The sequence below is a fragment of the Monodon monoceros genome, unplaced genomic scaffold (genome assembly GCF_005190385.1).
Source record: "Monodon monoceros isolate NGI ecotype Baffin Bay Population unplaced genomic scaffold, NGI_Narwhal_1 Super_Scaffold_10, whole genome shotgun sequence".
Taxonomy (NCBI): domain Eukaryota; kingdom Metazoa; phylum Chordata; class Mammalia; order Artiodactyla; family Monodontidae; genus Monodon; species Monodon monoceros.
Window position 1 is genome coordinate 45,756,857 of NW_021703766.1, and position 52,390 is coordinate 45,809,246.

General features: G+C 42.6%; 2 protein-coding genes and 1 pseudogene across 2 annotated transcripts; 1 reads left to right on the forward strand and 2 right to left on the reverse strand.

Moving 5' to 3' along the window:
• Window positions 1-4,203: 4,203 nt before the first annotated feature.
• EID2 (EP300 interacting inhibitor of differentiation 2) lies at window positions 4,204-5,076 on the reverse strand. Its single transcript, XM_029209196.1, has one exon. It carries the CDS (start codon window positions 4,995-4,997, stop codon window positions 4,386-4,388), a length of 612 nt encoding a protein of 203 aa, XP_029065029.1. The 5' UTR covers window positions 4,998-5,076; the 3' UTR covers window positions 4,204-4,385.
• Window positions 5,077-26,093: 21,017 nt separating this feature from the next.
• LOC114903218 (galectin-10-like) lies at window positions 26,094-30,195 on the reverse strand. The gene is made up of 4 exons (XM_029236059.1): window positions 30,166-30,195; window positions 28,737-28,813; window positions 28,018-28,228; window positions 26,094-26,207 (listed from the first exon to the last, which is right to left on the reverse strand). The coding sequence occupies exons 1-4, from the start codon at window positions 30,193-30,195 to the stop codon at window positions 26,094-26,096; spliced, it is 432 nt and encodes a 143-aa protein (XP_029091892.1).
• An 11,974-nt stretch (window positions 30,196-42,169) lies between these two features.
• On the forward strand, window positions 42,170-45,250 carry LOC114903227 (annotated as a pseudogene).
• The last annotated feature ends 7,140 nt before the right edge of the window (window positions 45,251-52,390 follow it).

The window sequence follows — 52,390 nt, forward strand, 5'->3', positions numbered from 1 at the left end:
TCAGGACCAGGTCCCCAGACCCTGCACAGCTGTCATCACTGAGGGAGCCAGACGCCTAGGACCCAGCCGGCCCTCAGGCTCCTCAGGCCGCCCAAACGGCGGGGGCCAGGTCCCGCAAACTGCGTCCCACGCAGACTGCCGCTGCCTTTAGGTCGCAGAGGTGGGGATGGGGGCGAGGTTCACCGCAGCCTCAAGGTCTGGGCCCGGCCAGTGGGGGGCCTTGGCGAGGGCTCTGGAGCCCTGCAGGACACAGCCCCCAGCCTATCCCCAGCCCCCCAGCTCACCTGCTGGCCCAAGGCCAGAGTGCCTGGAGGGCCCCCGGGAGAAGGCCGGGATCCGCCTCTTACCTCACTTTTCCCCAGAGAACCACCAACCGCCTGACTGGCAGAAGGGGCCCTCTAACCGGCCAGGCTAGCGGTCTCGCTCTAACGGTCCCGCATTAGCGGTCTCCCGGTAACGGTTGCCTGGTAACTGTAGCGCCAGAGGCAGCTATGCGAGGGACCTGTTCGTTACAGGGCAACGGTTGCCCGGTAACTGTCGCGCGGTAACGGCCGCCCCATCCCCATTACAATAGGAGTGTCTGTTACTGGTGTGTGTGGGGAACCCCTTGGGCCATCCCTGAGAGTCTTAGAGGGTTTAAGCCTCGCGATTTCGGCCTAACTTCAGGGCTCGCTGAGCGTCCCTGGTTGGTAAATGCTCTGCACGTGCCGGAGGATGACGCATCCCTGAGGATGGCAGTAATATGTTTGGGACTCTCCCAGACTTGGTCCTACTCGTCTTTTTTTCCTTTAGCTGGTTATGATTTGTATCCTTTGCTATCATGAAATTGTAATCATAACTGTAATGCTTTCTTGAGTTCTGTGAGTCTTTTTTTTTTTTTTTTTTTTTAGCAAATTATTGAAACTACATGGGAACTGGGAATCTTCAAACTTGTAGCCTGCTGGTCAGACGTGGGAGTGGCCTGGGGACCCCTGAACTTAGAGCTATGGTGTCTGTAACAGAGGACTGTGTCCCTGACCTGGGGAGTTTGGCTAAACTCTGGGGAAGAAGCCACTGTACGTGCTGACACTGCAGCTGAAATTGTTCAAGCAAGAGAAGAGGCTCCTTAAAATGCTTTGAGAGACAAGAAGAGGACTTGATTTTGCTCCTGAGATGAAAGGTGAAGAGGAGGGAAGGGGAGAAGTTGAAAGGAACCAGCCAGGTGGGGAGGCTTGTCCTTCAAGGAATGACCCCAGCCCTGCGACCCACCAGATTTTCACTCAAGTCTACCAAAGTGAAGGGGTCTGTCGTGTGAGTGGATTTGATTGGAAACGTATGAAGGAACTGTCAGGGAGGGGGAAATTTTCCCTTAGACCCATCTTGAGGTCTTGTGGCTGGACTAATAATAAAATTGACACAAGACAGGTTAACAGGAGAAAAAGAAACAAAATTTAGTTCATGCGCATGGAGGTCTCATAGAAATGGGATCTAAGAAGTGGCCAAGGGAATTCCCTGGCGGTCCAGTGGTTAGGACTTGGCGCTTTCACTGCCGGGCCCAGGTCCGATCCCTGGTCGAGGAACCAAGGTCCTGCAAGTCACTTGGCGAGGCAAAAAAAAAAAAAAGGATTATATCTCATTTGTAAATAAGGATCATTTGAAGAATGCAATCATGGTTCATGGTGGTGGATATAAAAATAACACCTTCATGGATTATGAAAAGGCCTTTGACAAAATTCTATAACCACTCTAGATAAAACACACACATGTACAAATAGTGAGAGATGGATACGTGAAGAATTTCTACAAAATTAGGACAAGTTAATGATGCTTCACTATCATTCATATTATTTTACATTAGAAAGAAGGTACCAATAAAGTACCTTCTGTCTAATGTATAAATAAAGAGAAAGAAGTCAGAAGTATAAAAATTATAAAAGAGGCAATATTGTCACTATCTACATATGACTTGTTCCCCAATCTAGGAGATTCAAATGAAAAATTACTGTAAAACAGTAAGAGAATTCAGTATGTTAACAGGCTATCAAATAAATATGCAGAAATGAATTATTTTCAAATACATAGGCAAGCTTTTAGAAAATATAACAGCGATAATCCTCATTTACTATGGAAAAAACATAAAAGATAAAATGTCTAGGAATAAATGATTAGACCTGTAAAAGGCCTACTTTAGGAACACTAATTTAAGGACAAACATTAATACTCTTCTGAAGGATACAAAGGAAGCCTTTAAAAAGTGGAAAAATAATTTGGATATCTTAGCGATGGCAGTTATCTTCGATTTATTAAATATAATGTGATTCTAATAAAGAACTTTGAAATAAGGTAAGCTGACTTTGAGGTTGATGTAGTGATATAAATAAACCAAAATAGCCAGAACACTCTGAAAATGAAGTATAATGAGAGGTTTTAGCATTATTACATGTAAAACTAGTTAGAAACAAAGTTAGTGGGGAAAAGATGGGCTAGTTAGTATCTGGTATTGGGGCAGCCAGGTAGCCACCTAAAAAAGAAAACTTGGATCCTTACCTCATATTGTACATCGGGATAAATTCCGAATGGTTCAAAAATTCAAATATGAACAATAAAACCACACACATACATACACATGCACACACACCGAGAAAACCTTGAGTTTCAAAATCTTGCAGGTTTTTTTTTTCTCTCTCTCTCTTTTTTTTTTTTGGCCACGCTGCACGGCTTGCAGAATCTCAGTTCCCTGACCAGGGATCAAACCCGTGCCCCGGCAGTGAAAGCACTGAGTCCTAATCACTGGACCACCAGGGAATTCCCCAAATCTTGCAGGTTTAAAAGATAAAAGGAAACAAGAGCAAAAATCTCCATGCCAAAAGGCTTTCAGGAAAACCGAAGACAAATGACAACCTAGGAAAAAATATCCATAACTCACATTACAAGCTATTATCATATCTCATCTCACTATTTCATTAATAGTTAACAGAGTCAATAAAGAAAGGACAAAATTATTCAGGAAAGAAATGGAGAAAAGATTTTGAATAGATAGTTCATGGAAAAGGGAATATGTATGACTCAAATGAAAAGATATTTAACTTCCCTCATAATGAGAGAAAAGCAAATTAAAACTGATATACCATTTTCCAACTATATAGACTGGTAAAATCCAGACACTTGATGACTTACTGTGCTGGTGAGGCTGCAGGGGAAATGTCCATGTTCAGCAGTTGCTGGTGGGAGTGTGAAGAGGTACAACATGAATGGAAGGCAACTTAGTAATATCTATAAACTTTCACATGAGTGCATTCACCTCAGAATTCTCACCTCTGGAAATTCGTACTAAGATATTATACATAACAAGGAATCTAAGAAGCTGCTGATTATAATATGCACCATTATTTTTATGAAAATGCTGTATTACAACATCAAATGTAAGACACACCCCAATTTCAGAGACGTCAATATATGAAAAGTGCATTTAGAATCAGAGCAATACTGTATTTGTGCCCATGCCATGGGATATACAGACAAGATTAACTATTATAGCAACTTTTTTGGCCAATAGAAAATGATGGGAAAAAACCTAAATGCCCATCAGTATGTTCCTGGTTAAGTAAATTACAACATAACCACAGAATGGAATAAAATGCAGCTCTAAAAAAGAATGAGGAAATGTAGTGGTTTGGAAGGATCTTTAAGGTAAGTTCTTACTGAAAATGCAATGCATAAATCAATAAATATAATTTGCCAACTTTTGTGAAGAAATGAAAACAAAAAAACCCACCCAGATTTGTATTTGCTTGTGTATACATAGGGAAACTGAAAAGACAGAAGAGGTACTGTGGTTACAGATGGGAATTGTGGTAGGTACTGGGTGCGCGGGGGGAAAGGGATAGAAGACTTTTCATTGCACACTTTATATTTTGGGGCTTATAAATAGATTATTTACCAAAAAAGTATTAAAAATTGAATGAAAGAAAAAATCCAGAAATTTCCAATAGTCTTGAATACATAATTTATCATGTAATATATACAGTATTTACTTTGCCTTTCATTTGAAATGCCTCAGAAAACACAAAATCAATCTTACACTATGGGCTCTATTGGCAGTTTTTCTTCATCAAGTCTCAATTATATAAAACCATTCTTCACTTTAGTGAAGCAATTCTAAAAGACATTTCCACAACGCAGGGAAAACAATCCGGATCAATCACAAACTCAAAGGACGTTAGAGGAGTCATAACGGTTTTTATTTTCTTCTATTTCTTTTCTGATGGTTTTTCTTGATAAGCTTCCTTTTCTTTTTCAACTGTGCCTTGCCTTATTCTCAAATACTTTGACTTTTTAAAATCAAGTTACAGTATTGGTATGACTGTACTGAACGCAGAGGTTCTTGAAGTAGTTTCATCACTAAATTATTCTCTACCGATAAACTTATCACAACCAAGTTCTTCTATCAGAGGATTGATAATTTCAGATGCAGTCAGAGTTATACTAAATGTTAAAATATCAAAATCCATCCTCTGAGGATTCCGCTGATATTCGGCATCAAACGCTGCTTCCCTTGCTCTGCAGGCTTCCACAAATCTCCTGCGGCGTCCTTCAAGCTCCTGAATTCTGCCGGGAGCAATCGGGTAGTGTTCCAGATAGTGGCGGAGGAGCTGCTGATAATTAATTCCTAAAACACCAAGTGGGTGACGGAGGCGGAGATTCGGCAACGCAGCCAGGCCTGGGCTGTTCCCGGGCCTGGACCGGCGTCTGCCCTCAGGACCCTCTTCCTCTGCTGGCTCCGCCAACAATCGGGCAACCTCTGCAATCCGGGCTTCCCTGGCCGCCGCCATCGGACCTTCCCTGGCATCCGCCACTGGACCTTCCCTGGCCGCCGCCATCGGACGGTCCCTGGCCTCCACAGGCTGCGCTGGGGCCGGCTCCCGCCTCCCGCCGCCTACCTCCGCCTGCGGGACGTCGCCGTTGTCATTCGCCGCGCCCTTCGGTGGGACACTGCTGTCTGCGGGCAGCTCAGACATCCCGGACCGCGGGGTCAGCTCGGCCGCTCTCAGAAAAACGGGAATAACGGTACAGCGCGATCAGCGGTGTGCAAGTAAATGCGCGTGCGTGAGCGCTGTGCACACGGGTCAACGCTGTGGGCAAACCCACGTGCGCGAGCGTAGGGCCTGCGGCTGAACCTAAGAGCGCTGCGCATGAGTCATCCCCACGCGCCTGCGATCTTCCAGGTGCCACCTAGCGGCCGGAAGAGCCAACAAACACACCTGAAACCTTCCCCTGTTACCCAGAATGTCTAAGGGCGGAGTCGAGCCTTGTTTTACATTTCAACCAGTTTAATGTTTACAAGGAAAGTCTCACAAGATCGCTTCCTGTTGGCTTTCCCAAGATTACATCCTAGGATGCCTCTTCCTTCTTGTTCTCTAGTGATTATAATGCCACCTCTATTATATACCCAGATAGTTTAGATTCATGGGTTATTTTGGGGGTAGGGTGTGGTTCTTTATTCTTTTCCATTTATTAATTTGCCTATCTTCACCCATACCAATCCTCTTAATTACTAAAACTTTGTAATAACGTTCCCTTGTTAGTTAAAAAAAATGCTTTGGCTATTCTTGGACATTTTTTTTTTCTAAATCTTTTTCGTACAATATAACATGCAGGAAAAATATACAAAATATAAATATACGGCTGAATGATTTATCGCAAAGTGAACGTCCATGTAACCACCACCTGGGTCAAGGAATTGAATATTTCTAGTATCCCAGAATCCTTTCCCTCTTCTTATCACTATTGTCTCCTTTCTACCCAGAGGTAACTACTATACTGATACGTATGGTAATCATTTCTTTGCTTTTCTTTATGTTTTACTACCTAGAGGTGCATTCTGATACTGTAGTTTAATTTTGCTTGTTTTTTTGAATTTTACATACTCTTGTGTCTCGTTTCTTTCCCACATTATTTTTATGAGATTCACCTATGCTTTTCATTGTGGTTATAAATACTTCATTTTCTTTCTTTTTTTAACATCTTTATTGGAGTATAATTGCTTTACAATGGTGTGTTAGTTTCTGCTTTATAACAAAGTGAATCAGCTATACATATACATATATCCCCATACCTCCTCCCTCTTGCATCTCCCTCCCACCCTCCCTATCCCACCCCTCTAGGTGACTTAATTTTCTTGATAGTTACATATCCATTACCATTATTATTTTTCTTTTTGCGGTACGCGGGCCTCTCACTGCTGTGGCCTCTCCCGTTGCGGAGCACAGGCTCCAGACGCGCAGGCTCAGTGGCCATGGCTCAGGGGCCCAGCCGCTCCGCGGCATGTGAGATCTTCCCGGACCAGGGCCACGAACCCGTGTCCCCTGCATCGGCAGGCGGACTCTCAACCACTGCGCCACCAGGAAAGCCCGCATTTTCTTTTTAAAATAAATTTATTTATTTATTTATTTTTGGCTGAATTGGGTCTTCGTTGCTGCACACAGGCTTTCTTTAGTTGTGGCGAGTGGGGGCTACTCTTCGTCGTGGTGCGCGGGCTTCTCATTGTGGTGGCTTCTCTTGTTGCGGAGCACGGGCTCTAGGCGTGCGGGCTTCAGTAGTTGTGGTTCGCGGGCTCTAGAGCGCAGGCTCAGTAGTTGTGGCTCACAGGCTTAGTTGCTCCACGGCATGTGGGACCTTCCCGGACCAGGGCTTGGACCAGGGCTCGAACCCGTGTCCCCTGCACTGGCAGGCGGATTCTTAACCATTGTGCCACCAGGGAAGCCCCGAGGTTGCATTTTTGTTTTCCTGGTCCAAGCACCACATTTATAAAACACAACATCCAGCCTATGTGCTGCTTCAAACACAGCTTCAGGCCAGCATCTGGGCAATGACTAAGTGTGTGGCTCCTTTAGGACAGCTCCCAGGCTAGTCTGGAGACCAAAGGTCCATTGCTGCCACCCTCAGGCTGCCTGGAAAATCACAAATACTTAATAGAAGAATCCCCAGACTTGTATAATAACATATTATTAGAGGGGGAACTAGAAATTGCAGTAATTTGCTATAATACTATGGAGGCAGATATCTGTCCTGTCTTTTGAGGCCCCAAATCACCTTCCAGCTAAAGCTGAAAGGCCCTCCCTTATCCAGGGATAAGAATAGCTCTAGAGAAAATTATGGTGTATTAAACAGAAGTGCTCATGTGGGGAGATGAAAGCAAAAATTTGAGATAGATTCCAGGTTAGCTATTGCTCCCAAGACTGTTCCTGTGTAGCGGCTGTAGCATCTTTGTCTCTGACTCACCACCAGCATTTCAGAATCATCTGAGGACAGTTTTAGTCATGGTGCAGACTAAACAATTAAGCGAGCTGATATCAGGGGCTCCACGCTGGTATATTTTTACAGGAAAAAATAGAGAATTTAAACCCAGGGTCATACAATTAACATTTTAAAAGAGGAGGTGAAGAGTTTATAAGGAAAGGAACTGGATCTTCTTCTCCCAAAAGCTGCAAAAGCCTGTAATAAATAGCACTGGTGGGATATTTATCCTTACTGGGAACAAAGACTTCCTTTAAAGGATAAATACACATGTTGACCTAAATCAATACTTTTATGGATAGGGGTTGAAACCACAACTCAGAATCTGAACCTGGCTTAGGACAATTGGGGAAATCATGATGTCATTCTTGCCTCTTTATTACCCCTGATTATTCTAGGCCTTACATGTTCTGCTCACTAGATGGGCTTGAGCTGACTTAATGGTGGATATAGGTGCTTCTTTCTCTAAGGGGATTTTCCAGATTTGCTTATCTCTCCTGAGATATTTAATGCTGTGTTGAGGTCTAAACATGATGTTACAAGCCTTGTCTCTTTTCCCAAGGTTGTTACTGTGCTAGATTAATTGTAAAAGTGGCCCCAATTCTCCATCCTCTCTGTTTCTACACCCTTTGTAATAATAGTTTGTAGCTCTTCTCATCAATAGGTAGATTCCTTTTCTCCATCCCTTGAATCTGAACTGGCCTTGTGACTTGCTTTGACCGATAGGATGTGGCAGAAATGATGGTGTATCAGTTTCGAGACTGGGCCTCAAGAGGCATTTCATGCTTCCGTTCTCTCTTGGACTCCTGTCTCGACCATGAGAACAATCCTGGACCAGCTTGCTGGACGGTGGAAGACACCTGGGACTGGGAAAAGTGGTCTCAGACAAGGCATTCAAGATTAGTCAGTCCTGGGAATTCCCTGGCGGTCCAGTGGTTAGGATTCAGTGCTTTCATTGCCAGGGTCCAGGTTCAACCTGTGGTTGGCTCGTGGCAGGGTCGGGGGGAAGATCAGTCAGCCCCATCTGAGCCACCAGCTGACTTTTAGGCTGATAGACTAAATAAATGCTTGATGTGATTTGCCATGCAACATTATTGTGGCAATAGATAACTGCTCCAGAAATTGGTATCAGGAGTTGGGTAGTGCCCTAAGAAAAGGCTAAAATACGTAGGGAAAACAGTGAGGAAATTGTTATTGGAACAGAAAAAATGATGACTCGTTATGATGTAGTGAAATAATTGGCAAACTGTCGCCTGTGATTACCCAGAAATAGAAATAGAAACAGAAAATAGAAAGTATTTGGCTAAGGAGATGCCCAGGCATAATGCTTACTACTCACTGATGAGTATGATACAGCACAGCAAGAAAGGGTTGACCTATAGAAGGAACTGGCTGACTTTCCAGAAGAATTTAAAGGAAATGTAGAGAGACTATGACTTGCTAGGTTGGGAAAGAAAAGCTTGTTTCACATCCAGTGAAAAAAAAAGATTGTCAAAGTGAAAAACAGCCTGTGAGTATAGATCAGATTAAAGGTATGGCTTTATGACCCTTTGTTAAAAGTTCAAAAATGTGAGGCAGTGCGTAGGTGAGCTTCCCAGCTAGAAGAAAGGGTTTCTAGGAAGCCCACAGGCATGGTCCTGCAGAAGCCTGATCTTAAAATAGAAAGAAATCTAGAGGAAAGGTATGTTGTCCCCCCAGATTTATTGAGATGAAATTGACCCGTAACGTATAAGTTTAAGTTGTACAATGTGATGGTTTGATACATGTATATATTTTGAAATAATTACAATAGGATTAGTTAACACTTTCATCACCTCACATAATTAACTGGTTTTTTTTTTTGGTGGTAAAAACATTTAAGTTTTATTCTCTTAGCAACTTTCAAGTATATAATATAGCATCGTTAATTATAATCACCATGCTGAACATTAGATTCCCAGAACTTATTCATCTTATAACTGGAAATTTGTGCCCTTTGACCAATGTCACCCCATTTCCCCTACCTCCCAGCCCCTGGCAACCACTAATCTACTGTCTGCTTCTGTGAATTCGGATTTTTTAGATTTCATATGTACGTGATATCATAACAGTATTTGTCTTTCTCTGTCTGACTTATCTCACTTAGCATAATGCCCTCAAGGTCCATCCATGTTGCGAACGGCAAGATTTTCTTCTTTCTCATGGTGGAACAATATTTCATTACATATACAATGCCTATCTATCTATCTATCTATCTGTCTATCTGTCTATCTATCTATCTATCTATCTATCTATCTATCTATCTATCACCTATCTCTCTCTCTCTCTCTCTCATCATCTTTATCCACTCATCCATAGACAGAAATGTAGGTTGTTTTCATATCTTGGCTATTGTGAGTAATGCTGCAATGAACACTGGGGTACAGATATCTCTTTGAGATCCTAATTTCATGTCCTTTGGGTGTATACCCAGAACTGGGATTGCTGGATCATATGGCAGTTCTATTTTTATTTCAATTTTCTGAGAAACTTCCATACTGCTTTCCATTGTGGCTGTACCAATATACATTCTCACTAAGAGTGAACAAGGGTTCACTTTTCTCCACATCCTTGCCAACACTTGTTATTTCTTGTCTTCTTGATCATGGCATTCTAACAAGTGTGAGGTGATATCTCATTGTGGTTTTGATTTGCATTTCCTCAATGATAAGTGATGCTGAACACCTTTTCATGTACTTCTTGGCCATTTGTATATCTCTGGAAAAATGTTTATTCAAGTCCTCTGCCCATTTAAAAATCAGATGGTTTTCTTTTTTGCAATTGAGTTGCATGAGTTCCTTATATACTGTATTTTGGATATTAACCCCCTATCAGATAGGTGGTTTGCATATATTTTCTTCCATTCCATAGGATGCTTTTACATGTTGTTGATTGTTTCTTTTGCTGTGTGGGAGCTATTTATTTATTAAATTAAAAATTTACTTTTATACAATTTTAAAGCTTATTTTCCATTTACAGTTACTACAGAATATTGGCTATATTTCCCATGTTGTACAATACACACCTGAGCCTATCTTAACACCTAATAATTTGTGCCCCCCTTCCGCCACTGCTACATTTCGCCCCCCCCCCACTGGTAACCACTCGTTTGTTCTCTATATCTGTGAGTTTGTGAAGCTTTTTAGTTTGATGTAGTCCCACTTACTCATTTATTTTTGCTTTTGGTATCACATCCAAAAATATTATTGCCAAGACCAATGTCAAGGCGCTTTTTCCCTGTTTCCTTCTAGGAGTTCTATGGTTTCAGGTTTTATGTTTAAGTCTTTAATCTATTTCAAGTTAATTTTTGTGAGTGGTATAAAATAGGGGTCTAATTTCATCCTCTGCATGTGATTATCCAATTTTCCCAAAATACAATTTATTGAAGAGACAATCTTTTTCCCATTGAGTATTCTTAGCTCCCTTGTCAAATATTAGTTGACCGTACATGGGAGGGTTTGATTCTGGGCTCTCAATTCTGGTCCCTTTCATCTATGTGTCTGTTTTTATGCCAGTACCATACTGTTTTGATTACTATAGTGCAATATAGTCTGAAACTTCTGTTTCAATGACTTCTTATCACAAGGAAAACAATGAAAAATACTTGTCTCTGTACAGCTATCTCTTTGGTATCGACATGTATAATCAAGTGTGGCTCATTCATCCTGGAATGTAAGTGAGCAGCCCTTTGAAATTAAATCAAATCAGACTGAAACCTGAGGAGCCTCTTCTCAAACTGCCCCATATCCCTTTGTACCAGAAGCAGAGGAGGGTGTTCAAAAGTTATCTGTAATGCCGTAAAAAGTGCCACCTATTTTATACTTTTTGTCTATTTTAGCACCCAAAACAGTGTCTTTTATTTTTTAATATAGTGGGTGCTCAACAAATATTTATTGAATTAGAGTGAAGTCCACTTAGGACTTTAGGCTCCCTCTCCCCCACCACTGACTTTCATATACCAAGGTCTCCAATATTCCTGAAGCTCCTTCGTAGCCTCCCAAATTTCAAAAGCTAAATGAATGATATGAAACTCACAAACATTCATTCAGTAGGTTTAGAATATCTTGTCCAACAGGTGTGCAAAGAAATTAACCACTTTGCTTGACTTTCTTTTTTTTATATTATTTATTTAATTTATTTAATTAATTTTTTTGGCTGTGTCTGGTCTTAGTTGCGGCACACGGGATCTTTGTTGAGGCATGGGGGATCTTTCGTTGCAGCGCTCAGGCTCTTTGTCACAGTGTGCGGGCTCTTTGTTGCGATACACGGGCTTCTCTCTACTTGCGGTGTGTGGGCTCCGTAGTTGTGGCGGGGGCTAGAGAGCAAATGGGCTCTGTAGTTTGCGGCACGTGGGTTCTCTTGTTGAGGCGCAGGAGCTCAGTAGTTGTGGTGCTTGAGCTTAGTTGCCCCGCGGCATGTGGGATCTTAGTTTTCCCCACCAAGGATTGAACCTACATCCCCTGCATTGGAAGGTGGATTCCTTACCACTGGATCACCAGGGAAGTCTGCTTGACTTTCATCTGTATCTTTTTGCTTTTCTTTCATCTGTATCTTGTCAAAGTTCTGAAGCTACCAAAGAAAATAACCCATGCCATTAATCTACTGCCTAGGACACAATATTTCTGCAAGAAGTGTGACAGCTCTCCAACCACGACAGCTGTTCTCAGGACCTAGAAAAACTCAACCTGTTTTGAGTTCCACAAATGCATCTCTTTTTATTTGTGACTTGCTATTGCCAACAATGGAATTAGGATACTGATCAGCCACAAACCACTAATAAAATGATCCCAGAATTGCTCTGCCACAAGAAAGTATAGAAATGCCCCCCACCTCACCCCGTCCCATAAGCAAACCCTAACTTGAACCCAAGAATTAATTCTTCCTAATTATATCAAAATTACTTTCTTTTACCCTCAAAATATTGGCATTGTACTGGAAATACTGATACAAAACCACAGTGACATCGGGGCTTCCCTGGTGGCACAGTGGTTGAGAGTCCGCCTGCCGATGCAGGGGACACAGGTGCGTGCCCCGGTCCGCAAAGATCCCACATGCCGCGGAGCGGCTAGGCCCGTGAGCCGTGGCCACTGAGCCTGCGCGTCCGGAGCCTGTGCTCCGCAACGGGAGAGGCCACAACAGTGAGAGGCCCGCGTACCGCAAACAAAACAAAACAAACAAACAAACAAAAAACTGGTTACATATACTGTGGTACATCCTTAGAATGGAACAGTGCACCTTTGTAGAAGGTAATTAGGAAGATTTCTATGTATGAACTTAGAAAGGTTTCTAAGTTACAATGGTAAGTTAAAAACCGAGGCATGAACTAGGATATATATCTTTTGTGAAAAATAACCTATATTTGTATTTGTGTTTTAGTCTATGAAGACACTTTGGAAGAACACATAAAGAACTAATAACTGTGATTATCTGTGGGGTTGTAGTAGGAACTGGGTGGATGGGAACAGGCAAGGAAGACTTTTCACTGTATCTTTTATACCTGTTCTCTTTTGAGCCTTGTGAAAGTATTACCTATTCAAAAGATAAAATAAATAAAAATTTAAAAGTGAAATATGTCCTTTTCATAGTTCAGATGTTCTTGGAAACACTTTAACACATAAGATATACAATATATGCTTTGTTCTATTTTGATTTTACTTGTCATTTAAAATATCTTAAGGGCCCGCTCGCCCCAACTAGAGAAAAACCCGCGTGCAGCAACGAAGACCCAATGCAGCCAAAAATAAATTAATAATAATAAAAAAATCTTAGGGGACTTTCCTGGTGGTCCAGTGGTAAAGAATCCGCCTTCCAATACAGGGGACGCAGGTTCGATCCCCGGTCGGGGAACTAAGATCCCACATGCCACGGGGCAACTAAGCCCGCACACTGCGACGAAAGATCCGGCATGCCGCAACTAAGACCCAATGGAGCCAAAAATAAAAAATAAAAATAAATAAAATAAATATTAACAAAAATCTTGGAGAAGACAAAACTAATCTTCCACTAAGTAATCAGTCTTTGTTGTTTATGACACAAAGGAATTACAAATTCTGAAATTCAGAAGTTCCTCAATAGTATTCCATTCCCAATCTTCCAGGTGTTAAGTTTAGAAACTTGGGTCTTGTAGTTATTTCTTTTCTCAACTTGGTTAACATCCATGGGCTTTGCTATTGGCAAGTTGTTGAGTCATGCTTTATTCTTGTAAAACAAACCTCTGTAGTGAGGCAAACATAAAAGATACTTTCCACAATGCAGGGAAAAGAATCTGCATCAATCAGGATTTTTCTAAAAACAGGCTTCAAAAGACCCAAGATTTACTTTCCCTGTTTTCTCTTGTTTCCTGATGATATATTTTTTTCAACTGTGTAAGAACTGCTTTCTTTTCCCTTATTTACAGTCCACTCCACCTGCTCTAATAAAAATGTTTTAGTTGTAGGATTGGCAAACGACTCTGTCTTAAATGAATCCAAAAGAGAATGGCAGGGTTCTCTGAGGTAGCTTCCTCCTCTTCGGATGTACAGGACATCGCGTCTAACTATTCCCTGTCTTTCAGCTCATCGCAGCCGAGTTCTGCAGCCAGGTGACTGAGAGCCACAGATGTAAAGAGATCTTTGATAAATGTATAATCAGACAGACGCTGGGATAACGCGTTTGCCAGCTGGAATCGTGGGCTACTTCCCTTGCTCTACACACATCCGTAACACACCCAGTTGGGTTCGTCAAACCCTCTTAGATCGGCTGCCGTGGGCGCTGGGCACCTCTTCCACACAACCAAGGCTGCGCCTGTCCCAAGTCAGGCTCGAAGCCTTCGGGCTCGCGTTGCGGTCGTGGGAATTCGGCCGGGTCGGGGCCGTCCCCCTGCCGGGGCGACTCTCGGGGACCCCCGTCCCCGCGTGGCCCAGCCACCGGGCCTTCTCTGTCCTCGTCCGTCATCCGACCTTCCCCGGGCTCCGCAGGCCCCGTAGGGGCCGGCTTCCGCCTCCCGCCGCCGACTTCCGCCTGCGGAAAGTCGCGGTCACCATTCGCTGAGTCCGTCGGCGGAACACTGCTGCCTGCGGGCAACTTGGGTATCTCGGACCGCGGAGCCCGCGCGGCCGCTTCTCAGAAACTTTGGAACAACGGAACAGCACCATTGTGCGCGTGAACACGTGAGCGAGTGCGCATGCTCGTGCGTATCTCTGTGCGCGTGCACGCTCGCGCGGGTGTGTTTAACTGGCATGCTTGTGTGGTGACCGTGCCTGTGAGAAGGTTCATAATGCTAAGTTTCGGCAAGGCTTTTGTTGCTGTCAGTCCCCAACGAATGACAAGGGCTGCTTCATACTTTTAAGTTTTAGTCAAGAATTCTTTTTTTTGTGTGTGGTACGCGGGCCTCTCACTGCTGCGGCCTCTCCCGTCGCGGAGCACGGGCTCCGGACGCACAGGCCCAGCGGCCATGGCTCACGGGCCCAGCCGCCCCGCGGCATGTGGGATCCTCCCGGACCGGGGCACGAGCCCGTGGGACTCTCAACCACTGCGCCACCAGGGAAAACATAGTCAAGAATTCTTGGTAAGGCACACCTACACCATCAGTGTCTCGGTCCCTTTTTTTTTTCTTTAAGAAGATGTTGGGGGTAGGAGTTTATTAATTTATGTTTGCTGTGTTGGGTCTTCGTTTCTGTGCGAGGGCTTTCTCTAGTTGTGGCAAGCGGGGGCCACTCACTATTGCGGCCTCTCTTGTTGCGGAGCACAGGCTCCAGACGCGCAGGCTCAGTAGTTGTGGCTCGCGGGCCCAGTTGCTCCGCGGCATGTGGGATCCTCCCAGACCAGGGCTCGAACCGGCAGATTCTCAACCACTGCGCCACCAGGGAAGCCCTGGGTCCCTATTTTATTTTAGAAAGTTGTGCAACTTTTGATGCTGGAAACCTGAAACTGCCCTCCCATGCATGCTGTTGCGTCATGAACTCTTGCCCCTCTTGGCGTTCCTCACCTCCTTTTCTCTTTCCCGCTTTTCTCTTTCCTTTCCTCCCCTCCCCCCTCTTTCCCTTCTCCTCCTCCTCTCTTCCCCTGCTACCTTCTCCTTCCATTCCCCCTTTCTCTCTTTACCTCTGTCCTCCCACTCTTTCATCTTCCTTCTTCTCCCAGCCTCCCTCCCTTCCATTTCTTTCTCCCCACCCCTTGCCTTTCGTCTTAAGTCTAAGTCTCTGGCAGGCTCCTCTTCCTACCTGACTGTTGTAACGTCCCAGACTTTCAGCCCAGACTGCTTCTAATTTCTAGGGGAACTGTCTTCCAGACTCCCTTGTAATGCCACCTCTCTGCTTGGGTCTGTTTCTGGACTTCTGCTCTTTTCTCTCCCCTTCCCCTTCTTCTTCTTCTTCCGAGCTGTGTGGCATGCAGGATCCTAGTTCCCCGACGAGGGATCGAAGCCCGTGCCCCCTGTAGTGGAAGCCTGGAGTCTTAACCACTGGACCGCCGGGGAAGTTGCACGTCTGTTCTTTCCTGTTAATTTATGTGCTTATCTGCACCAATACAAATCGTCTTACTATAATTATATCAAACACTTTAATACGTGACTTATTGACATCGGATAAGGCTGAATCCTCCCTCCTAGTTCTTCAAGATTGTCTTAGCTCTCCTTGGACTTTTACACTGTGTGTGAACTTTTGAGTCAGTTTGAGAATTTCCTTAAAATCTTATTGGGATTTTGCTTAGAACTTCATGACTTCTTAGATTAATTCAGGGAAGAACTGGAATCTTTAAAATGGATTCTTCTCCTGCATTAATGTGATGTATGTATGTATCCACTTATTAAGGTTTTCTATTACATTATAAAAGTTTTATAGTTTTCTTTCTAATTGTTTTTAGATGTAGATAGTAAAACTGTAACTAAAAACAATAAATGAGAAATTCAAAATGGAGTTTACTTGGGAAAGTGAGCAAGTAGAGGCAGTGGGGAGGGACGCCTAGAGAAATTCACAGGTGTTACCGACCAGGGTTCTTGGCCTCCTTAATCAATAGAAATCGATAAGAGGCCAGACAAATTCAGGCAAGGCTTTACCGGGGCTCCTGCTGCAGCAGGAGGGAGTGAAAACAAGTAACAGTTTCTCTTGCTGGCTCTCTGAGGGGGTGGCCAGCTGGTTCCTTTTATGGGGGTGAGGGTAATAGTGGGTGGGTGCAGGGGTTAGGCCAGAGGCTTGGCTTAGGCCACCCCCTTGGTGGTGCTGGGTGGGTTTTTGGTCTTTTTGTATCTTGTTGTTCATAATTTGCCTCAACTGTACAGCCCGAAGTTATTTTTAGTCCCTTATAGTTTCTTTGTATTTTACTGCTCTAGGAGATGTTTGTCCAGGTGCAAGCACTGCAGCAAAGGGTCCCAGGTCCCAGCCTGTCTCACAGGTACTAATGTTTTTATTTCTGAAGCTTGGTGGTGGGTACATGACTATTTTGTGTGTGTTTTTTTTTAAATTTTAATTATTCTAGTTTGTTATGAGTTTTATGTGCATGATATATTTCACAGTTTAAACAAATCTCTCCTGCCTTTTATTGGATTGAATTTTAGGAACATCAAGCATTTAGTTGCTGTTGTGGATAGGCTCTTTATTGCAAAAGGACTCTCACGCTGCTCTTTAAGAATGCTGACGGTTCCCATGTTGTTTTGTCCAGTAACTTTGCTGAATGTTTGTAAGTTCTGACAGACTTTAAAAAATAGTTTCTTTGCCAATTGCAAATAATTTGAGCATTCTCTCTTTTTTCTTGGTCAGTATACCTAACGGTTTGTCAATTTTGTGAATCTTTTCAAGGAACCAACTTTTGGTTTTTGATTTTGTCTACTGTTTTTCTCCTCTCTATTTATTTCTGTTGTAATCTTTATGATTTCCTTCTGCTTGTTTTGGGTTTAGTTCGCTCTTCTAGTTTCTTAAGGTGGAAGGTTAGTTTATTTATTTGAAAATTTTCGTTTTTGTTAATATAGGTATTTACAACTATAAATTTCCCTGCAAACACTGCTTTTCTGCATCTCATAAGTTTAGGTATGTTGTGATTTTGTTTTCATTTATCTCAAAATATTTGAAAATTTCTCTTATGATTTCTTCTTTGACCAGTTGGTTATTTAGGAGTGTGTTGTTTAATTTCCACACATTTGGGAATTCCCCAAATTTCCTTCTGTTATTGATTTCTAATTTAATTCCATTGCACTCAACATACTTTGTATGATTTCAGTGCTTTAAAAATTTTGAGAATTGTGTTATGGCCTAACATGATCTCTCCTGGAGAATGATCCATGTGCACTTGAGAAAAATCTGCATTCTACTGTTGTTGGGTGATCTGTGGATTTCTGTAAGGACTAGTTGGTTTATAGTGTTGTGCAAGTCTTATATTTCCTTGGTTTTCTGTCTAGTTGGTCTGTCCATTATTGAAAGTGGAGTATTGAAGTTTCTATTATTGTTGAATTGTCTCCATTCAAGTCTGCTTTTTGCTTCATGTATTTTGGGGCTCTGTTGTTAGGTGCTTATATGTTTGTTATATCTTCTTGATGAAATGACCCCTTTTAAAATGTCATTCTTTGTCTCTAGTAATAATTTTTTAAAAATAAATTTATTTATTTGTTTTTATTTTTGGCTGCATTAGGTCTTCGTTGCTACGTGCAGGCCTTCTCTAGTTGTGGCGAGTGGGGGCTACTCTTTGTTGTGTTCGTGGGCTTCTCATTGTGGTGGCCTCTCTTGTTGTGGAGCATGGACTCTAGGTGCATAGGCCTCAGTAGTTGTGGCACGCAGGCTCAACAGTTGTGGGTCACGGGCTTAGTTGCTCTGCGGCATGTGGGATCTTCCCAGACCAAGGCTCGAACCTGCGTCCCCTGCATTGGCAGGAGGATTCTTAACCACTGTGCCACGAGGGAAGCCCTCTAGTAATAATTTTTATCTTGAAGACTATTTCTCAAATATTAGCATAGCCACTCTGCTTTCTTTTGTTTACTGTTTGCATGGTATGTCTTTCCATCCTTTTAATTTTGTCTATTTGTGTTTTTGAATCTAATTTGTGTCTTGTAGATAGCATATATTTGAATCATAAAAAAAGTGAATTTTACCAATCCCTGCCTTTTACTTGGAGTTCTCTATGCTGTCATTCAGGGAACCAGGTTGGTTTCAGCCCTGCCATCATTAACACCTGGATTCCCAGGTCACCCTGGAGGTTTGCATCCCAGTCAGCCAGAAGAGGGAGAATGGAGCCTGCACAGGAGGTTTTTGTGGGACAGGCTTGGACATGGTGCCTACCACTTATATTCCATTGGCTAGAAGTCAGCCATGTAAATATTTAACTGGTAGCGGGGTTAGGAAGTGTGCTTAGCTCTGTGCTGAGGACAAAAGAAGAAAGGGACTTAGTGAAAGACTAGCAGAGTCCATCACAGTTATATAAGAAAAGGACAATGTATTTGGAGAATAACACTACCATCAATGGGGTTGCCTATTCCAGTAGCTAAAAGATCTTGCTGATAACTTCTTCAAATCAGATACCTATGGAGATGGTGGCTATTGGAACTAAAGTCTACAGAATTCATGGCTCTGGGTTTTGCTTGGATAGCAGGAGGAATTAATACTGCAATTGTCAAATTATGATAGACCTTAACTAGTGGAAGGGATGTGTACTCTCACTGATAAGGAATGTCAGGCCTATATGACTCAGAAACTAGAAAATGTCCATAAAGAAGCATTGAGGCTACACAAGACTGGGAGCTGGGTTCTGTTTACATAACTTGTAGCCTTTAGGGAATTTGGGGATACATATTTTACAGTTATTTTAGTAACACTAGGAATAATAACTGGCACATATGCAGTGGAAATGCTTATAAAAAGTGTAAGCTCTAGGAACACATCAAGAGCTTTCTCACCTGAAACAAAACAAATAATGCACCATTTGTATTTAGAAGACTAGAAAATGAAATCCAAAGGGAAAAGTATGAAGAGTCTCATGCATAAGCAAATTTAAGATAAACTATCCGTAAGTTGCAACAAACAAGGGAAACTGTTGAAAAACATTGCATAACTTCTCTTAGTTTGGGTTTTTTCAGAAGTAGACCCTTAGACCCGGGAACAAGTGTAAGTAATTTATTTGGGAAGAGAAGGGAGTTAGGGGTGTGTTAACAGGGAAGGGAAGGCAGCCAATAAAGAGTGCTCTATTAAGCCAGCAACTACAGTGCAAAGCTGAAATTTAAGCCCACGTGAAAACTTTGGAAAGCAGTGCAAAACAGGCCTCAGAATGATCTCACTGGAGGGTTGAGGGTGTTGGGCTATTTATACAGCAACTCCTAAGTGTCATTGATTAGGGTTATTTCCTGGTATAGTACATGTTAATTTTTTGGCATTTCCAGATTGCCATGCATATGTGGGCAGTATGGCTTTCTGTAGTTCCAGAAAAGGATAATAACGCACAGATGAAGATACTGGTGCACACTGCAGGTCCAAGGAGTATGGGCAGGGTGTTGACAGTTTCTGTTAGAGTCACCCCTTGCACCACTCAGGGCCACTGGTGCCTCACTGAAGTTCACTCCATCCTGCCACTGCTCTATCAAGTTGGCAGCTAGTCACACTTGTTTCTGTTTTGTTTTGTTTTTAAAGATATACAGTTGGACAAGGTCTTCACTGCTATAGTTGGTCTTGGTCAGAATTTTGTTTGTATATTAACATTCAAGACTCCTCTCATACTTGACCAGTACTTCTCTTGATCTATGTTGCTTACTTGTTGAAATAAACATATACCTTCCTGTCTGAGCAATCTGAACCCTGGTTACTTTTCCCTCATCACACTAATGATGCTGCAATTCCCCATCTACAGTTAGTTCTGGGCATGGAGGCATCAAGAGTTCTAGACATATTCTTCCTTGTTCCTATTACACAGCAGCAGTCCTGTTTCCTGCTAGTGTAGTAATTTATTTCTTTGCTTGCTGTTCTCTTGACACGAAGAGCCCAAAAGTGATTGGGTGGCAACAAAAGCTTAAGGTTAATGGAGCTTTTGCTGTGTCCTCTGGCGGAAGTGGTTCCTCCCCTGGGAACCAGGACCTCTAGATCTGCAGGGTCTGGAATCGCAGGAACAGAAACACATATTCCCCAAAATGGGTCATGGGAGTCATGGTGAGAGGGGTCAATTCTATGTCTACCTCTTATTGAGAACTATACTATACAATGGTTGTTGGTATAAGGCATCTTGAGGGACAGTACTCCAGTACCACAGGGTATAATCTCCAAGTTGGTGCCTTAGCTGTGTTTGCAAAAGGTCAAACGAAGGCAGGGAGTGAAGCCTGGATTCTGTTCTCAGTACTCAGCTCATTCAGATCTGAAGGTGCGCCCCCATTAGGGTCTGGGCTGTTTTCCAGAATTGCTCCCTATGCCAGTGGATTCTGTCTTCCTGTCCTGCACCAGCCATTCACTACCAAGAGAGATGGGAGGAGATATCAGAGAGATCCACAAAAAACAGTGTCTCTGGTTGAATATTCAGAGTAGGACTGGGGCACACTCATTCACTTGGTTATTCCTGCACTCCTTGCACACATCTGTTTTGAGTAGCTGCTCTGTGACAGGGCCCATGTAATTAACATCCCCTGATTTCCAAACCATGCTTTCTCTCCGTGTGACAACTTTCACAGCAGGGGCCCTGGGGATGGGACAGTCTTCAGATTTGGTAGACACTTGGTCTTCATTAATTGTTCTATTTAATAAATAGTGTCTGATGGCAGAAGACGACCTTGTTGCTTTCCGGCTCTGTAGCTTCCTAAGGCTCACAAATGTCCTCAGGACAAAGTATAAGCCTCTTATGTTGGTACTCAAAGCCTTTGTGATAGGGATCCTGCCTCTCTGATATTTACCAGAACTTCTTAACTCATCTTGTGGTCCCTAAAAATAAAATATTGAAGTAGTGCCATAAACATGCTGTGGTATATTTCTTTTTTTTTGTTGGTAATATTGTAACTTCTGCTTAATTTCTACATCAGCCCTTTATTGATAGAACATACTAGTACTTTAATATTCAGAGTAATTGCCAACTCTTGTTGAATTATCCCTATATTAATGTTTTATCTATTTTGTGAGGGAAGGGTAAGGAAATCCCATCCGTCTTGATATATGGCTTATGAGACCATAGTATGGAATGTAGGTTTATTTTACCATTGCAGTTTTATGAAAATGAAAACAGCAAATTTTTTGCTGTTTTTGAGCAACTTTTACAGCATCTTGGTTCTTTGGGAGGAAGAATATGTAAAATATTTTAATAGTTGTTGAGTAATCAATATATGAAATGCTGATGAAAATTGAGTTTTTCTCCAGTTCTAAACTCTGTTGCGTAAGAATTCCTGTTAGAAGAACCTGAAACAATTTGCAATTTTTGTGTGTGCGTGTGTGTGTGTGGCCACACGGCATGTGGGATCCTAGTTCCCTGACCAGGGTTCGAACCCGTGCCCTCTGCAGTGGGAGCATGGAGTCCCAACCACTGGACCACCAGGGAAGTCCCTGCAAATTTTTGTACAGAAAATCCAAAGTGAATTTATGTTTCGTCCATCAAAGAGATTTAGTGCTATGACTCATCAGAAAAAAAGGCCCTTTTATTCTGTGTTGCCTGCCCCTCACTTGGAAACAGACGTGCTTCCACATTAGAGCCATCATTAGTCAGCACCACGGACACGCCACAGAGGGGAAACGGCTTTTGGGGACTTGGGCATCAAGAATAGAATTATCCATATATATGGAATCTAAAAAAAAAAAAAAAAAAAAAGGTTCTAATGAACCTAGGGGCAGGACAGGAATAAAGACACAGACTTAGAGAATGGACTTGAGGACACGGGGAGGGGGAAGGGTAAGCTGGGACGAAGTGAGAGAGTAGCATGGACATATATACACATATATACCAAATGTAAAATAGATAGCCAGTGGGAAGTAACTGCATAGCACAGGGAGTTCAGTCCAGTGCTTTGTGACCACCTAGAGGGGTGGGATAAGGAGGGTGGGAGGGAGACGCAAGAGGGAGGGGATATGGGGATATATGTATATGTATAACTGATTCACTTTGTTATACAGTAGAAACTAACACAACATTGTAAAGCAACTATACTCCAATAAAGATGTTAAAAAAAAAAAAGAGTAGAATTATCACAGAACAGAACTTCTTCTTTTGGGGACTCTGGCACAGACTGGGAAGAGCAAAAGGCACTGAGAAGGGAAGGCTTTAGGACCCAAGGCTGGCTTTCCATTTCTTGAGAAATGCCCTGTTAGCTGAGAAATGATCAGGGATTGAGAAGGATTGAGGAAAATGGGGGCTGGGGAAGTCACCAGAGGCACTTCAAAGTTTTTTGTTGACCATCGATCCCTGGGCTCTCTATGTTATATATTTGTATCTGAAACATCTCTACTGGCCACCCTGAGCACAGAGCAGTATCTAAGATAGAGATGAATGTACCGATCTATGTGAAGTGGACTGGTTGACAAATATCATTCAGGGAAGGGCAGTTATTACATGTTTGTTTAGCAGGGCCACTGTGCAGGGTTCTGTAGTTTATGCAAATAAAGTAGCCACCAGCCAAGGGACAAGTTGATATAAAATCTAACTCATGCTCTGCTCAGTAAGCTATGGGCCACAGGATAGTTTTTATCCACTTAGACCAAGAATTGCCTGATTCCCCAAAACATGAATTACAGGCTACTGATGGGGTTCTACGATCCATTTTCAAAATGCTGAAGTGACCAAGAATGAGACAGGGCAGGTGTAAGAAGGAGATTGGGCCAAATCAGAACCCAAGAGTTTACAGATAGAGAGGAGGAAATTTCATTCCCCTGTGGAGTGAAACCAGGAAGAAAGGCCTGAAGAGCACGGTGAGCCGTGAGTTGCCACCTCAAGGTATCTGGAGGTTACGTTGAGAAGGTTAAGGAAAGAGGCAGACCAGTTAATAAGGTTACAGTTGAAGATCTACAAGCTGTGACGGTGGGCGTGGTGAGAGATGATATGAATGATCAAAACTGATGCCTGAGATAGTCCTTGTGGACACAGAGGACTTTCTTAAGTCTGTCTTGGTCTATTTGCAGGCAATATCTCGTGTCTCCTAAGTGGTTCTCCAGACTTAACTAAGGAGCAGGTGATCAGAGCCTCTAGAAGGAAGGAGCTCCCGTTTTACCGTCTTGCAAGAACTCATAGAAGCTGAGAATGGAGGGTGGTGCCAATTGCTGCAGAGAGGGATTCCCGCAGAGAATGATAGATTTGAGGCTGGCTGGTTTCAGAAATGATAGGGACCGAGGATTGCTATACATCTCCTGCTGCCCCCTCTTAAAATGGGTGTGTTGATTGCATTTTTCCCCTGTGTCTCTTTCAGCATTGACTTCGTGAGCACCAGGTCCTGGTTTAGATAATGAGATGCTGGACATCATTCCTGAGCCTGTTTTTTTGTGATTGTACTACGCTTGGGAATTCTTTAGAGAGACGTTAGTGTTTTTGGTATGTGGGAAGTGTGAAGTCACTGGGGCCTGAGGGTGGAACAGTAGCTAGTGGCCAAGGATGACTTCCCAAGAACCATAAGTCAGAAGACCCATGCCCTATGTAGCCTCCTCCCCATGATTTTGGCTGTCTCTCTTTTGTTTTTCCCTTGGGTTGTTTTCCTTCCATTTTTATTGAGATATAATTGACACACAGCACTGTGTAAGTTTCAGGTGTACAGCATAATACATCATGAAATGATTACCACAATTAGTTTAGTAAGCATCCATTATTTTGGCTGTCTCTTTTTTTTTTTTTTCTGTACGCAGGCCTCTCACTGTTGTGGCCTGTCCCGTTGCGGAGCACAGGCTCCGGATGCGCAGGCTCAGCGGCCATGGCTCACGGGACCAGCCGCTCCGCGGCATGTGGGATCTTCCCGGACCGGGGCACGAACCCGCGTCCCCTGCATCGGCAGGCGGACTCTCAACCACTGCGCCACCAGGGAAGCCCTTGGCTGTCTCTTTGACTTGCTTTTGAACAATAGGATGTGATGGGAGTGGCACTGCCTGACTCCCAGGGCTAGGTCCTATTATATCTTGTACCTTCTGCTTCACTGGTGGAAGCCAGTCACTGAGTCCAAAGATAGCCTTGCTTCCTTTGTTGAAGGTTAATTGACTGTAGGTGTGTGGGTTTATTTCAGGGCTCTCTATTCTGTTCCATTGATCCATATGCTAGTACCACAGTGTTTTGATTACTATAGCTTTGTAGTATTGTCTGAAGTCTGGGAGGGTTATGCCTCCTGCTTTGTTCTTTTTCCTCAGGATTGCTTTGGCAGTTCTGGGTCTTTTATGGTTCCATATAAATTTTACGATTATTTGTTCTAGTTCTGTGAAAAATATCATGGGTAATTTGATAGGGATTGCATTAAATCGGTGGATTGCTTTGGGTAGTATGGCCATTTTAATGATATTAATTCTTCCAATCCAAGAGTATGGGATATCGTTCCATTTCTTTGAATCATCTTTGATTTCTTTTATATCTTTTAAACATTCTCCTTTTTAATTTTTTTTATCAAAGTATATGTCTCTTCCTTTAAATAAACAGAACCACATAAGAAGAAAAAGTGATTCAGAGTTATTCATAAATCTGACTCTCTGAAAAACTATGGAAGTGGCAAGTAGAATACTCCCTAAGGAAAGGATGATTTCCTTTATTAAGTTTTACAGTTCTCAACATATAAGTCTTTCAGCTCCTTGGTCAGGTTTATTCCTAAGTATGTTTTTCTTTTGATGTGATTTTAAAGGGGATAATTTTTTTTTACATTCCCTTTCTGATATTTCATTGTTAGTGTAAACATCAGGTCGGTGCTGTGTGACCGCCTGGAGGCGCGGGATAGGGAGGGTGGGAGGGAGGGAGATGCAAGAGGGAGGAGATATGGGAACATATGTACATGTATAACTGATCCACTTTGTTATAAAGCAGAAAGTAACACACCATTGTAAAGCAATTATACTCCAATAAAGGTGTAAAAAAAAAAAAAGAAATGCAACCAATTTCTTTTTTTTTTAAAGGTATTTCCACTTTTATTTTTAAAAGGTACATAAAGGAGGGTCCAAAGGAAGTCTCCAAATGAGACCAACAAACTCCCAAATATGTGTGTAACTATCAAAATTTCTGAGGTCAGCAATTAAATATTTGCTTTAAACTTTCTATTAAAGTAGAACAAAAAAAACCACAGCACAACTTCTATAGGGATATCAGGACAGTTATAGCAGTAAATCTGGCTTGATGTAAACGTGACTATTATCCTATTTTCTCCTATTCCTGGGGAGACAGAAATGCAACCGATTTCTGTATGTTAATCTTGTATCCTGCTACCTTGCTGAATTCGTTTATCAGTTCTAGTAGTTTTTATGAATTTCACCTGATTTCCCTCAAATTACAAAGTTTCTTCCCCATATCACCAATTATAGCTTTGTGTATATAGACAGATGCCTTATATCTTGGTTTAGTTGTCTGAAATGGGGGAAGGGTTTTGGTTCAGTGTCTGGCATATAGTAGGTACTATATAAGGATATTTTTACTAATGTCTTTGCAGACATTTCAGTGACCCTGTCCCTTAGTCCTTGTGTCAGAGCAATAGCTATGCTTTTAGATTCCTTGATCTTTTCTATAGTACTTTCACACCCCTCTTGGTGATGACCACTTACTCTTTTTTCCCCCAAAGCAAGAACCAAACCCTGTTAAGTTTTCAGAAGTTTTAATGATCAAGTTTTGGGGAAGGGTGAGGAGGAGCCAATCTGTTAGCGAACTCTGGGAGTCACATGGTCACTTAGATGGAGGGACCTCCTTGATAATGGGGAGTCTGGTCACATCCCTCTTTAGCAGACACACACTGAGGACAGGGAGACATCTCTCCACACTTGCACAAACTTCACAGATTGTGGTGGGAGTCGATGGGCAAGGCTATAATATTTTTGGCCATTTACCGTTACCTGGAAGGGAAAATGGGTCAGAAATACAGTATGCCACCAAACAAACTTTCAGTCTTCCTTTCTACTTCTGCCCTAGTACACACACTATCCACTCAGAAAACCCCTATTCAAACTTCGAAACCCAGTAGATATGCTTCTTTTTATAGGCTAACTTTTGGGACTGTTTTGGAGACTTGTTCGCTTTGTTTTCTGTATTTCTCTTATTCCTCCAGGGAGGTTCTACCACTCTCTGTTGCACGGTCTATATTTGCGTGGCCTTTCCTCTAGCTTAGAAGCTTCTCATGGCCAAGAACTGTGTCTCATGAATCTTGACTCCCTGTCTCTTGCACAGAGCATCACAGGCTAAGGGGTTGGTAAGTGTTCACTGAATGCATACACTTCAGTTCTGCAAACTTTGCTGCCATTTACTCTGATCACCCAGTTTTTTCTTTGAGTACCTTAGATTTGGGGTGACGGTGGTGAAGAATGAAACTCAAGTGGTCTTAAAGAGGTAGAATAGTACAGATGGTTTAAAAATAGGATATTATTTTAACAGCTTATAGACATATGAAAAGATGCTCTACCTCAGTCTTAAAAAATATTATTTTTTTTGCCTAGCCATTTAAAAAGGGCAGAATATTTGAACATATTCTTTATTGGTGAGACTCTTCAGAAGCAGTCATTTTTTGGGTGTTAGTTTGTCATATTTAAAATTCATATGGTTTTTGAACCAGTTATTCCTCCAATGTAAGTATTGGGAGGTTGATAATGACAAAAGTGTCGTACAGAAACCTTACTGCAGCATCATTCTTGAGAGCAAAATATTGGAAACAACCTAAATGTGCATTAATAAGGGTCAAGTTAAATCATTTTTGGTAATCCTTCTATTGGAATGTTATGCAAACATTAAATTATGAAACGTCATGGATCTAAGATATTTATTTATTTATTTATTTATTTTTGGCTGTGTTGGGTCTTCGTTTCTGTGCATGGGCTTTCTCTAGTTGCGGCGAGTGGGGGCCACTCTTCATCGCAGTGCGCGGGCCTCTCACTGTCGCGGCCTCTCTTGTTGCTGAGCACAAGCTCCAGATGCGCAGGCTCAGTAGTTTGGGCTCACGGGCCTAGTTGCTCTGCAGCGTGTGGGATCTTCCCAGACCAGGGCTCGAACCCGTGTCCCCTGCATTAGCAGGCAGATTCTCAACCACTGCGCCACCATGGAAGCCCCTAAGATATATTCTTAGATCACAAATAAACTCTAGTCTTCATGGTGTGATATATAGAGAAACTCATGACACCTTTTCTTTAAAAAAAAAGTATATATATATATATAAAATGGATAAAAGTATATATTTTTATCCATTAATAAAAGTATATACTTTATATATAAAGGGGTAGATAGTTAGATGTACTTGTATAAGCATATATTACCTCTGGAATGAGTGTAAAGAAACTGGTAACAGTTGTCCTGGTTTGAGAGTGAGAGAAAGACTTATATTGGATGGATTAAAATTACTCATATGCATATCTTAACTATTTAGTGACATGAAAATTCAAATAATAACAGCATAGGTAGAAATGATAACTATGGGTGAAGTCAGAGCAAATTCTCCACCTTGAGGGAAGTGGCAGGTAAGCTGATCTTGACCCTGGTTCGATTTAGGAAAAGACCTGAGGATGGCGGTACGAGCAGAGGGTGCTTTGTGATTAAAGGGGCAGGAGTAGTTATGGGAGATGGACCCTGAAGGACACTTGGGGCAAGGCCAGGGAGAGCTGTGTCCTCCTCTGAGAGCTTGTAGAGGCCGTGGAATGGATGGTTCCTGGGTGCACTTACCTGGTACTCATTTTGCAGCACCGAGATGTGCAGTTCAAATGGTTGGCCATCCACAAAGGGCATTCCAGAGGATGCCACATCACAGTTCCAGCTCCCATTCTGACGGTTGTTTATCTTCACAGATATGCCAAAGTACACTTGGAAATGGAAGGCAACGTCTGAGTTCTCATCAGTCCCAGTGTGGAAATCCACCTGCATTTCTGGGTTCTTGCTGATGGGCAAGCACATAGCATGTTGAATAGGCCTCTTCTTGTGGGGGAACCCACATTTGGCATACACATACACATTCTTTCCCAATTCCTCCCTGGTAGAAGGAAGGCCTTCCTGGGGGATACTGTAATCCTTGTTCCTGTGGGCCTCCTTCAGCTTATCCTGCCCAGGATAGCAGGATGCCCTGTTCCTTGGCCCAAGATTCAAACTGAGCAGAAGTCACTGGCCTGGGGCTACTGGTTCTTTATCTGCTGGAAGTCCTATGACCCTTGATGAAGAGCCAAAGCCTTGACCCCTTTTCCCAGACCCCAAGACCTGCCAACAGTTCTGCAACTGCAGGCATAATTCCTGGTACTGCAGGGGTCTCCAGGACCTGCATCTGCATTGTGCTACCATTATGCTATTTCATGTTTTAACATCACTCATACATGAAGTGACCTGCCCGCCCCCATACTCTAATATTCTCACTTCTCCTTCACCTCCCCACCCATGGGCTATAGAGTACCCACCTGAAAGATATGGCAGGTTTCCCTCTGATTGTCACTGAAGAACCAATAGACAAGGACACATGCCATGTGTACAGGACCTGCCATGGGGAGACAAGAGTGGATGAGGGGCAAGGCCAGGTGTGGGCTCCCCTCCTACAGCAGTTCCCAGGGGTGCAGCAGGTTACACATCAAAGAACAAACTCTGAGGGCCCCAATCTCCCCACTTCACGAGAGTCAGGTCCCTGTGTCCTTGAAGAGATGAGAGGATCATAGTTAAGAGCAAGGGTTCAAGAGCCAGGCTGCCTGGATTCGAATCCTGATTCTGCCCCTTACGAGCAGTGAGATCTTAGATCCATTACTTGAACTCTCCCTGCCTCAGTTTGCTTGGTACAAGGAGGATTATCAGAAATTCCCACTTCATAGGGTGTTCTCAGGAATAGATGAGCAAAACCTTTAGCCTAATCACTGGCACATGCAGGGTCCATACAGGGGCGACCTGTCAGAAGGGGGAGGACCCTTTCAGGAATACTGCCTGCAATTATTCTACCATCTGAAACTCTGAAGACAAGACTTGAGGATATAAAAATATGAAAGTGTAAAAATTCACTCCAGTGAAAAACATTTGTTTAAAGAGAGAGGGACGTAATAATGGAAAAGGAAACCCCTGTGTGTGGGATGTAGATGTATATGCATATGCATCGGAATTATCAAGGGGAATGCATGTCCTTTCAAGAATGTATACAATGTTGTTGAGAACGCAGTCAGTACTTGTACAAAGGGTGTGGGACAGGAAAGGAATTGGGGAGAATCTACAAGTTGTTGACTGAAATCTGCTGTAAACTGTCTGGACCGAGGCTGAATGTGTTCATTCCAGCTTCAGGTGATTTGATTCTCTGAAACCAAGTCTCCCAACAGCTTTCCCCTGGGGTCCAGGATCTGCTCACCCTCCTCCTGTGAGGCAATGGGAAGGGCCGACTTGGGGAGGATACCTGAGGTGGAGCGAGTGGTCACTGTGTGTGCACCCAGACTGGAGATGCAGCGCCCTACAGTCTGAGGTCACCTTCTCTCACTCTTCTTGAGAAGAGGCATCCAAGGAATCACTCCTTCTGCTCTCATTAATGCTCAGAGATGAGATCTGGGTAACTCCCAGGCCACAAGGCCACCACTTCTGCCAACCAGGATCCACATTGATACACATGGGAAGACCCACAGTCATTTAAACAGTCACTGCTGTGTAGGGGAGAACCCTCACATGCAGACAAATCCACACACATATTCACCGATCGACACCCAGTCACAGATTCTCACACACACACATTCACATATAGTCACACAAAGACATGCAGTTCATCATGTCACACATGCCTCCCTACATTCTTACTCACCGTAACATGCACTGGTGTGCTGTAGTCACACACACAGAGCCATGAAGACAAATGCACAGCCTCACCTCCTTGCACTTCTGCACACACTCCCTCATCCCCTCCTCTGACTAAAGACTCTAGTGCCTTCTGCTAGAAGGCTATGTCTTCGGCCTTCTTGTTTGTTACTATTCCCAAAGTAAGAAAAAAATTAGTAGCTGTAAGAGGAGGCCTTGAGACCGTAAGGTTACAACTGTCAGCAGACACTGCTTTGAGAGCAGCTGGTGTCATCCTGAGTCTGACACAGCTCAGGAAATTCAGGTTCTCAGCAAAGCAGGAGTGGGTCTCAAATCCCATCCACAATGGCCGTCCAGCTCCATCTCGGATGCCTGAACCACGGTCACTCCATTTTGACTTTTAAATGCATTTTTGTGTTCAGTGGCCAAAGCAGATGTACAGTGGATGTTCAATAGGCCACAAAACAGGCCACTCTGGTCAGCATACAGTTCAAGTTATATCATGTGAGAGCCAGAATGACTTTGCCATCCCTCAGTAGGTGAAAAGTTCCTCTATCATTTTCCCTTTTGTCTGCAAATCTTTTGATAGAGCACAATATTTGTCCCTCAATGCCAGGTTGGTTGCTGCTGGCCCTGGGTCCACCATGTCCTCTGGTGCTAGGCCTCCTTTTTCTTCATATATATATTTGCCTAGTTATCCACATTGGGGGAAAACTAATCAGACATAGTGAACAAGCTCAGAGATATGCGGATGGGGAAACATTTCATAGGCTATTCATTTTATAAATTATATCGAACTGTTGCACAAACATTGTACATGTGCTTTTAACAGCAGACCTAAAGCAAGCAGTGATACATGTCATGAGTAGTTATAGTCTTTGACAGCTTCCCCAGAGAATTTTCCTTCCATCCTAAACATTAGGGGCATAGTATGGTTAGAGGTAAAGCAATAATTTTCAGTGTTGATAGGGAGACAAACATTTGGTAAACAGTTCAGTTAAATTAGTAGAATGGCTCTTAAAGGCTGGGTCCAGATTTTTGGGTCAGCTGCCTACCACTGCTGTTGCCTTTTTCTCGTCCTAGTGTGGGTGTAATTTGGGGTCAGCAGTCCTTTCTGTAGACCAGTCCACTGCAGAGGCTCTTCTTACACGGGAAATATGAATTCAGGAGTCAGTTCCCTTCAGTTTCGCTGTGTGTGAGCTAGTTAAGAATACTTGGTATGGGTTCTTTTATCTAGGTTGGCGACAGTCCTTTAAGTGATACCTTTTCCAGGAATTCCCTGGCGGTCCAGCGGTTAGGACTCCGTGCTTCCACTGCTGGGGTCACGGGTTTGATCTCTAGTCGGGAAACTAAGATCCTGAATGCCACATGGTATGGCCAAAAAAGGAAAAAAAGTCATAAATGATGCCTTTTCCAGTATGCATAATGTGGTTGCAGGTCATGAGGCATCTGATTTTTTTTTTTTTTTGCGGTATGTGGGCCTATCACTGTTGTGGCCTCTCCCGTTGTGGAGCACAGGCTCCGGACGCGCAGGCTCAGCGGCCATGGCTCACGGGCGCAGCCGCTCCGCGGCATGTGGGATCTTCCGGGACCGGGGCACGAACCCGTGTCCCCTGCATCGGCAGGCGGACTCTCAACCACTGCGCCACCAGGGAAGCCCATGTCCCTTATTTCCTTTCCCATTTAGAAATAAGCAGCTTGAGGACCACATTACTTTTATTCCCTTTAACAAAATGCATTTCCATTCCTCATGCCTTCTTTTACTGAAAACACACATTCTTACTTTCCTTGCCTACTGAAATGTTTCCCTTATTGTTTCTAGTAGTTTCAATTTTACATTACAGTTTTAACTCTTAAAAACCTTAATGTCTAATGAAAACCAAAAAGCAAGCAGTTGTGAACATATTAGCATTTCCTGATTGGCAAACTTATGAACATATTCTATTACCTCTAGAAAGATGTATCTTTTCATCACATAACCTCTTTCCTCAGTGTGGTACTGATAAATGTGTGTCTAATAAATGCAACATCTTTCATTTCTCTCTCGTAAGTAGACAAAAGTAGTAAACTTAGACCTGTTGAGGAATTAATATTGCAGTATTTTATCCTATTTGAAATGATCTGGATATTCAGTGAACTCCCATTACTTAATTTAGCAAAACTCTAAAGTTTGAAGTTACCACCACCACCAACAAAAGTCTGGAGAGACTATTTCTAAGTAGACATTCCTAAAGTGTAATTATTCCCAAAGAGTTCACCCCAGAACTCTTATCTTATTTACATTTAACTTACTTAAACATTTCATCCTATCCAGTTACTTTCCTTGTTGACAAATTTTACAACAGGAATATCTTATTGATTTTCAGTAAACCTAGGTATAATAAAAGTGTCATACTTAATCTTGATGACCCTAAAGACGTGTCTATATTAATACAACCAACAAGCTTAAACTATCTTCAATACCAGACATTAACTTAATACTAAATATTTCCCAGATCATGTGAACTTGAAATGCATTTGGGTTAGTTTCTTTTATATTTTTGAGAATTTATATAAGTGCTTAATTGCCTTTAAACCAAAAAAAATAGAGGTCATTTACAAATTAATTTTGATATAATACCATCCAAAGGTAAAGACATATATCTATAATGTACACAGACATACATTCGTATAGACACAGAGATCTCATAGTTTTCCTGGTTCAGTGTTTTTTTTTTTTTTAAGATTTTTTTTTTTTTTGATGTGGACCATTTTTAAAGCCTTTATTGAATTTTGTTACAATATTGTTTCTGTTTTATGTTTTGGGTTTTTTTTTTTTTTTTTTTTTTGGCTGCGAGGCATGTGGGATCTTAGCTCCCAGACCAGGGATTGAACCCACACCCCCTGCATTGGAAGGCGAAGTCTTAACCACTGGGCTACCAGAGAAGTCTCCCTGCTTCAGTTTTTAAAAAGCCTCATTTACCTTTTTTTCCTCCAGTCTCAGGAATTGGAGATGGTCAAATAAGATGAGTTCCTGAGAGCCCTGGTAGAATATTTACATCTCAGAGGCACAGGAAGAGAAATGCAGGTTCCTCCTAGAAGCCAAGTTTTTTAAACTGCATATGCAAAAACCAGTTTTAGAACATCAGAAGGGCCCCATGTTGGCCATTTTAAGGGCAAGATTTCCTTTAGTTTGCATATAGCCAATTTAGTTTAAACAAATAACAGTAATAGATAATAATACACATCACTCATTCACATTCACAGGCCTCATTTTCAGATGAACTTATTGGCTCTGAATCACACCCAAGGCCAAATTTAAGCTATCAGTTTCCAGCAGTATCTAGACCACATTCAAATTACCGGGACTCTATAATGAAGGTCAAAACCAGGGTCCTCTAACAAGGGTCAATACCAGGAGTGTCTCTGAGAATGATTAATCCTTTTACTTCCTTTCTCTCCTACCCGTGGGGTCCCCCTGCAACAGGACCTCCTAATGAGGGTCAAAACCAGGGCCCTGACGAAATAAAATTTATATTTAAAGGCAGGTCAAGAAAATGTAGACATGGGGCTTCCCTGGTGGCACAGTGGTTGAGAGTCCACCTGCCGATGCAGGGGACACGGGTTCGTGCCCCGGTCTGGGAAGATCCCACATAACGCTGAGCGGCTGGGCTCTTGAGCCATGGCCACTGAGCCTGCGCGTCCGGAGCCTGTGCTCCGCAACGGGAGAGGCCACAACAGTGAGAGGCCCACGTACCACAAAAAAAAAAAAAAAAAAAAAAAAAAAGAAAATGTAAACATGAAAGGTGTCCATTTGGGCCTCTTCCCTCTCTCCCTAATGTGCAGTGTGCATCTGCATTACACATTAATCAGAGCTTGTCAAAGATGGGAGTGCCTACTGGACCGTAAAGAGTTTTTTCCCCTTTATTCTGATGCTAGCAATGTAACTTCTTAAAAGAATAGCATTCTTTCCCATCTCAGCAGGGCGTCATGGTGACTTGTTGCTTGCTTTGTAAGTGTTTACCTGGACTGTGTATCCTTGGTGAACTTTATGTAAAATATCAATATGCCATTTTGATGTACTATCCTTTGTTTAGAAAATATGTATGAGTGTGCCTTCAACTTCTAACAGGTGGAACAGTTCTAAGTGCTTTCTGAGAGTCTGACTCCTGGGTTGTAATTCTCAGTTTGGCTTGAGAGAAGTCCCTGCACCCCTTACAAAAAACTTTTAAATTAAATTTCCATTGACATATTCTTGGAATAGTTGGCAGGATATTAAAGACACCCACCGGAGGACACCTAGAGTCTACCCTGAACAGGTGCTTGGTACCAGCTTGGTGCCCTTTGAGCTCCACCCACTTCCTGGTATTCCTCAGGCGCTTTGCTGATTTCTCCTAATATCCAGACATCATTGCTTTATTTATTTATAAGACTTTTTTTTTTAGATGTTGGTAGGAGTTTATTAATTAATTTATTTATTTTTGCTGTGTTGGGTCTTCGTTTCTGTGTGAGGGCTTTCTCTAGTTGTGGCAAGTGGGGGCCACTCTCATCGCGGTGCGCGGGCTTCTTACTATCGCGGCCTCTCGTTGTGTAGCACAGGCTCCAGACGCGCAGGCTCAGTAGTTGTGGCTCACGGGCCTAGTTGCTCCGCGGCATGTGGGATCCTCCCAGACCAGGGCTCGCACCTGTGTCCCCTGTATTAGCAGGCAGATTCTCAACCACTGCGCCACCAGGGAAGCCCCAGACATCATTACTTTAAATGATGTCCTGAATTTTATTTGAGCTGTTTTTCTTGGGACTTGGAGTAAACTAGGTTGGCTGGCCTTTGTAAAAATTTGGCTTATATTGGAAAGATTTTATAGATATTTTCTGAACAAACTGTTTGCTAGTGAAATTAGAGACTGAGCCTGCACAGCTCCTAAGGGACTTTTGCTCCTTCCGGCACAGGGCATTCTCAGGTGACTGAGAACTTGGCAGAGGTGTCTGAGGATCAGTCCTTGTGATGTGCAGCCATCCCACAGGGGATCCTTCTACAGTCATTAAGTAAATTCTGCTTGATGGAGGTGCATGATGGGCTGATCACCTAGAGCTCAAGCAGCCACGGCAGTTTCAGTCTGTCAGAGGGAGAAAGCGAGACAGGTAAGAGAGTCAAACCCTCCCAAGGGTAAGCCCTTGGGGAAATAGACTCAGAAGTAGCACACATTTAATCCATCACACCGCCCTTAGAAAGTTGTTCAGATCATATGCAAATTAGGCTATGAAATTAATAATGGGAAACTGTGCTCAAAGGCCAAAGTGCTCCATGATGAACAATCACTCACTGGAACTCTGCCTGGCTTCATGTACAACTGGAAGGAAGCCAATGCTTGTAAGCACTTCTCTTAACTCTTAAATGGCCAGGATGGAGCTCTTTTGACATTCCAAAACTGTAAAGAAAGTTGGGTTGATAAAACATTTTTTCAAAATTTTGAGCCTGAGAGAGCAAAAGTCTTCCAAGGAGAAAACTTAAAGTTATAACTGTTATCATGTTCTTGAAATGTAAAAGCCCACATCACCTGAGACTGCAGCCTTGGCAGAATTAGTATAATCTAAAATTGAAAGATAAAAAGGTAAAAGAGGACTTTTTTTTTCCCGGTATGCGGGCCTCTCACTGCTGTGGCCTCTCCCGTTGCGGAGCACAGGCTCCGGACGTGCAGGCTCAGCGGCCATGGCTCACAGGCCCAGCCGCTCTGTGGCATGTGGGATCCTCCCGGACCGGGGCACGAACCCGCGTCCCCTGCATTGGCAGGCAGACTCTCAACCACTGCGCCACCAGGGAAGCCCCAAGAGGACTTTTTAACTCAAGCAGGAAAGCCATGAGATCTGTCTGTTTTTATCTGGATGTCTGTCTATCTGTACATTGTAAATATGACATGTCCCTACCTCCAGATGGTGTCATTAAAATTAATTTGTAAAAGAGCTTTATTTAATTGACTTAAACATGAGTACTTACAATAAAATATTTCTAAATGTAACAAACTATCCCAAGTTTTTAAAGTATCATGTTGATCTAGGGTTAATCTTTTTTTTTTAATTTGTATTGGATAGGATTAATCTTTAATGAATGAAAACAAGTTTAGGGATTTCCCTGGTAGTCCAGCGGTTAAGACTATGTGCTCCCGACGCAAGGGGCCCGGGTTCGATCCCTAGTCAGGGAACTAGATCCTGCATGCATGCCGCATCTGGGAGCCTGCATGCCGCATCTGGGAGCCTGAATGCTGCAACTGAGTCCCATGCCACAACTAAAAAAAGATCCCACATGCTGCAACTAAACAAAAAAAGATCCCGCATGCTGCAACTAAAGATCCTGCATGCAGAACACTCTATGACATAAATCACAGCAAGATCCTTTTTGACCCACCTCCTAGAGAAATGGAAATAAAACCAAAAATAAACAAATGGAACCTAATGAAGCTTAAAACCTTTTGCATAGCAAAGGAAACCATAAGACGAAAAGACAACCTTCAGAATGGGAGAAAATATTTGCAAATGAAGCAACTGACAAAGGATTAATCTCCAAAATTTACAAGCAGCTCATGCAGCTCAACATTAAAAAAACAAACAACCCAATCCAAAAATGGGCAGAAGGCCTAAATAGACATTTCTCCAGAGAAGATATACAGATTGCCAACAGACACATGAAAGAATGCTCAACATCATTAATCCTTAGAGAAATGCAAATCAAAACTACAATGAGATATCATCTCACACCAGTCAGAATGGCCATCATCAAAAAATCTATAAACAATAAATGCTGGAGAGGGTGTGGAGAAAAGGGAACCCTCTTGCACTGTTGGTGGGAATGTAAATTGATACAGCCACTATGGAGAACAATATGGTCGTTCCTTAAAAAACTAAAAATAGAACTACCATATGACCCAGCAATCCCACTACTGGGCATATACCCTGTCCGCTTTTTTTTTTTTTTTTTTTGCGGTATGCGGGCCTCTCGCTGTTGTGGCCTCTCCCGCCTCGGAGCAACAGGCTCCGGACGCGCAGGCTCAGCGGCCATGGCTCACGGGCGCAGCCGCTCCGCGGCACGTGGGATCCTTCCGGACCGGAGCACGAACCCCCGTCGCCTGCATCGGCAGGCGGACCCTCAACCACTGCGCCACCAGGGAAGCCCCCCTGTCCGCTTTTTAATTGGGTTGTTTGTTTTCTTGTTGTTGTTGAGTTGTAGGAGTTCTTTATATACTTTGGATATTAACCTCTTACCAGATATATCATTTGCAAATATCTTTTCTCATTTGGTAGATTATCTTTTAATTTTGTTGATGGTTTCCTTTACTGTGCAGAAGCTTTTTAGTTTGATGTAGTTCCATTTGTTTATTTTTGCTTTTGTTTCCCTCGTGGCAGGTGACATATCTAGAAAGATATTGCTAAGACATGTCAATCAGTGTACTGGCTATGTTTTCTTCTAGGGGTGTTATGGTTTCAGGTCTTAGAGTCAAGTATTTAATCGATTTTGAGTTGATTTTTGTGTATGGTATGAGGTAATTGTTTTTCTTTTTTTTTTTTCACGTGGCTATTCAATTTTTCCAATGTTTATTGAAGAGAGTATCCTTTCTCCACTGTATGTTCTTTTCTCCTTTGTCATAAATTCATTATCCGTATATGGTGGATTCTTTTGGGGCTCTCAATTCTGTTCCATTGATTATGTACCTGTTTTTCTGCCAATACCATGTGGTTTTGATTACCGTGTTTTTCTGCCAGTACCATGGCTTTTTAATATAGTTTGAAACCAGAGAGTATGATCTTCACTTTTGTTCCTTTTTCTCAGGATTGCTTTGGCTTTTGGGGTCTTTTGTGGGTCCATATAAATTTTAGAATTTTTTGTTCTATTTGTAAAAAATGTCTTTGAAAGTTTGATAGGGATTGCATTGAGTATGTAAATTGTATAGGTAATATGGACATTTTAACAATGTTATTTCTTCCAATCCATGAACATGGATTTGTGTCTTGTTCATTTATTTGTGTCTTGTTCAATTTCTTTCAATGTCGTATAGTTTTCAGCGTACAGGTCTTTCACCTCCTTGGTTAAATTTATTCCTGTCTTGGTTGTGATTGTAAAGGCAATTGCTTTCTCTCTCTCTTTCTTTCTTTCTTTTATTTTTTGGCCATGCTGCACAGCATTGAACTCATCCCCCTGCAATGGAAGTGCAGCGTCCTAACCCACTGGACTGCCATGGAATTCCCTGCAATTTCTTTCTTAATTTCTCTTTCTGCTAGCTCATTTTTAGCTTATAGAAATGCAACATATTTTTGTCTGTTGATTTCGTACCCTGCAACTTTACTGTATTCATTTATAATTTCTAATAATTTTTGATGGAGTCGTTAGAGTTTTCTGTACATAAAATCATGACATCCAAAAATAGTGTCAGGGACTTCCCTGGTGGTCCAGTGGTTAAAAATCTGCCTTCCAGTGCACGGGACGCGGGTTCGATCCCTGGTTGGGGAACTAAGATCCCACATACTGTGAGGCAACTGCGCCTGCGTGCTGCAACTACTACTGAGCCCGCACACTCTGGAGCCCGTGTACCACAGCTAGGGAGAAGCCCACACACTGCAACTAGGGAGAAGCCCACGTGTCGCAACGAAGGATCCTGTATGCCACAACGAAGATCCTACATGCCGCAACTAAGACCCGATGCAGCCAAATAAATAAATAAATAAATATTAAAAACAAAACCAAAAACAAAAAACTAAGCAACAAAAAGCAAAACAAAACCAGTGTCAGTTTTCTTTTTTCCTTTCCAATTTGGATGCCGTTTTTTCTTTGTCTTGCCTAACTGCTCTGGCTAGGACTTCCAGTATTATGTATAATAGGAGTGGCAGAGTGGGCATCTTTGTCTCGTTCCTGATTTTAGGGAGATAGCTTTCCTTGAGCATGATGTTTGCTGTGGGTTTTTCATATGTGGCCTTTACTATTTTGAGGTGCGTTTCTTCTATACCCAATTTATTGAGTTTTTAATCCTTATTGGGGGTTGAATCTTGGCAAAGACTCTTCTGTATCTATTGAGATGATCACATGGTTTTTATCCTTTATTTTTTTAATGTGGTGTATCACATTTATTGATATCTTGATGTTGAACCATCCTTGCATCCCTGGAATACAGCCCACTTGACCATGGTGTACGATCCTGTAACATGTTCTATTCAGCTTGCTAATATTTTATTGAGGATTTTTTTTTGGCTGCACCACATGGCTTGTGGGATATTAGTTCCCCAACCGGGGATTGAACCCGGGCCCCAGCAGTGAAAGCGCTGGGTCCTAATCACTGGACTGCCAGGGATTCCCTTGTTGAGGATCTTTACATCTATGTTCATAAGAAATAATGCCCTGAATTGTTTTTGGTTTGTGTTGTCTTTGTCTGGTGTTGGTATCAGTGTGACGTTGGCCAAAAAAAAAGTGAGTTAGGAAGCGTTCTCTCCTCTTCATAATTTAGAAGAGTTTGAGAGGGATAGGTATTAAATTCGCTATCAGTTAGATTGCAGTATTCCTTGACTTTAAGTTTGGTTTCTGGAGAATTGGCATTTTCTTTTTGTGGTACAGTGTTACCATGGTTCTTCATGGTGCTTGATGAATTGTTGTTCTGCCTGTACTTTTGAAGTAGCAAACACTCTTCCTCTTGATTCTATCAATTCAACAAGTTAGAAATTAGAGGCTTTTCCAGTAGGTGGTGCTATAGCACACGTTTTTGGTTTCTCTTGCCTGCGATGCCTCTGGTTATAGAGAGTCAGCACTTTCCACCTTACACTGTCTGTGTCAGAGGTGAGGCTCCATGCCCTGATTATGACTTCCTGTGCCTCCAAGGTTCTTGGTGCCTTGCAGATGCCAGTGTCATTGGTTTCAGTGCTTGGGACACTGGGATGGTGAGCTCTTCTGGGGTGGTGAACTCATAACCTCTATCACTGTGAGGGAAGGGAGAGGATGAATGGGGAGCCTCTGCCATGTCCAGTGTTGTAAGGCTTGCAGGCTTCACTGCTATGGGTGGGAGACTCTTTACTGAACTCCACAATTCTACCAACTCTATTTCCACAAGCCTCATCCAGGTCCCCATCACCGCTCTCCAGGATTACTGTAATAGCCTTATGAGTAGTCTTTCTTATTTTGTCCAGTCCACCTACAGTCTGTTTTCCACACAGCAGCAGAGGAAATCCTTTTAAAACATAAATGAGGGCTTCCCTCGTGGCGCAGCAGTTACGAATCCGCCTGCCAATTCAGGGGACACGGATTCGAGCCCTGGTCCGGGAGGATCCCACATGCCACGGAGCAACTAAGCCCGTGCACCACAACTACTGAGCCTACACTCTAGAGCCCGCAAGCCACAACTACTGAGCCCACGAGGCACAACTACTGAAGCCCACGTGCCTAGAGCCTGTGCTTCACAACAAGAGAAGCCACTGCAATGAGAAGCCCGCACACTGCAACAAAGAGTAGCCCCCGCTCGCTGCAACTAGAGAAAAGCCCACGTGTAGCAACGAAGACCCAACGCAGCCAAAATTAAATAAATAAATAAATTTATAGAAAAACAAAAAAACATAAATGAGACCAGATCCCTCTCCTCTACCTTGGGCTCCCATCTCACTTAAAGCAAACATCCTATGGTCTACTTTTCCATATCCCGAGTTCAAGTCCTGCCTCTCTCCCCCTTTACTCCAGTCATACTGTCATCCTTGCTGTTCCTCAAAACTTCACGTTGCCTTCTCACATTGTGGTCCATATTGGTAGCCGATCTCTCTGACTGGAAGTTCTTCCCCAAGATACACATGGCTCTTTTATTGACCTTCTCCAAGCCTTTGCTCAAATCTCATCTCCTCAATGAGGACTACCTTAACTAGCCTATTTCAAATTAAGCCCTCTGTGGACTGCTCTGTTCCATTACCAACATCTTTTTTTCTTAAGGGTTTTTAAAAATTTAATTTATTTAATTTATGTTATTTTTGGCTGCGTTGGGTCTTCATTGCTGCGCGCAGGCTTTCTTTAGTTGCAGCGAGCGGGGACTACTCTTCGTTGCGGTGTGCGAGCTTCTCATTGTGGTGGCTTCTCTTGTTGTGGAGCCCAGGCTCTAGGCGTGTGGGCCTCAGTAGTTGTGGTGCGCGGGCTCTAGAGCGCAAGCTCAGTAGTTGCGGTGCACGGGCTTAGCTGCTCCACGGCATGTGGGATCTTCCCGGACCATGGCTCGAACCCGTGTCCCCTGCACTGGCAGGTGGATTCGTAACCACTGTGTCACCAGGGAAGTCCACCAACATCTTTTTCAAGACATTTATCCCCTTCTGATACATTATATATTTTGCTTGTGTATTATATTTTAAAAGTTACTGCATATATTTTCCAACTGGAGTATAAGCTCCATGGAGCAAGATTTTTATCTGTTCTTTTCCATTTATGCAAATAGTACAAAGCCTGCTGCCAGTTAGTCACTCAATAAGCAATTGTCAAGTGAATGGATAGATGGATGAATAGATAAATGATGGATGGATCCCTCTGATTGCTTTACTAACAACCCTTTGATTTGGGATTATGTCCATCAAATATTTTACATATAAGAAGAATGGGTCTAGCAGAGGTTAAATTTCCTTAATAAGGTCCCACAGTGGCAGAGCTGGGACCCTTATCCAGGTGGTGTGTTCCTCCAAGTCTAGGGTGAATGGGAAAATTGCCAGCAAAGGTTCTGGAATAGATTTGATGTCAGAGGAAGAGTGAGTTGCATATAGCATGGGTCAGGCACCAATTTTATGAAGTAGGGTAGCCAGGGAGCTCTTCGTTATAATTTTATCATTGTGGCTTATCAGTAGACACCTAGAACTGCACTTAGATTAAGCATATCAGCATCTCCAGTTAGAAGCTGCTTCTTATTATCACAGTGGACTTTGGATAGTGTGGACTGAATACACTCTTGGAGTCAGAAATTTCAAAAGAATAGCAGGCAGGGCTCTATAGCCTGAGCAAAAGGATCAGGGGTGACCCACCTCCTAACAGCATTTATAGGGCACCTTCTCCAGACAGACTCGCACACAACAGTTTCAATAGGGAAGAAAGACCCAACTGGAGACTATGGAATCCTTGGTATAAAGGATGGGAAGAAGGAATCTGGCTATCTCTGCTTCTTGTGCCAGGTCACCTGGGAACAAATCATTGAATGAATACTGGTAGAGGATGGGAAAGAGAATGTGTACATATGTGTGTCAGTGGGAATCGTTGGATTTGCATAATTGTCCTTTTGTATATTTTTTCTCTGGATTTGGAGGTGTTTGTATGTAATATGTGTATCTGTGCCTCTGAGTGCATGTCTGGACTCAGATTAATGTCTCCTTGTTGGAGGTCTGCTAATGTCTCTGAGCTACAAGAGAAAACCATGTTATATGTCCTGATTCTCCCTGGGCAACAGTGTGGGAGAGAAAACACTGGCCTGTCACTCACCGATGTATCCATCTCTTCCATAGCCGAACCCCTACTGGCAGTCTGTTTCCCTGACTGTGGGTTATACGGTGAAGATCAAGGCAGATCTTCTGTGTCTCTCTGGGTGAGTAGATCCCAGTTTTTGTGTGATGGAGGGTGAAGCACAAGGGGAGAGTGTTAGCATTTTGGGGAACACTCATTGGAAACATTTTGGTCTTCTTTAATCACCAGAATGAGCTGAGGTGGCTCATGCAAAAGTGTGAGATTACACTGGGAATTTCCTTCCTGTGTGTGTGTGTGTGTGTGTGTGAGAGAGAGAGAGAGAGAGAGAGAGAGAGAGAAAAAGAGAGAGAGATGGCAAAGTAAGAAAGGTATATATTTTGAGAAAGAGGGTGGGGGAAGGGAAAGGAGAGAGAGAGGGAGGGAGAGAGAGAGAGAAGGACTGTGTTTGTCCCTGAGGAGGTTGTTTTCTTCAGTAAAGGCCTGGATGAGGGAGCCATTCTCTTGTCTTTGCAGAAAGAACCCAGAATTTGTGGTGGATTTGTGCATGTGTCCTGAGAGAGGCAGCAACGTCGCATTCCATTTCTGAGTCTACACGAACAACATGATGGTGATGAACAGCCTCCATGAAAGGGGGATGGGAAGAGGAAGAGATAGCTTCTTCTGACCCTTTTGTGCCAGGGAAGCCGTGGGCAGCCATTTGAGCTTCGACTTTTGGTGCTGGAGAATGAACACCAGGTGTGTGGGCCCTAAGGGTGAGGGGCGTGGAGCACCATGGCTGTGGTGGGGCTGCTGTGGAGAAACAGAGTCCAACTCTGATCTGATCTGATCTGATCTGATGTCAACACACCTATTTTTTGTTTTGTATTTTTTTTTTTTTTGCGGTACGTGGGCCTCTCACTGTTGTGGCCTCTCCCGTTGCGGAACACAGGCTCCGGACGCGCAGGCTCAGCGGCCATGGCTCACGGGCCCAGCCGCTCCGTGGCATGTGGTGTCTTCCCGGACCGGGTGGGGCACTAACCTGTGTCCCCTGCATCGGCAGGCGGACTCTCAACCACTGCGCCACCAGGGAAGCCTTGTTTTGTAGTTTTAATACATGTGCTTTCTATTTTTTAAACAAATTTATTTATTTTTGGCTGAGTTGGGTCTTCGTTGCTGTGCGCGGGCTTTCTCTAGTTGCAGCGAGCGGGGGCTACTCTTTGTTGCAGTGCACGGGCTTCTCATTGCGGTGGCTTCTCTTGTTGCAGAGCACAGGCTCTAGGCGTGCGGGCTTCAGTAGTTGTGGCACTCGGGCTCAGTAGTTGTGGTTCGTGGGCTCTAGAGTGCAGGCTTAGTAGTTGTGGCACACGGGGTTAGTTGCTCTGTGGCATGTAGGATCTTCCTGGACCAGGGCTTGAACCCGTGTCCCCTGCACTGGCAAGTGGATTCTTAACCACTGTGCCACCAGGGAAGGCCACATGTGCTTTTTAAAATTGAAGTTTAGTTGATTTACATTATTGTGTTAGTTTCAGGTATACAACAAAGTGATTCAACTATATATTTCTATCTTCACTTATTTATTTTCAGATTATTTTCCATTATAGGTTATTAGAAGATATTGAATATAGTTACCTGTGCTATACAGTAAATCTTTGTTGCTTATCTACTTTACATCTAGTAGTTTCTATCTGTTATTGCATATTACTAATTTATGACCCCCCCTTTTCCCCTTTGGTATCTGTAAGTTTATTTTCTATGTCTGTGAGTCTGTTTCTATTTTGTTTATAGATTCATTTCTATTTTATTTTAGATTCCACATAAAAATGATATCATGTTGGACTGGCCAAAAAGTTCGTTCGGGCTTTTCCGTAACATCCGTAGCATATTGGTCTTTCTCTGATTTAACTTTACTAAGTATAATATTCTCTAGGTCCGTTCATGTTGCTACAAATGGCAATATTTCGTTCTTTTTTATGGCTGAGTAACATTCCATTTTATTTGTATGTGTGCATATATATACACACACACACACAGCACATCTTCTTAAGCCCATCTTTAGCACACCAATTCCATATGTGCTGCCACGTCCTTTCCTCCTCATAGGGCTAAACCACAAAAGTTTACCTCCCGGTCTGATGCTTATCTTGTCTTAACAAAAATGTGCCAGGTTTGTAGTTGCAGCTCAAACATCACATCTCTCAATCCCTACTGGCCACATCTCTTCCTTATCAAAGACACTTATGTCACAGGCCAATTCTCCCCCAGTCCTCCGTGCTTCAGGGCAGAAGACATATCTCCTATGCATTGAAAATCATTGAACACAACTTTTTGAGCACTACCATGTATGCTGTGCAAGCAGAGATTCAGAGCTGAATTCCATATGCCTCTTGCTCTCATGGACAATCAGGAATGTGGAGGGAGAAGTGCAGGCCCACTGTCATCACGGTAAAGCAGGGGTGGGGAGCTCTGGAGGCAAGGAAGTGGACACTGGGGGATGATTCCCTACAGCAGTGTCACGGCAGGATTTCCTGGAGAAGGAGATATTTGAACTGCTTTGCTTTTACGGAGTAAAAATGAAAAGAGGAAAGGGAAAGAGGAGGCCTAATTGTTCTGCACTCACAAGCAGTATATCTCTTTCCTTAGGTGTTTGTGAATAACAAGTCCACCTACGTCTTTGCCCACCGCCTGCCCTCACAGTCTGTAAAAATGCTGGAGGTGAAGGGAGATATTGTGCTTACTTCAGTGGAAGTATGTTGAGGGGCAGAAGATCTTGCAATGAAAATATCCACCCCGTTATACTCTTTTATAATGTGCAGGATCAGAGCAGCTCCCAGAAGATGCCAGGATATCCCCCTGTTGCCACACTTATGCTAATGATAATAAAATCTTCCTAGTATGAACCAGGACTTGGTTCTTGCTCATAGGGAAGACATCAAGGGCAGATTTGGCACAAAGGGAAAGTTGTCCCAAGTATGGAATGAGGAGTGTGGTTTGGGAAGGGCCCAGGTTGCCAAAATCTCAAGTGCTGTCCCTGAAACAGAGACAGAGTGAGAGTGTCTCAGGATGTTATGAAGAAGATGAACAGGTTTGGGGACGTGTAAGGGAGGGATACAACTTTGTATGTGAGCTTCTTTTCACTTGTTTATTCACCCACAAATAATTATTGGACCCAAGTATTAGTTGGGGTTCTCTAGAGAAACAAAACCAATCGGGTGTGAGTGTGTGTGTTTATACATGTGTGTACACACACATACATAATTATATATATAAAGAGATTTTTTATAAGGAATTGGTTTACATGATTATGGAGGCTGACAAGTCCCAAGATCTTCAGGGTGAGTCAGCAAGCTGCAGACCTAGGAGGGTCAATGATGTAGTTCCAGGGAATTCCCTGGTGGTCCAATGGTTAGGACTCCTCGCTTTCACTGCTGAGGGCGCGGGTTCAATCCCTGGTCCTGCAAGTTGCTCGGTGCTGCCAAAAATAAATAAATAATGTAGTTCCAGTCTGAAGTCATGAGGCCCAGGAAGAGGCAATGTTTCAGTTCCATTCTGAAGGCAGGAAAAATCCTCCCTGATTTTTGCCTAGCTGATCTAGGCAAGGTCAGCTGTTTTGTTCTCTTCAGGTCTTCAGGTGACTGGATGAAGTCCACCCACATTAGGGAGGGCAATCTGCCTTACTCAAGCCACCAGTTCAAATGTTAATCTCGTCCAGAAACATTCTCACAGACGCACTGAGAATAATATGTAACCAAAGTACCTTGGCACCCCATGGCCCAGTCAAGTTGACACTTAAATTTAACCATTACTACCTCTTACACTAATATACCTTTATACACAACAGATATTCCAGTATGAACCCTATGTGACGCTGAGAGGACCAGAGAATGATGTTATTGGCAAAAGGAACTTGATACTGATGAGTCAAGGATGAAATCAGCCCTAGAGGGATGTTTGAACTCAGGAGCTGAATGTCAGGTGTTCAGGCAGACATGACTTAAACCCTGGTACATGGCTTTCCTGGTTTCTGTCTCCTCTCACTTAGGAAGACCTAGAAGCTTTCCGGGGTTCTGAAGTGTGACCTAGGAAGCTGGGCCCACATCCTTCCAGACCCCTCCAGACTGAGGTCCTCTGGAGACAGATAAACCACAGTCTCTGGACCTGATGAATTCCTAAGTTTCTGGGGACCCTGCATTCCCACAATTTCCCAGATGCGCCATACATAAAGGAAAGCTGGTTGCTTTTGTCATCTTCAGGCCCTCTGAGCATTCTTCCCTATTTCTGTACCTTAGGAATAAACAATCTGTAAAGGAAATTAAGAAACCAATTCTTAATAGAATTAAGAACCAATTCTTAATATGCTATTCTTAGAATAGCGTAAAAAAGAATACAATCCTTAGGCGTAAATCTAACCAAGGAGGTGCAAGACTTCTACATTGAAAATGACAAAACACCATTGAAAGAAATTACAGACAACCGACCTCAATAAACGAAAAGACATTCCATGTTCATGGGGTGGAAGATTTAATGTTGTTAGTATGATTAATAATTATAAATATTAATATAATTTAAATATTAATAATTTATTAATTATTATTTAATTTATTAATAATTATTTAATAATTATTAATCAATAATTTATATATAATTTATATATTAATAATTATAAATGTTAATATAATTAATATTTATAATTAATAATTATAAATATTGTTAAGGTAGCAATACTTTCCAGTGCAATTTGAAGATTCAGTGCAATCCCTATCAGAATGCTAGTGGCCTTTGTGTGCAGATATGGAAAAAGTGATCCTAAAATTCATATGGAAGTGAAAGGCAAACCAAAGGGCCAAAATATTCTGAAGAAAGAACAAAGGATTCAAACAACTCAATTTCAAAGCTTGCTACAGAGTTATGCTAAGGGCTCTAAGGAAGAAGAACAGATGGGTAATATACGCAGAGAGATGGAAATTCTAAGAAAGAATGAAAAAGAAATGCTAGAGACTAAAAAAACTTACATAAATGAAGAATGCATTTGATGAGCCCATTAGTAGATTAGATATAGCTAAGAAGGAATCTCTGAGCTAGAGGATATGTCAATAGGAACTTCCAAAACTGAAAAACAAAGAGAAAAAGGACTGAAAGAAAGAAAAAACCCAGAACAGAATATCCAAAAACTGTGGGACAACTGCAAAAGGTATAACATATGCTTAATGGGAATACCAGAAGGAGAAGAGAGAAAGGAACAGAGGAAATATTTGAAGTAATAACGGCTGAGAATTTCCCCAAATTCATGTGAAACACCAAACTACAGATCCAGGAAGCTCAGAGAACACCTAGTGGGATAAATTCCTCCCCCAAACACCCCCAGAACAATAAAACAAAAGTCCTGTATCTAGGCACATCATTTTCATACTACAGAGAATCAAAGATAAAAAATTCTGAAAGAAGCCATAGGAAAAAAAACACCTATAGAGGAGCAAAAATAAGAATTGCATCTAACTTCTCCTTAGAAACCATGCAAGCAAGAGGCAAGTGGAGTGAAATATTTAGTGTTGAGAGAAAATTGGTGCAACCACTATGGAAAGCAGTATGGAGTTTTCTCACAAAAAGGAAAATAGAAGTACCATAGGATCCAGCAATTCCACTTCTGGGTATTTATTCAAAGGAAATGAAAAGTGTAACTGGAAAAGATATATAGCAGTCCCCCTTAGCAACAGGGGTTATGTTCCAAGACCCCCAATGGATGCCTGAAACCCTGGATAGTACCAAATCCTATATATAGAGTTGACCCTTGAGCAACTTGGGTGGGGGGCAGGAGGGGTTAGAGGGCTGACGCCTTGTGCAGTCAAAAATCTGAGTGTCAAAATGGATTAAAGATCTAAATGTAAGGTCAGACACTATAAAACTCTGAGAGGAAAACATAGGCAGAACACTCTATGACATAAATCACAGCAAGATCCTTTTTGACCCACCTCCTAGAGAAATGGAAATAAAAACAAAAATAAACAAATGGGACCTAATGAGACTTAAAATCTTTTGCACGGCAAAGTAAACCATAAACAAGAGGAAAAACAACCCTCAGAATGGGAGAAAATATTTGCAAACAAAGCAACTGACAAAGGATTAATCTCCAAAATATACAAGCAGCTCATGCAGCTCAATGTCAAAAAAACAACCCAATCCAAAAATGGGCAGAAGACCTAAATAGACATTTCTCCAAAGAAGACATACAGATTGCCAACAAACACATGACAGGATGCTCAACATCACTAATCATTAGAGAAATGCAAATCAAAACTACAATGAGGTACCACCTCACACCGGTCAGAATGGCCATCATCAAAAAATGTACAAACAATAAATGCTGGAGAGGGTGTGGAGAAAAGGAACCCTCTTGCACTGTTGGTGGGAATGTAAATTGATACAGCCACTATGGAGAACAGTATGGAGGTTCCTTAAAAAACTAAAGATAGAACTACCATATGACCCAGCAATCCCACTACTGGGCATATACCCTGAGAAAACCATAATTCAAAAGGAGTCATGTACTACAATGTTCATTGCAGCTCTATTTACAATAGCCAGGACATGGAAGCATCCTAAGTGTCCACCAACAGATGAATGGATAAAGAAGATGTGGCACATATATACAATGGAATATTACTCAGCCATAAGAAGAAACAAAATTGAGTTATTTGTCTTGAGGTGGATGGACCTAGAGTCTGTCATACAGAGTGAAATAAGAAAGAGAAAAACAAATACCATATGCTAACACATATATACGGAATCTAAAAAGAAAAAGTGGTTCTGATGAACCTAGGGGGAGGATAGGAATAAAGACACGGACGTAGAGAATGGACTTGAGGACACGGGGAGGGGGAAGGGTAAGCTGGGACGAAGTGAGAGTGTGGCCTGGACGTATACACACTACTAAATGTAAAATAGATAGCTAGTGGGAAGCAGCCGCATAGCACGGGGAGATCAGCTCAGTGCTTTGTGACCACCTAGAGGGGTGGGATAGGGAGGGTGGGAGGGAGATGCAAGAGGGAGTGGATATGGGGATATATTTATACATATAGCTGATTCACTTTGTTATACAGCAGAAACTAACACAACACTGTAAAGCAATTATTCTCCAATAAAGGTGTTAAAAAAAGAAAGAAACATCAGTAATAAAAGTAAAAAAAAAAATCTGTAACTTTACAGTGGGCACTCTGTACCCGTGGTTCTGTGTCCACAGTTCCCCATCCTCAGATTCAACCAACTGGGGATTATGTAGCACTGTTGTATGTATTTATTGAAAAAAATCCACATATAAGTGGACCCACGGAGTTCAAACCTGTGTTGTTGAAGGGTCAACAGTACCATTTTTTCCCTATATAGTCATCCCTCAGTATCCGAGGGTTCCACATTCATGGATTCAACCAACCGTGGATCAAAAATATCTGAAAAAAAAATTTTCAGGAAGTTCCGAAAAGCAAAACTTGAATTCGCTGCATGCTGGCAGTTATTTACGTGGCATTTACAGTGATTTGCGTGGCATTTACATTGTATATGTGTTGTAGTTTCTTAGGACAGGGCCGAAAGTAAGCTCGTCACGCGAGATGAATTGTGCCGAAGCACAGCAGTAGAGGGCTGCCGCTCGCTCAGGCAGAACAGCGCCGTCTGTCTTGCTGTGGTAGCTTTTATTAAAGCATTATCTAGGTTTACACTTTAAGACTTGTTTTCTTAACATTTCAGAAGTGCCAAAGCAGCAGCCTATGTTTTTATTAGTTATACAAGCAATAATTGGCTTTCGTGAGCACCTGCCGTGCTTCGTCCTTGAGCAAGAACAGCACAAAGTTCCCACCATTATTCTGATTATACTGAAGTCGCACAAGGACATTTCCTTGCGTTCTCACCACTCTGATTATACTGAGGACATCTCATGGATCAGTGCCCAAAGCACTCAATGCTTCTTTTGCAGGCCCCCGGTTTGCCGGGGGGGCGCTCGAAGCATTCAGAATTGTTCACAACTCTGGCTTATTCGCATGCCCCGGTTTGCCGGCGGGGTTGGGGGCGGGGGTGCTCAAAACAATCAGGACTGTTTGCAGTTCTGGCTTATTCGCCAGCCCCCAGTTTGCTGGGGGGGGGGGGGCTCATGGGTCACGTCTCCTTTCCATGTCCTCAGTTATCCCACTACATTTCCCCCTTTTTGTTTTACAATTTTTGTAGCATCAAGGAGAACACGGCAGCATTACTCTCGGTACTAATTGAGTCTGTACTAATTAGAACCCGTGTCCCCTGCATCGGCAGGCGGACTCTCAACCACTCAACCACTGTGCCACCAGGGAAGCCCTGTGATTATGTTTTTAAAGTCCTTATCTGTTAGAGATACATTCTGGAATATTTATAAGAAAAATGACAATATGCCTGAGTTTTCATTTCAAATCCTCCAGAAAAGTAAGTAGGAGGAAAAATGAAGCAAGAATGTTAGAATATTCATAATTAAAGTGCGATAGTAGGTACATAGGGGTTCTTTATATTATTCTTTCTTGTGAAAATTAATAAAGGGAAACCTCACTAAAATGAAGTTGGAGGGCCAGAAGAGGGAGCTCTCATGCATGTACCACTGGCTGTTTTCATAGATCCCAACAGGAAGAGATGTACCTTGCATCTCTGGCAAAAAGTGACCTTATTTTATGACGCCAACAGGAGGAAGAAAGATTTTCTCTTTGCTTGGAAACAGCTCAGCCAGTGAAAATCCACTACACTTTAAACTCTGTTTCCTCCAGTGGACTTCTTGTTTATAACAGCCTCTCCCAGCTTTCCCTTCTCCTCTATAAAAGAGTTTCCTCTCCTTTTCTTTACTGGACTTGCATGTGGTTCACCATAGTTGCATGTCCTGGACTGCACTTCTTTGGTGCTCCTGAATAAATCTGTTTTGCAGGTAAAATAACTAGCTGTTTTATTGTTTTTAGGTTAACAATCTTCTTCTTTGGTGCATGTTTGTAATTTTTCATTAAAAAGTGGGGGAAAGCAGGTTGGATCACTGCTCTCCTGTTCTAGAGATGGAAATATTTGCCCAACAATCCCTCAAAAAAAATTCAAATACGATGATTTTTACAAAGGGAAGGTACAAGGCTTTGAGGGCTAATTCTAGGATGAATTGACCTGGCCAGCGAGGTCAGGAAAGATTTTCCTGAAGAAGAATATCTAGAATCTGAGAAAGGAGTAAGAGTTAACTAGGATAAAAGAGGAGAGAAGAATTTCCAGGTGGAAAAACAGTTTGTGCAAAGGTGTAATTGGCATGACAGACCTAAAGAACACAGCATGGTAGGAGTAGAAAGTGTGAGAGGAAAAAATGAGGAAATACAAGTATGCCAGGGTTTCATGACAAGCTGAGTGCTATTGTGAGGGGTTTGGTTTTCACCTGGAAGCAGGAAACCATTGATGTGTGATAAGGGAGTGTGACTTGATATGCATTTGAAAATATACGTCTTCCTCCATCCTGGAGAATGGAGTGCAAGGGGCAGGGAATTGAATCAATTACTAGTTGTCCAACTGAGAGATGATGATAGAGATGGGAACGAGGACGTACATGAGAGATGTTTAGGAGGAAAACTTGACTTGGACTGATGGGAGGAGATTGATTTTCTGACTTGTTAAACATGGCTGGATGTTGCTCCCAGTTACTAAGATGGGTGACACTGCAGCAAGTTAGTTTGGGAGAATAAAATCAGCAGTTTGATTTAGGAGGTATAGAGATCCTTTAAGACATTCACGATGAGCTCACAAGTAAATATATACAAGTCTCAAGCTCAGAGGAGAGGCTGATAACAATGCCATTGCAATTAGGACAGCAAACTTTGGATTCAGACTAGCTGGGTACAAACCTGATTTTGCCATTTGTTATCCCAT

What these genes read in the sequence shown, in the direction of transcription:
- LOC114903218 (XM_029236059.1), bottom strand. Translation starts at nt 30,195, where the DNA reads ATGAGGGAGTGTGTGCAGAAGTGCAAGGAG. An exon ending in GTGTGCAGAAGTGCAAGGAG is followed by an intron (nt 28,814 to 30,165) that starts GTGAGGCTGTGC and finishes TCCCCATGGCAG; the next exon opens with GTCCTGTACACATGGCATGT. An exon ending in AAACCTGCCATATCTTTCAG is followed by an intron (nt 28,229 to 28,736) that starts GTGGGTACTCTA and finishes CTTGCCCATCAG; the next exon opens with CAAGAACCCAGAAATGCAGG.
- EID2 (XM_029209196.1), bottom strand. Translation starts at nt 4,997, where the DNA reads ATGTCTGAGCTGCCCGCAGACAGCAGTGTCCCACCGAAGGGCGCGGCG.